A 72,089-nucleotide genomic window follows, 5' to 3' on the forward strand; every position below is an offset into this window, starting at 1 on the left:
GAGAGAGAGAGAGAGAAGGGGGGAGGCCAGGGAGGGGGGTGGGCAAGGGCGGGGTCGAGGGCGAGGGGGGTGGTAGTTGGGGGGCTTTTTATTTCCTAGGAACACAATCCAAAGGATACAATAGTGCCTCAATCCGAGGATCTCGAACACTATGTGTCTATACGCATGTGCCCATGCGTGTGTGCGAGAGAGAGAGAGAGAGAGAGCGAGAGAGGGAGAGAGAGAGAGAGAGAGAGAGAGAGAGGAAGAGAGAGAGAGGGAGAGAACAAAAATTGGTAAGTGGGCTTAGAGAGGTTCTTTGTGTAAGCTAGTGGGGCTATCAGAGCCCCACTAGCAAGCAAGTCTCATAGCCCCATAGAGGGGTGACCATGCTAGCCTAGCTTTGCAGCTCCAAGCCAACATCCAAAAATCTCAAGATTAGCCGAGCCTTGCAATGCCCAAGCATTCTCATTGGCCCAAATAGCCTAACAGCATGCAATTGGGTGTGACAGTGTGCAAATCTGCCTTGAGCCTCATTAAATGAGATGTTGGAGAGGGGCAACCTTCATGGGACTGCAATTTTACAAATGCTCATCGGGTAGAGGGCTGCCAACATTTCAGCAGTGGGAGCAGCACGGGGAAGCCCTCTTAATACCTCACTTACATGTCAAGATAAGGAAAGCTCAGATCATTGCTAAATACTAGTGCCAAAAATGCAAAAGACAAAAGACAAGCAGAGATGTAGATCAAGGATAGCAGGACTTGTCAATGCATGGTGATCGACTTTCACTATCGTCAAGGTTTTAACTGAGGGTCCTTTTGACCTATTAAAAATTGCCAACTTCGCATTCCACTGTTGTCTGAAATGCTTTCATTTCAAACTAGTCTTTATAATCGAATTGAACAAGTAGGAGGATGAAACAACATACGAGGCGAGGACCCTCAGCAGTTGTCGAGGTACTTCATCTCACTCATTTGCCTAGCCTTATCACTCTTCAGCATCAAGTGAATCAATGTATTAAGTCCAAGTCACAGGAGCAAGAAGATTTCTAATCGATCGTGTTGCCTATATCTCTAGAGCATGAATCCTCTATCCATTGAGGATTCTCTCTCTCTTGGCGACTTCAAATAGTAGGGCTTCCTATCAAAACATGACCTTCCATTTGCGCCTATAGTCCATCCTACTACAATCGAGTATGTCTGCTCGTCATTGCACAGGCCCTCCTGATAAGTCAGAGATAATCCTCTATGGCCTTTTGGATTGATATTCACTTCTAGATGTATCTCTCAAACCTATTAGCGAATGCTTCAGGACTCATCAATGAGCGTGGCCTCTTGCTCTTTATAATCCCAAGGACACATGCCCTACTCGTTGGATAAAATGATCCCTCCAATAAATTTCCTTGTTACTATCAAGGAATAGCCGAGCGAGATCGATGATACATCCCATATGGGCTGCTCTAATTGTAACTTGAATTTTGAAGTAGAGTTTGGCATTTGCCCAAGCCAAATGTAAGAGCATGTATGAAAGATGCTTTAGACCAAAGATAAGCTAGTCTTCTAGACATGTCAAACATTGTTCCAAGGTGATGGGACCATAGAAAGCTTGAACTCCAAGAAATTTGACTGACCCCAAGTCACATAAACAAGTTCAATACTATGAAACCTAGGTACTAATTTTGCAACTTTTCACCAATAATTACGTACTTGATATCGTTGATATTCTCCCCTGAGTTGTCAAATTACGAGCATTTAGTCTCGCATAATCTTGAGACGATTGATTCCAACACTGATTGCTAGCTTGAGTCTCATAATTATGGATCTCCACTCACTCATATTGTTGATACTTCCATATCTAATCACAGCTCCCATCGATACATATTTGGAGCACTAACTCGATGCACCCTTCATTCTTTGGCCCTCTAGGTGCCCCATTGAATGCCAGTATTGCCTCATATGTGACAAATACCAAATGTTAGCACTGAGTCTCGCACAACAAGTGATTCCAACTCTAATTGCTAGCTTGAGTCCCACAATGAAGGATCTCCACTCGCTTGTATTGTTGGTATATCAAGGCTTCCACTGTGATATATCATATACATATTTCGAGCACTACCTCAATCAGCTCTTCATTCTTCGAACCTCTAGGTGCTCCATTGAATTGCATCATATTGTGACAAAGACCAACTGTTAGCACAGAACATAATGGAACAATTGTATCTTCTAGCACTATCCTTTCACATGCACAAAATTGGTCGAACACATAGTTATTTCACATTAGTTGACATTGATGGCCTAGGTTCTTGTCTTGGTCTAGCATAGTAAGGCTTGATCTTATCGAAGTTTGTTTGAGTACGAAACCATTTTTTACATAGTTCAACCAGTTGGACAACATTATTTTGCCCTACACAATTCTCACTGGTCTCTACCATAAAAATTGGAACTTTCTTGGGAATATTCCATGCCTTGAATTGAAGAAGAGAACTAAAAAAGAGAGAGAGAAGGAGGAGAGTGACTCTCAAGCCTCTCTCAAGGTAGGGAACCAAAATTAATAAGTAGGCTTAACACCTCCCTTACATGTCATGACAAGGAGAGCTCGAATCAATGCTAAATCAATTCCTTTATCAATATTAAAAATTCAAACAAGGACAATAGTTTCAATTGAATGAATGGAAAGATGACATGTCAATGTATAGTGGCCAAGAGTAGAGCCTTAAATTTGAGCAATTATGCCCAAAGGAGGCAAAATGCCCAAATGAATGTACAAAATAGTAATGAAATTACATGAATTTTGAGAAATCCCAAAAAATTTACATGTCGGAGGCTTCAATGATGCCAAAGGACTACAAAATTCAGAAAAGCCCTAAATCCTAGAAAATTAGGGTTTGGCAAAAAAATGGTTGAAATGTGCAGAGTTGTAACCCCAAGTGCAGCTCAGGCCCAAAATCCCAAAATCCATAAAAAAATTTTGAGAAATTGGAAAGAAATTTTGAAAATGCGAAATTAGGACAGTTTGGGTATGCAGATCTTCAAATACCCATATCTTTTTGATAGAGACGCTGGATTGAGAAGCTATAAAAAGAAAAAATGTAGCTCTCAATGAGATCTACATTTTACTCTTCTATCTCGACTTCAAATTTGATGCCGTTTGGCCTGTAGAGAGGTCATAAATGTTGCAACCCTTCTTCTTTTTTATGATTTTGGCATGGGCTAAAGGTGCATGGTGGAGAGGGAGAGAGAGAGGGTAGGCTAGGGAGAGAGATAATAATACTCAAAGAGAGACATAATGAAATGGAAATGAAATAACAAGAGCAATGAATAAAATGAAAGTATGCATTTATGTGTTTAGAAATTTATCACAATGTAAAGAACTGGCCAGTCAATAGAGGCTTTAAATATAAATTTACCCCTCAAGCATTCTCATATATTTAGTACACTTAAGCCATCTATCCAGTCTCACAATCTTGTATAGTGGAAGATTCTATAGATTTATGACAACAAATAAGAAGAAATGAACTAAACTAAAATGCCACATGCAAATACTTAAATGTATCAATGTATAGGGGGACATACTCTCTTTCTATTTTTACACACACACACACACACATGTTGTTGGTCTTGGCATTGAAGTCCCATATGAGCAAGACCTCTCCTAGCTACTTGCACCTCTAGATGTCCTCGTGGAGTGCTAAGGAAGGTAAGATATGTCCCTAGAGATTGTCCAAATATAATCCAATGTCTATGGGGATACATAACATGTTGTAATCCCCTCTCTCTCAGCCCAAGTTCCCAAGTTTCTTTTCCAACGTCCCTTTTCCAAAATACAACGTCCCTTTCTCAAACTCTAGTCTCTTCTCATTCTATCACATCTTTGCTTAATGCTCTATCCCATTGCAAATTGCTATCAAGCTTCATCTTTGCTTGTGAGCCGTGAGTTGTGAGCACTTAGACTTTAGTACTAAGTAGTGATTCGTGAGCCTGTCACATCAATCTTTAAAGGAAGCCCAAGTTCCCAAGTTCCCAAATCCCACCGACACCTTTCAAGGCTCAAGCCTCAATGTTTGCAGAATCCAGAATCAAGATTTGAGAGGCAATGAGGCATTGATAATCGTGCAATGTGAACTCCTCACTAGTCAACTCATACGAACTTTGAAGCTCGAAGGACCCATCACCCAGGACTCGTGAGTCGTCACTCTAGGTACTTTCACTTTGAGCCTATTTCATGCGCATTTCATATGTTGTGTAGATTCATCGTTTAAACTTATGGCCTCCCAAGTCCCCTCCTCGCTTTAGATTAGCAGCTGAAATTGAAAGAGCGCGTTGGAAGGCATTGATATTAGCTATTGTTAAAGTAATCAGCTTAAGTGTAAATGTAGCCATTATATCAAGTATGAGTTGATAGTGACTTACACACACTAAAACAACGATAAAGTATAGAGTCAAATAACATTGGATAAGACACACTGCAAGATGAAGAGAACGAGGAAGTTGAGATAACATATATCTCTTTGTACGATCTCAGTAGTGTAGAGCAAGCCTTAGAGTTTGTAACAATAATACCATGAGAGAATAAAAGCCACTAGGATTATTTCAAATGAATCATAGAAAAGAGTTGATTCAAGATTTATTAGGGACTTGAATGTCATCCTTGGATGTTGTGAAATGGAATACGTGCCACCAGTAGTCCTAATATTGTGACTTGGTTAGAAAAAGTTGTGGAGACATTGTGGAATGCAAACGTAAAGGATAAATTTGTACCCATAATTAAGCATGCTTTAGATGGGGATAGTAGGCGGAGAGTAGGCGACACAAGCTGATGCCTGAAGATTATTTGGACCACATCATCGATAGTTAATGAGATGGATGACCACACCTATATTGCTTGGAAAATATATGGAGGACCACAACTATATAGCAATTGTCCTCATGGCTTGGACTAGTGTTCATGAAAAATCGAGGTTTAATGTCAAATGAATGGAAAATTTTGAGAAATAACCTTGAAATTTTTTTTGAGAAGGTTTCATAAATTGGCAATTTTGAATGTATATAAGTTTTTGACCTGCTATAACAAAAATGAGCATACTTTAATGTGATATTCAATAGACCATAAGGTATTTGAATTCCTAATGAAAATTTTGAAATTTTGTAAATTTTAATATAAGGCTCTAACTTATAACTGATGACTCATGAGTCATAGGATGGGGACCAGGGTGTAAGCTACCAACCTGCCACCAAATCAAGTCCCAAACGGCATAAAATCATTCTCAAGCTAGTAAGTGCTCACCAACTCCCCCTTTGCCTCCAATTTTCTACACCTACTACCTGGTTGCCACCACTTTGCAGTAGCATTCATCTTGCGACTACTCTTCGCTCCATCCATCGTCCTCCTCCGTTGACGTTCTGCCCATTTTCAAGCCCAAATCAAGAGCTGGGTGTGCTACCTGCCTTCGAAGTTTCGTGTTTTTGCAAACGCCCAGTGCTAAAGTCATGACTCTTAAGGCCAAGAAATCGTGTTCTCTATGGAGATTAGTACATATGTTCTTCATTGGCATTGGACGTGCCTCCATTGAATAACAATCGTAAACATTTTTGCATCAGAGAGATGGAAAGCTTGCTGCGAGTGCATCTTGCTAATTCTTCTAGCGTTTGCATGGCTTTTTGCTGATTTTTGTGGGCTTACACTCATGCTAGAATGCTCTTCGCTTCTCTGGTTACCTTCTTTGGAAGCAGTCTAGTATAGAGGCAAGAGACTGTCTTGAGCTTCTCCTTAATTATAGTCACGCAGGGAAACTGTGTCACTACCAATGCATCAAACTTTTGTTCTGTTGTTCAACATCTCACCGGACAAAAGAGAACTTCAATTCCTGATGATTGCACAGTAAACTCAAGACGACATAAAGTCACACAGGGTAACGCTCATCGTATAGCTGATACCTCATTCGGCGGCGTGCCTAGTACCGGGGAGAACTCAGGTTCTTTGGATTTTTCATCACCAGAAACATCTCTCAATTTTAGGTTCTATACTCTTGGAGATGAGACTCCGTCTTTGTGCAAGAAAGCAGTGAGAGACCCACTATGCCTTCCACGTAGTGAGAGCAACAATGTCAGCAACAAGAGACAGTGTCGGGACACTCCTCCTCGAAACACTGTTTGATGTCATCCAAAACAAAGAAATCTCCGATGCTAAAGTTGATGGTAGCATCCCTCTCTGCTGTGGACTTAGTCGTGGAGTTGATGAGCACAGAAGCATCGTAGCCTTGAACGAAACAATCATGGAAGAAGAGACGCAAGACGGGAGCAGGAGTGGTGTCATCGAGGGAGCTCCAGTAAGCAACTCTCTCTTTTACAATCTTTTCGAGCTAGGGGCAGGTGGTGCGATAGAATTGGAACTTGAGTGGGGGCCTGAGGTAGCGGGGGTGGCTAGAGGAGGAGGCCAAGAGGGGGAGGAAGAGGGAAGAGAGGGAGAGGAAAAGGATGGAGAAGAGTTGAGGGTCCTTCATGTGGATGTCTGGAGGTGGAGATCTTCACAGCAACTAGGGACTATGGGAAAACGAGTAGGAAATGAGCTGTTTATGAACATTTGTGCGAAAGGAAGCCGAGTTCTCGCAGTCCAAAGAATCTGTTTATGGTAAGAATCTTGATGCCTCAGAGCATTTTCTACAAGGAACCGACGTCGTTTCTTATCTACCAGCTCAATCGAGGCTCGTCTGATTTTAATGCCCTGATAGCAATCCTTGCAGGAATATCTCCCAAAGCATCTACGTTGTCAGGGCCAGACATTTTCCCCCCCTCTAATGTTTCTCATGCCATAGATTGGTTGTGTTGTTTGAACAATGTTGTGCATCGTTAATAGTAGATGTCTTGGTTGCATGAATCAACTCTCAACCTGAGTGTGCAATGACCTTAGATCTCCACCCTCTCGACCTTTTTTCTTAAGTATTCTAGGGGGACGGCTCATGCGTTCATTGGCATTTAGTTTCATTTAATTTTTCATTCGCATTCTCGTGTTGGAGCCATACTTTATTTCGTACTTGAAAAGATGAGCTCAATGCTCTCATTAGGAAGTATACTACATTGTCGGGGCTTCTCATAGTGCGTTATTGGATGCTATCATATCCCTTTAAACGACGGTATTCCCTTTGGAATCTTAAGTATTACTTGGATGTGCGTTATACTCACTTGGGATTTTCTCTAATATTTTATAAGAATTCCATTAATTGTTAATAGCTAAACAAGGGTTCATTTGGGAACATTAGATTGCCAAGAGTTAATCGCTTTTATTTAAAGAAGGTATTTTCTTTGGACATGTAATTATTGGTTGGGAGGTACAAGGAAGAGATACTATAGGAAGCACTAATTCTTGTCTTTTAGTAGCTTAAGGACTTTATGTGACTTCTTTATTGTCATGAGGCTTAATTCATATATTGTGAAGAAGCTTAACTCATATATTTAATTTTAATTTCTTTTGTTAGTTATACATGTGTGTGTGTGTGTGTCTGTGAGTGTGAGTCGTGACTATTCAAGATCGACGTAGTGTCTTATTTGGCCTTTTAACACAATAGGTCGATTACTTGATTTGTCATGTAATATTTGAGCTGTCTTTTGGGCCATGCATTTGTATGGTGCTTACCTAATGAATCTACTACTGGTCTAATTCAGGCCATCGTTTTTTAGGCGTAAGATAGAGACAAGACTGGAGGTTGGCGTATAGTGGGCAACGCCCCATCTATTGCAATTTTTTGAATTTGTCCATCACCAACATCCATGGTACCAGAAGGAGATGCCTTAAAGCTTGGGTGCTACTAAAACTGGTATGTGCAATCTCTATTTGGTCTTTCATACACCATAGGCAGTAGCTGTAGGCAGTAGCTGTAGAGGATTAACTACAGTAGGGAAAGAATTAAGGCTGACGTGTAGGTAGCAGATCTACTGCCACATGGGTAGCAAGTCTTTTTTAATGTATTTATTGGTGCATTGTATAGAGTAAGTTGAAATTGGTTTGGCATGCTTTATATAGTATAGTATTATGATTTCAAACATGAAAGAAGGGCTTGGTTCAGGAAGTGGTGCCTGGTTCCTGCGCTCAAAAGGCAGGGGGCTAAGAGGTACCATGACCTAGGACCAAGTTTCTTAGATCTAGTTGACGAGCTGAAGAAATGTATGCTTATTTATTTTTTAAAAGTTTCTGTTGTGAATATGCACATGCATCATTGTCTGTGATGTGCTCTTTCTTTTTTAATGTATTTATTGGTGCATGGTATAGAGTAAGTTGAAATTGGTTTGGCATGCTTTATGTAGTGTAGTATTATGATTTCAAATATGAAAGAAGGGCTTGGTTCAGGAAGTGGTGTCTGGTTCCTGTGCTCACAAGGCAGGGGGCTAAGAGGCACCACGACCTAGGACCAAGTTCCTTAGTTCTAGCTAACAACCTACAGAAATATATGCTTATTTATTTTTTTTAAGTTTATGTTGTGAATATGCATATGCATCATTGTCTGTGATGTGCTCTTTCTTTTTTAATGTATTTATTGGTGCATTGTATAGAGTAAGTTGAAATTGGTTTGGCATGCTTTATGTAGTGTAGTATTATGATTTCAAACATGAAAGAAGGGCTTGGGTGGTGTCTGGTTCCTGGGCTCACAAAGCAGGGGGCTAAGAGGCACCACGACCTAGGACCAAGTTCCTTAGTTTTAGCTGACAACCTGCAGAAATATATGCTTATTTATTTTTTAAAAGTTTATGTTGTGAATATGCATATGCATTATTGTTTGGTATGCATGATGTGATGTGATCCTTCTTTTTTTAATAAGTTACCAATTTCATGTATGTTGGGCTACGATAAAGTTGTTCCATTTCTTAGATTTAGAACTATTTTTGAATGCTCTTTTGTTTTGATCCTACATATGGTTTAGAGATGGAAGGATCTAAGCATAAGGCTATTGATTTTGAGTTATCTAAAGGACAACGAAAGTATGTCAATCAGGTCCTTCGAGATGAGCTTCTTACAGAGATAAATAACATGAGTACAAAGGAGATGGAGATGACCATAGAAAGCACTTCTAGATTGCATACTCTAAAGAGAAAAGTTGTTTTGAATACAAGGCGTCAAGTAGAACTGGATCCTAATAGGAAACACCTTTTGTAGGGATCACAAAATGGGACACTGATGTTATGCTATGGGTAGAGAGCAACATTGGGAATGTCTTGGCTCGGTTCTTGCACAACATTTGCAAATGATATTAATGAGGAAAAGATGCATTTATGGAATTCCTTCTGGGCTAAAAATAAGACAAAGTTTATAAGGTCGGATGTGAAAACTATACTAGCTGTAAGTTGGGAGAAAAAGTCAGCAATTGCTTTCGGAAGGGCAGAGGAAGTAGCAAAAGAAGAAGAAAGTGCAAGGATTTTGAATGGAAAAATGCGAGAAGTGTAAGGTAGTGATTCTCAAAAGCTACAGATCAGGGTAAGTCATATAAGCAATGTGTCCTTCATGATGTACATAACTGAAAATGAGATCTTAGGTTGGTGAAAAGATAGGTTCTGGCACACATGGATTTGTCTACAAAGTACAACTCACAGGTGCTCTAGGATTATTACAGTATATATGCTATGCTGGAAAGCAATATAAGGGTGACATAGGGGATCATACACGAGAGGCAAGGAAGGAGGGACAAATGCAAATTCGGCATCCTGTGCTTTTTCGTGTTATTGCAGCAACTCTAGAAGAGCCCTTGTGGACTATCACACCATATTTTAACGATGGTAGCTTGATGCACTTCATGAGAAATTTACCATATGAGCAAGGCAGGTTTAGGGGCTATGTTGACATAGTCCTAAAAAGAGGCAAAGAAACAAAGGCAAGGGCACAAGGAACATTGGAAGATGTATGCACAAGGGAGCAAATAGAGCAAATTAACTACTTTAGTTCAAATGTGCACCACATTATACATGCACTCATTGCTGAATTGGCAAGGTTACATAAGGGTCAATGGATTCATACAGACTTACATCCTGGTAACATTCTGTTAGATTTCACAGCAAATGGTGCATGTAGAGTTGGCGTAATTGATTGGGGGATGGCACTAGTTTCTTCAGAGACTAGAAAAGCTTTTAAGGATATGAAGAAGACACCTCTAGAGACTGACCAACAATTTACACAAAGGAAGCATAAGAAAGAGCAAGAGCATGCACGAAAGAAGTGGTTTGCACCTGAGCTTCAATGTTTTTCTAGGAGAGGTGTGTATAGCCCTCAGTCAGACATATATGGATTAGGATGGATAATTATAGAGATTATACAGTTTGGGAAGATGCAGTTGGGTATTTTGAACAGTCTCGCCACATGCTTGATAGTGCACTATTAAAGTGTATTAAAAAACATGCCTTTGAAAAGATGATGACTGAGAATTCTATAGAGAGAATAGCACTTATGATACCTATAGTATCCTATCAACATTTGGATGTAATGCAAGTCTAGCAATGCGGCCCCTTGATGAGATGAATGTTTCTTTGAAGCTAGCAACATAGAAAATATACTCAGTCTACCTTTGAATTTTGCTTTGGATGTAATCCAAGTCTAGCAATGTGGCCCCTTGATGAGATGAATGTTGCTTTGAAGCTAGCAATATCTTGTTGTTGTATTCATGTGGTGGACTTGTATTCATATAGTAGATTTGTATGAAAATAAATTAAAGTATTTCTTCTCTCGGAAGATGTGTTATACTTGATTTGCAACGCACTTGAAACATAATTTTATAAGGATAATAATTATTATGCTATTTTTTTAGCATGTTCAAGGGAATGCAATTGGAATTGAAAATTCATCAGCTCGCACATCATTGACAAATAATGAGGTAGTGGATTTAACTGGATTGGAAAGTGGAAAAATGTCAGAAATAGTATCATCAATGTCAAGACCAACTGAAGAAGCCATTGAGAATGCATCACAAAATTGCAACTCTTCAAGTAAGCAGAAGAGAAAGAGAGCTTGGGATATTCATAGGAATTTTCAAGAAGATTGGGTAGCCAAATATCCTTGGTTAGATGTAGAACAAGTGGACACTGGGGATGCACCAAAGTGGGCCATCTATAAAATATGCACATGGGCAAGGAAAAAGGAGGCACGGTTACAATTGAAGATTGATACGATTGAGAAGCATTGTGGGAAGGTTTACAAGACTGTAGAAGGTACAAGTAATGAAAAGAAAGTGATCAAAGAATGGGACAAGGAAAATAACTACCACTTAAAAAATGAGATTGAGTACAATAAGTTCTTGCTTGCACAAGAGTCTAGCAGAAATAAAAGTGAAGGATCATTGAAAAATCGTTGGGAATGTATCGATGATCAGGTTGATAGAGAAAAGATAGTGCAATTCTCAACTATCATGCAAATATTGAAGCAAGGCCACTCACTGATAGACTTCTCGGGTTACCAATCATATCTTCAATTTTTGGATGTTCCTAATTTGGCAAGCATGCATTGGTCAAGGAGTAGCGCAATAGATATGGCTAACCACATGAACCAAGTCATAATTGATGATTTAAAGGAGAATTTAAAACTTGCAGACTTTTTTTCTGTGTCATTGGATGAGTACACAGTTGTGGATACTACATCGTGGTTGGGAATGCATTTGTACGTGGTAGAAAACAATAAGAGAACCATATTTTTTACATGTACACAAACTTAATTCAGAATCCAATGCTAATAACGTAGTGCAAGTTTTGATCCGAGCTTTAAAAGAGTATGGAGGCATGATAGAGTTTGAGATGGTTAAGAAACTTGTTTGTTTTGCATGTGATGGTGCTTCAGTCTTGCAAGGTTGTCGGAATGGTGTCTCTGTACAAATAGAAACAAAATATGCTCCTTACTATGTTGGGATACATTGTACGACTCATCGCACAAATCTAGCTTACAAAGTTCTATCCACATTTCCATCAGTACAACGAATCGAGACGTTGGCTTAAAAAAGCTACTCTTACTTTTGCAAGAGTCCAAAAAGATACAATCAATTTAGAGTTATTGCAGAAGCACTGGGTACAAAAGGGAGGAAGATTTTGAAGAATGTGGATACTAGATGGATATCTTTGGTTCAGCCAGTGAAAAGATTATGGGATGAATACAAGACTTTGGTCTATTTAATGCACATGGAGGCAGAAGAAGAGGTTGAAAAGGTAGATATTTTGTATCATAAACTAACCAACATAGATTCGATATTGGGATTGTGTGGAATTATTCCACTTTTAGACAAAATGAATATGTTGAGTAAAATGTCACAATCAAAGGATATTTATATCAATGAATATGTCAAGGCAATAAAACTCACTAATTTGAGTATAACAACAACATACGATAAGAAGTCAAGCTCTAGTTTTCAAGACGAGAAATTGTTTAAATATTGGAAAAGTTTAATAGACCTAGATGGGGACTCCTCATTTTTAACATGTGACTAGGAAGGATATGTTTGCCTTCGTGCAAACAATCAGGTTTTCAGGATGACGAGAGAAAACAAACGACACAAATACATTAAAAAAGAGGCTTTTTTAAAGAAAGTACAAACAGTGAAAAATGCCCTTAGTGAAGTTGCAAGTGCAGTGGTAGATGAGATTAGAAGTAGATTTCCATGAAATGACCTAATGGAAGCATTTACCATCATATTTCCACATTTTTGGGTCAATGGATCTTATGAAAGTATCAAAGTAGGTCTAAAGAATCATTTGGATGCTCTCAAAAAACACTTTGGACGGGACATTGACATGGACAATATAAAGTACAATGGTTTGTTGGATTTTGGAAAGCTTTATTCACAGTCTTCCCTTTTTGGAGAAGTCATGCACCAACAAAGTAATTTAATGGAAAACATTCAAATGCAAGGTTCGATGGTTCGGCTTTGGAACGAGCTCTCTCACAGTACATTCCTACAAGATAACATTTTTTAGTACTTCAAGCTTGCAAATTTATGTCAAACCTTTATTCTTGGCTCAGTTGAGGATGAAAGGTGTTTTAGTACTCTCGGTTAGTTGAAGAATAAGCTTCGTAATAAGCTAGATGATAACTTAGATCTTAGCTTGAGATTATACTCTTGTTCTTACGATGTTAGTAGCTTTCCGTATGATAGAGCATTAGCACTCTGGAAGTCAAGCTGTAAAAGAAAAGGCTATAATTAGCTTTTTTGGACTATTTAAACTAGACTTTGAGAATTTTCTTCCCCCATTGGATTTGAAGGATATTCATTATCCTTAAACAATTTTATGTTTTGCATACTCTACAGTATCCTAAATGCTAGCTATTTCATGTATTTTAAAATTATGTAAAACGAAAAAGACAGAGTTTTCAATATAACTAGTTTTTAGTATATTTGTGAAAATTGAAAGTTTTCTAAATGCCCTAGAATATTTAGCCAAGTTTTGAAACAAAAATTATAACAAAAGATATAATTCGCCAATTCTTTGAAACTTTTAAAAGTAATTTATGAAAAATTTCACCAGTATATTATAATACGATATTTCTTTACCTTCGATAAAAACATCCCTGAACCCAACAGCTGTTCAAATCTAGAAACGAAATAGAAAGATCTTCTAGCCTTGAATTGAGAGGCTGCTCCATCCAACCAAACCCAATGCCTAGTCAGCTCCAACCCTTGATCTGACAACCACCTATGATGCAGCATAAAACAATGCTGGACAAAGAGGGTCTTGTCATTTGAATGAAAAAATGAAATGTCTTCTTCACCTCGGATCCAATACAGACATATGTTATGCGGACAAAAATTGTAACCTGGTTAGAGTGCCAGTGCATGGATTGAATCTAGTTTTGCTTCTTGAAAGAATAGTTCTCTGTGAAGTCCAGCACTGAAACCACAACATCTTCGGGAAACCTTAGCAGACACTCTTTGAACTGTTCAGCCTACCACTTGCACCATTTTTTCAATTTTTATCGAAATATGGTCATGTTGGTACTCAAAATGACCAGAATTCGATGCGGAATCCAAATATGAGGTCAAACCTTTCAAATTATACACTTTGAAAATGAACAAATTTCCCACATGCTCTCCCTCCCCCTTTGTATTTAGTAGATGAACATAACTTTCACATTCCTCATCCTCTCTCTCCTCCTGGCACTCCTCTTTACATACCTTATAAGTTCCCCCTCTACGTTCTCCACTATGATAACGAATATATGTTCCAACTCCCCTTCCCTCCCTTCTCCCATGCGCTCGTCCCGCCCCCTTTCCTTTATCTCCCCTCCCCGCCCTCTCTCCTCTTAACCACAACCACAACCCTAACTTTCAGCCCACCCCACTCCATGTCCCCCCCCCCCTCTCTCTCTCTCAGGTGAATAAAAAGCTCGCAATATTTATGAAAATTGAAAAAAGCTCGTGACGAAAAGCTCACCAAAAAATCACACCCGTTTCCTGCAAAGGCACGTACCATTTTTTGACAGGAAATCTAAGTATGAACTTTGATGGTCCTAGGGACACTGTTAATTCAATAGCAGTGTTTGCAAAGATTTCGTTGGTTTGAAGTGTTGCTACTCTACTCTCGTCTCGAGTTGATTTATTCCTTGCTACTGCTGGTAGTGGCATTCATAGACTTCACTTCACTCCGGATCTCACCTCTTTCAGCATCTATTTTAAGTGTTGCTACTCTGAGGCTATTTCTAAGATACAGAGAAAGAGAATGCAAAGAAAGAACCAGGAGCACCGACACAGAGTGTGAGAGAGAGAGAGAGAGAGAGAGAGAGAGAGAGAGAGAGATTTCAGATTGCATATTCAAAGCGGGAGGTTTCAGAAAGAGAAGCGAGACTGGCAGTTACAGTATCTTTGTTAGTTACGCATCATGGATGTGGGATGTGGTTTTTAATTTTAAATTTACACTCTTGACTAGCTCACAATCAGTTTGAAAGATGCTTTTATAAGTATTGAAAAAGCATTGTCCATGGACATTGTTTTTTAGTCCGGCCAATCGTGCTACCAGCCCCCTAAACCCTTAGTCCCTCAACCCTTGACATCCATGATCTACGAGGGAGACGAGTCCTCTGAATGTACTCTACCCTGAACCTTGGATCCTCCTTCTAACCCTTAAACCCCTTCTGAACCCTGGAGCCTCTTTTGGCCCTGGACTCTCTTCTAGACCTGAGAACCTTCTTCTAAACCTTGGAAACTCCTACTGAACCCTGAACCTCCCTCTAACCCTTAAAACTGATCCTAAACCCTTCAATCCCCACTAAAGGAGAAAGCCTTCATTACCCCAATCATTAAGATGCACATTCCTTATAAACATACATGCACGATGTTTGCTTACCACACTTAAGCCTACATCTATTACTCAAAGGCTAGGAGAGTTAAAAAAATTCCCAACTCTAGCCAAAAGTATCAACCCCAAGCATCAACTTTGGGTTTTTATTTCTTAAAAAGAAGCCACTTGAAGAAGAAATTAGGCTATCTAATAGACAGCAATGTGTAGAGCTCGCAATTTCAAACATTTCACCTTTTGTATAGAAGAGTGATCCGAGCAAACCATCAAAAGTTATAGTACGGGAAGGCTCTAGGGTTTAAACCAAACCCTAACCCCTCCTCCCTCCATTCCTATAAAAACCCACTCCATGCCCTTATTCTTCTTCTTCCACATCTAGCCTCCATCCTCTTCCCCATTCTGAGTGACCAGCCTCCCTCTCCATCGACTACCACCCTACTCCTATCCTCATCGTCGAGTTGCTTCGATCCCTTCTCATAGGAATCACCTAACCATCTACCCACCATTCATTTGTCCTCAACAGTCTTTTACATTGAGAAAGAATTGGGAGAGTGTTGAAGGTGATCATCTTCTCTGCCCTTTGAATTTCCGTTAAGATTTTCGTTTGTCAAGTTTCCACACACCCCTCCACCACCACCCCACCCCCACCTCCACCACCCCCTCCCCCCCCCCCTCCACCTCCACCAGCCCCCTCCCCCCCCCATCCCCTCTCCACAGCCCCCCACTACCCCCCTTCCTCTCCCCTCCACCTCCCCCCCCTCTCCACACATGGCCCCCCCCCCTTCTGTCTCACCATCCTCCCTCTCTCCTACTTAGTGGTGGCTAGCCCCCCCCCCCCCCCAAAAAAAAACAAACCCAACCAACGCTAAAACTAACCTTATGTTAGTTGCCTATAGTTAGATTAGTAACTTAGGTTAACCATTGGTTAGTTTTAACCTAATTTAGGCTAATTGTACTCTAGGTTAGGTTAGGTCTATTGAACTATACTTAGGTTAAGGGACCTTCTTTCAGTTAGTTAGGTGAACCGGGGTCAGCTGGGCTAGGTTAGTGTATCATTGCACATTGTCATGGCATTGGCAAATTATTTTGTATGTGATGGTTTGACAGTTTAGTTATCCTAGGCTTGCTAGGAAGGAGTCCTTTTTCTGAGAGCTTGAAACAATTCAACTTTTGTCAATGCAGCCTGATGCATAAACTGATGCACCATTTCAGTTAAACCCAAGACAATAATAAACATGAAGTATATGTGCTTGCAAGGCATGTAGGGACTTTTTCTTGCTTCCCTTTCTATGCAAGGCATGTGCAGCGTGGAAACTCTGAAATCAAGACACTATATGTTAGCCCCTTGGACATTGATCCTATTGTACGAACATGGAATACATGCACCTCATGTGGAATAATGATGTTCTCTCTCACCACCTCCCCATTTTCTATAACTGCCTTGTGTATCCTTTCCTTGAAATCTTTATTCAACTTACTTCTCCATGAAACAAGCTTTCCATCATGATGAGAAGGGCGCACATGGCTAGGTGTATGGATCTACTGTGCATAAGGAGGTCCCATCACACCAATAAAATCATCACTATTAAATACGAACCTTGCCCTTACAAGGGCACCCCTCTCATCTACAGTCATTGATGTCCCACTTGCAACCTTCCATACACCTGGAGAGACCCCAGGAACACCTTGAATGGATTTATCCACATTCCATGTATGGGTGACAGAAGTATTACAAAACCATACAAACTGCTCTGTCACTCCATGAGAATGTTGCCTTCTTCCCTTAAAACAAGGGGCTGGCACACCATAACTTGCACTTCTAGAAAGTTCCATGCGAAGTCACGACGTTGATTATTTGCAATCAAAGCTGTTGACAAGGCCATGTCATTCAAAGGTCCTTTAACCTTTGAAAAAAGCCACCTCACCCATCTCTTTATACCCCTCTCTTATCCAAAAGTCTTAAATCCTCTTCTTATACCCCTCTTGCTAAAGGTATTTTTCAAGGCACCTGAAATCATTTTAGCCTCACTAATTTCAAGCAAAAGAGCTGTTCGAAATGCATGGTGACAAGATGGAGGCAACAAGATGAACAATGAAGCTTGTTTACTCATTGAGAGAGTGTCATTATTGTTAGAATTATTATTATATTCTAGCATGACCAATGTAATGTAATAAGTAGGTTAGGGGCACTTTTCCCTCATTTGAGGTTTTTCCCCCTAACCACAATTAGTTCACTAACTACGGTTAGTGAAGGATGAGGTTTTGTCACTTAGACAAAACCTTTCCCTTTTGTTGTACTTCTTCACTTCATCTATCACAAGCACAACGTTCAACTCTCTAGCTCTCTCTCTCTTTTTCTAACATTTGGTATGAGAGCATCTGCTTCTCTCCCCAGACTTCTGCCATTGTCCGTGTGTGAGAGTGCTCTTAGATCTTGAGCTCTTGCTTGTTGGACTAGCTCCCACATCTTCTACTTCAGCTCCCAAGCTCACGTAGCTCAACTTGCGCACCAGCCTCTAGGTGTCGTACACTCTGCCATAAAACCTGTGCTCATGGACTGCCGTATAGCCTTCTGTTACATCGTCCGTACAATTTGCATCGTTTGTATAAGTCTACGCCGTACAAATCTGCAGGTGCCTGACAATGAAGGACACGTCGTCGGTGGTTCTCTTTGATTACATAGTGGTTGTGGCCACAAAGCTACAGGAGCTGACGGAGGCCACTGTGGATGGGCTACTGAGGTATGGAGCTTTAGGGGGCATGACCTACTCGGCGGGGTTGCAGAGGGCGGAGGAGGTACTCGCGGAATCCATGCGAGGTGCGGAGATGGCAAATAAGGTCTTGGTGGTGGTGTTTTTGAGCGACAGGGCAATAATGGCGGTGTGGATCTCGTGTACTTAGTGGGGTGGATGAAGCAACAGGATGCGAGGCTGGTGGTGTACACCATCATGTTGGGCAATGACCCTTTTAAGCACATCATGGCAGTTAGACTAACTGTGTACTTAGGATAACCAAGTAGGTTAGGATAACTGAATCAGTTAGGCTAGCTGACCTAGCTCAGTTAAACTAACCAACAGTTACATCAACTCCTTACCAATAGATACTTAAACCAACAATTACCCCAACCAATAGTTACTTTAATCAACTCCTTAGTAATCTAACCTAGTTTCGTCTAAAGGCCATTTAGACCACACTTTTGGCCAAAGACCCCCCCCAACCCCACCCCCAAAAAGGGCCACATTTAATCCCTACTTTAACACATCATAACTCATCCATTTGGGACCCAAACTGGACCCCAATTGAACCATGATATCACACATAGAAAACCACGCTACGGGGAATTTTTTCAGCCCATTGCACACCATTTTGGGATCCCTAGCACTTGATTATTTGTGCCCCCGCATGGGTCCCTTTTTGCACTGATTCACTCATAAATTTTGACCGTGACCTCCGATTAGATGATCCATCTATACTGGCACATTTCCACAGTCATGTGGGACAATCCTAGGCACATTATTAACATGACGGTCCCTAATACACTAACGCATCTCTAAACCCCCTAACACACATGTATCACCACCCGGACTTGCGAAAGAGGTACCTGATCCACATATCAACAATTTTGCATGCAACTATGCTCTGGCCAACGCCTCCAACAACTCTCTACACCGAATTTCCCCTTGAAATTCAGCCAATCCCTTTGACTCCTCCAAGTCCCAACATGGCAAATCGACGTCGCAATGATGGTGACATTGACCGGGAGGCGGATGCAGACAATTTCTTTAATGCTCTCAATAATTATGGCCAACCCAACAACAATCAAGGAAGGTGACCCTGAGCAAACTAGAACTTCCCAAATGCAATGGTCGGGTATATCCAACAAGATTCCTCCAACATTTTGATGCCACATGCCAAGCTACAAGAGATCAATCCCATGAAACCAAGGTCGCATGGTTCCCCATGGCCTTAACTAATGAAGCCTCAGAATGTTACCTAGATTTCCTACTGGAAGAAAGAGCCACATGGGACCTGTTGCAAATTGAATTCAAGAGGCGCTTTCAAATGGAGAGACTACAAGATGATCCCGCTCTCCAACTAAGCAAGCTCAAACAAGGTCGACAAGCTTAGGCAAGATGAAATGCTTCACATAAACCATATCCCAATATGCTATGTCCATTTTGGGTGATACATATATGTGGACCCCTCCCTAATTTTAAAATGTAGAAATGACACCTATGAAGATAAGTATAGGGCTAGAAAAAGATGCTTGCTACCTCAATGTAGCTTTCCCATTTTATTATCCCTTGGACTATCCTATCATATACACATGGGAGCATTCATATTGAGGGGTTGAAACAAAGAAAATATTACCACATCAACCCTAGGCCCTATGCATTCTTACAATACAATATTCTCACCACATTACCTTGCACATATTAATTTTTACAATTATTATTACTCCTCTCTTTTAATCAATTACATATTCCTCCCAAGTTTGCATTACTAGGCTTCAATGAAGCCCTAACATGGAAGTGTTTAAGGTGATTCTTGTTGTAAGCCATGTGGTTCTTGAATCTCTTAAACAAGAACCAAGCCACTATCACATTCTTCTAATCACTTTATATGTCTATCCCATGTTGGCATGAACTTTTTGTCTAGTTGATGATCTCGGTGGCTATCAAAGCACAAAATCAAGTCACTTGGTTTGTATGGGTAGTTTCAAGCTAATGGCTCCACTTTAATTTCCTATTGGGAAAAATGGGACACTTAAAATACAAAGGAATTATAAGAATGGGCAAAAGGCAAGAATATCTCGATTAATTTTGGGCAAAAAAGGGTATATTTTTATATATTTGCTAAGAAAGATTTTACATCAAGTTCCTATCATATACATTCTTTTCTTGGCTGTGCCACTAGTAGTAAAGATATCCTATCAAGTAGTGTATATACTTTGTATGTACAGTCACTCTAATATCTTCATCTACAAGATATCCTCGTTAGTGTATCTCAACAATCACAAAAATTGGATGATATCCATGGGGTCATCAGTTAGCACCAGAGACTATCAAGTACCATGCACTTAGCTAAAACCAGAGACCAAGTACCAAGCATCAAGTGGTTAGTTGACACCACAGACCACCAAGAAATTAGTTAACACCAAATACAACCAAGTACTTAGTGTGCATCCTAAGATTCTTGATTATGGTCTTGCATGTTGTCAAAAGTTGAGAAAGCTATTCATTAAACCTTTTCACTTCCTATGTCAACCTTTCTTTTTTCTATTAAACAAATCACTAAATTTTATTTATCATTGACAAAAACATTATTACTGAAAGTTGTTCCTAGCAAGCTGAAAGAACCAAAGTGCATGAGCTCTAATGAAATTTCAATTGTCTTGCTCAAGTTTAAAAGCAACCCCAAGAAATATAGCTTTCCAGTTGATGGAATCTCCGAATTAAATTTATATTGTTTTCTAGATTTTTTTAGCATGTACGCAAGATATAAAAAGACATTTTCCACCATCACTCTTTCCAATTCTTTCTCCTCTAGAATTGGACCAAATTGCATTACATAGAATTAGCCAAAGAACACTATACATTTTTTCAAGGATGACTCTGTCCCAAATCTTTAGGAATTGGCCCTTCAATTAGTAATAATTGTTAGGTAGATTCCATATTTGGTTCAATACCTTGGTGGATTCCTCTATTTCAAAGAAAGGAATTGAGATGGGAAAATTTTGGTTTCCCACCCAACAAAAGTCTTTCTCATAAGCCAAAAATCCACCCCACCTCCATTCCACTAAATGTTCCCATTCCAAAGTGTACTCTTGCTCCTCATCATTAGAGGTTGTTTTTGATTGGACAACAACCTATACGCTTAGATGTCCAATGCAGCAATCCAGGTCAAGTAGAAATCTCAATTGCTATATGGGATCAAAGGGATACCCAATACACATGGCAATACTTTCATACCAGGTACAATAGTACATCAAAAGGTTTGATCAGGTGGAAAATTAAGTGCCATTATCATGCCTTAATCGAGCTATGTGGTAAGAGCCTACATGAGAACAGAGTTAGCAATGAATACCTTGATAAAAGTCTCTATGAGACAAGGTGCAAAGTGAGTGGTAGATGAGGTGAAGAACATGCCCAAAGGGTTAAGGGAGTGCAATTGAGTTTCCAATATACATGTACAAGTTATACATGTATAAGCTTACCTAGATCGAGGTATACAGAAGAGGCTTAGGTGGTGTGACATGAAGTTGGAGTTAATGGACTTCACACACTTCTTATCTTTTAGCTTAGCAATAAGGGCTCTCTCACAGTCTCAAATATACATGAAGTTGGGATAATGAATTTCACATACTTCTTAGCTTCCAACTTCTATTAACTTAGCAATCAAGGCTCTCTCACTTTCCCAATGATTCATGACAGGGGAACAACCATTCTCTCACATGGATTTCATCTTGGAAAGTAGGACAAAAGATTTCATAGAGCCCTCCTTCCCCCTCGATCCCCCCTCATCCAGATCTCCCACTGAATTGCTCTTGCTTGCACCCTTGTAAAGCCTTACCCCCTTGCTCAACCCCCTGGCACTTTGAAAGTCCACCTTGTACCCCTAGTGACCCCCCTCAAAAAATCCTCACCCCATTAATCACTCCTCGCCTTGAGTGTTGTCTTGCACGCCACCTCCTTCCCATCACACTACTCACATAGTAGGCCACCACATACAACACACGTAACAAAACACCAAACACATGCATGAGCGTGTGTGCGCATGCACACATGATCCAGTATAGGAATTAGTGCTTGGCATTATTGATTTTCTTGTCGCATGGCTTTATTGATTTCTGTCTCCCATGCTTATTTGGTATCCATGATAGGGCGTTTTATGTATGATCTCCTATGCTAGTAATCTATATGGACACTATGAAGGACTAAAGTCCAAATCTTCTTTAATGAATGACATGAGAGAGGAGCTAAGACCATAGTCCTCAATTGTGTCATAAGGATTGGTAATGGAAAAGCTTCTTAATGGCACAAACCCCAACATGTTGAGTTCCAGCATTAATATGCTACCTTATATCACCCATAGATATTTCCTAATTATCTATAAGGAATACTTATCCCACATGTGGGATTGAAAAACCTCAAAAAATCATCCGAGAGTACCTCATTTGTTAATGACAAAGAAATGTCTTGCATTGGATGGCAAGGGGCCAAAATTATTATTAGGCTAGCAAGGACTATAATAGTCCCTATCTAACTTAGCAACTCTTTCGTACAAGCCTCCCTCCCTGTGACTTCCCATGACTTTCTTCTCCCATCTCCTCATTGTAAGCTATCAACCTCCTCATAGGATTTCCTCCTCCCTCCAACCATCATGGGCTTTGAGCCCCCTCCTTTGTCTCCCCTCATCTATGGGTTCATTGATGGATTACTACTCTCAAATTTCCTTAGCCTCGTTGCTCTCTTTGTCCGTGCTCCTCACCCGAAAATCTCTCTTTCGCGAGCCGTCTCCTCTTGCAAGACTTCATTTCCTCCTCCCCCTACATAGCTAAGGCCTTTCTACCCACTATGCTCCTTCTTGCTCCATGACAATCTCCCCTTCTTCCTGGGGATTATGATGTGGGTATTCCCATCTAGGCCATAGACATTCCTGCATCATGTACTCTAGCTGTCCCCGCAACATGGATAGTAGGACCCCTCTGACATGCTCGGGACCTCCGCTCCCGTGAGCCTCCTCTTTTGTATCTTTTGTCATTTTCCTTTTATGCATTTCACTTATGGTTATACATGGCTATACATGAGAGCTGGCTATACACGTGTAATGGTTATATATAGGTATACATACATGGTTATATTTTTATGGCTGCATATATATGTACATAATTTTGTATATATGGTTATATATATATATGTTTGTCTATAGTTATATATATGATTATATGTATGTTTGTATATATGGTTATATATATGCTCGTATGTATGTTTACACACACACACACACACACACACACACACACACACACACACACACACACACACACACACATGCACGAATGCATGCGCGCGCGCACACACACACACACACCATAACTTCATGTCAAGGTTGCACATATGCGGCAAACAACGGATCGTTTCATAACTTTTTTTGGATGGGATCATTTGATAACTATTTGTGTTGGCAAACATCAACGATTGTGATTCCTACTCTTTTAGGCTGGTGGCATCTCTATTCATTTTGATGTTCCTCTTGAGTAGTGACATCTTTCTACCTTGGCCATTTGATCTCTTATGCTTGTTTAGTGCCATACCCTAGCTTGTGACATATTCCTTCACTTGAGTGATCATTATCGATCTATCATCTAGTAATATATGCACGTTCTCAGCTGATTTTAGACTTTTCTTCTATCATTGGTTGGTCACTTCCTTGTTCATCATTTTTTCTTGGTTAGTGACATATTCTAGCTCCTATAATTGCATGAGTAATACATATATGAATGCAACTATTTAACCAACACTTGGCCTTTCTCTACTCTTGGTATTGATCCGCTATATAAGTCTACGTGGAACTAGCATCATACTAAGTTTGCACAAGCCATATAAAGATAAGGCATTCATAAGTTGAGCAAGATCTAGTTTTGTGTTCTTAGGATTAAAGAAAGAATCCTTAGCATAGGCTTGCTGCCATGAATGCTGAAACATGTAAAGCATTTGAGTCAACAAGGTGATCAATATAACAGAGCATCGGATGAGTAACGATTGCATAAAGCAAGGCAATAAGAGGACATTAGTGTCTCACTGAACGATACAAAGTTCATTGATAAGAGAGATCCCCCAATAAGATGCATGCCACTTTGCTATCACAGTAGAGCCAATAAATAATATTCTGCATTCGATGCCCAAATCCAAGAGCTTGCATATTCTGGGATTGTGTGCTCATGTTATGATTTGAAGTGCATGCATGTTTACATAAGCACTTGGTTGAATTACATAGATGAGGTTTTGATTATGCTAACTCTTAGTGGTTTCTAGAGATAAACCTCTTGTTGCTTCGATTTGTCCTACATTTGTCGGGAGAGAAGGGGCATGATGAGAAGATAGTGGTGAGAGAGCGACAAGGAGGGGCCAAACAAGGGATGGAGCGGAGAGGGAGCGAAGGAGAGGAAAGGGGAGGGAGAGGGAGCATCCGATTAAAGGAGAGGAGAGCGGAGGGAGAGGGAGGGAGAGGGGAGGGGAGGGAGAGGGAGCGGTTGAGTTGAGGGAGAGGAGAGGGGAGGCAAGGGAGGCAGAGGAGAAGGGGAATCTACTCACATGATTGTGTTACTCAAAAGGAAATCCTATCACCAATTTACGACGACATAGCAAAAATAGGAACAATTTGAGTCAATAGTGGAGTCGAATTTATTCAATAACAACTCCCTCCAAAAAGATCCAATGAATAAGATTACATGTCATAACAGAATAGAGATCTTCCACAACCATATATTGAAATTCAAATGCACAAAACATATTCCTATGATCAATCCGGCCACTCCCATGCAACACCATGCATGGGATGCCTCACAAAAAGTCCCAATCTAAAGCATGAAATCAAACACCACATGATACAATAAATGCTGTTGGCCGAGCTGGTAAAAATCTTGGATTTTGATTGGTGCGTGGACGACGACGGGAACTCTCTTAGGGGTGCCGCATAGAGGCACCCAAGAATTTCTTCAATTCGAGGGGTGACTAGGATTTCAAGTCAAACATTTGTTGTGGGTGGGCGAAGATGTGTGAAGTCGCCTCCTAGCGGGCGAGCTTTTTTATTGGGTGCCATGCGGTGTGCCCATTTTCGGGCGGGCGGGCAGGCGGGCGGGCGGGCGGACGGGTGGGAAACCAGCCTAAGGAAACCAGGGGTGAGAGCAAGATTAGGGGAGAGTTTTTTGAGTGTTTGTTTGAATTGTGGAATTGTGAATTTCAAGGCGTCATTTACTGGTGAAAATGAGCAGCCGCCATAGCCACCAAAATCTTAAGCTTTCCTGTCTCACATCGTACTCCTCGCTCTCTCTCTCTCTCTCTCTCTCTCTCTCTGCTTGTCGCGGATGATCTCATCTCTCGTCTTCGCGAGCCCGAATTCAAATTCCTCAACGTTCCAGCTCGCCATTAATGTCGTTTCGTGGCCTGGAGGTCTGTGCCAGCCCACATCCAAACGAGCTTCGTGTCCTTTGGCGGGAGAATTCCCAGTTCGTAGCCGCGAGGTGGATTTGTAGCGCTTGTAGAACACGGATTGCAGTGCCAATCCAGGTTTCTCAAACCATTTCCGTGGTATCAAAGCGGTTTAGCGACCAATTTTTCTCTGCTCTTGACGAAATCACCGTGTCGAGGAAGCTTTAGCAAGAGCAGAAATACAACCGTTCTGTGAGTGGCTTCGTGAACGTAAGGATGCGAGAGAAGTTCTTTGTTCAATCTCTCCATCAACCAATCTTTTCTGCCTTTTCATCTGTTGCCCCATCTCTTTCTATCTTTCTGATCCAAATGACAATCTGTAGGCTCGCTTGATCCGTCGATATTGGTGGATGAAACGTTTAGCCTTCTTACCTTCTTGGAGGGGACGGCGAAAAATGGCAGCGCGATTGGTATATAGGAGGCATGACGATGATATTGACTATGGAAGGAAATCATAAGAGAGCAGAAATGATAAAAGCCAGATAGGACGACAAATGACGAGAAGAGACTCATCAATTCTGCTGTCAACCGAATCCACTGAGCGCACCATTTTGTTGGGGAGCCGAAATTTCATAGGTCCATTTGCTTCTGGATTGGCGAAGAGGATAAAGACCGAAACATCAGCACGTTTGGCATCCAAAGCAGACAGACCAGCTGCGATAGACGGGGGAGAGGTAGAAAATGAGCTGCGCTAGGCGGATAGGGAAGATAAGACATGCTCATCAATGCCATCGTCAGCGAATCGATTAGCTTTGCTCTCCGAGTTTTCATCATTTAATTAGGTCGTTTCTCCTCTGTTCCTATTTATCGCGCCTAGACGAAAATACTTTCCTACCTTCAATCCGATCAGGATCGATGAAACGCGGTAGAGAGAAGAACAGCAGCGAAGTTAATCCATCTGCCGTTCCGGACGAATATCGATGCAAAAGGTCTGATGGGAAGCTATGGCGATGCACTGCACGGGCATTGGCGGGATTGACTCTCTGCGAGCATCACCGCTTACAGTGTCAAGCCAAAGCTGCTCGCAAGGCAGCAAAACAGCCACCAAAAAAGAGGAGGAGGCTCAACGTTTCAGAGAAAGAAAGAACGCAGTTTACTGACGAGAAGAGCAAGGAATTGGCTAGAAAGGGCAGGGCTAATGGAGCAAAGTCGAGCGTTACAAATGGGAGAGCAGGGGCGAAGCCCAAGCTTGCTAAAGTATTAGCTGCAAACATGAAGAGGATAAGGGAGGCTTGCAATGTGGGTCTGATCAAGGAAGACGGTGCACCCAGAAAGAGAGGGCGACCGAGGATGGAGAAAGGTGTTGCAGCCAAACCGAGAGGGCGTCCAAGGTTGGAGAAAGATGGTGCAGCCAAACTGAAAGGGCGACCAAGGTCGGAGAAAGGTGGTGCAGCCAGACCCAGAGGGCGTCCCAGGCTGGAGGGAGGTACAGCCAAACAGAAGCATTCGAGTGTGGGAGAGGCTTCAAATGTTCTTCCCAAAAGGCAGAACAGTGTGCCCAAATCGAATAATAATTCTAGCCTCGAGAATTCAACAAAGAAGACCACTGTGAATGGTTCTGTGGATAATTCTGTAGCGTCTGGTCGGCCTGTGGAAGGAGAGGTGAGTAAATCACATGACTAGTTTTACCTCCAATGCTCTAATGCTGAATTTCTCCAGTTGTCTAATGGTGAATTTTGAGAGTTGAGCAAATGTGACAACCATGAGAACTTCTCCCAATTCGGTCTAAATCTGTCACTAAAGACCATGGTTAGCATTTGCAGTTTGCTTGCTTCGTGAAATGTCTGATGTTCTTAACATTGTTATGACGTTTTAAACTTTTGCAGGTGGGGTTTCTGCCACCCGACATGGTGAGAGACACTATTAGTAGGTTCGGGCGTCGCATCAACCATGTAATAAAGGTGAGATACCAGATGAACCCACTGGTGAAAATTGGTTAGATCTACAGCTGGGTTCTGTTAGCAGGTTGGTTTGAATGTTTGGCTTACCGGACCCTTATCTTGTTTCAAGTAGATGCAAAATATACTTGAAAAACCAAAAAAGAACCAGAACAGCAGAATGTGTCATCAGTGTCAAAGAAATGACAAAGGGGACGTGGTATATTGCCAGAAGTGCAGCAAACGGTATTGTTTGCAGTGCATGGCAAGATGGTAAGATGCGTTCTTTTTCTCTCCCTTTTTCATTGGCTTGCATCCTTTCTTTTCCCCCTTTTTTGGGAACAGTAGAATGTTAGATGTTTGCTAGGATGGCTACTTTCTACGGTAAATGCCTGTTTGAATTGTTTCTAGGTATCCTGAAATGAGCAAAGAGGACTTCAAAGATGCCTGCCCAGTTTGCAGAGAGAACTGTAACTGCAAAGCCTGCCTGCGTATGAAGGGAAACAAATATTCAAGTTTGCAACGGGTAATTAAATTTCAGAGCGCTGTAGATGACTAGTAATTTCACACCTTGAAAGGCAAGATCTCCGTGCATGACAAATGCTTTTTGTTTTCCTATATTGGAACAGGAGAAGATGCAGTCCAGTGAAGGCTGTGAAGCTGAGAAAATTTCAGCTCTTCGTTATATGCTGTCTTTCATTTCTCCTCTACTGAAGCAACTACATAAAGAGCAAAGTGAAGAAGTTGAGTTTGAGGCTAGGCTGAAAGGTTTGTAGTGGGCGGATTGTTTTCACACTTCATCTCTGCTTCAATTATAGTTTGTTCAAGATGGCATATCATGCAGTATTCTGAAGCTGTTTGAGTCTGCAGGAGAGGCTGATAAAGAGATGAAAAGGTCAAACCTGTATGCAGATGAGCGTTTGTACTGGTTCGTTACATGATCTCTCCTTTGGTTTATTCTGAGTCCTTCCAGACTGGAATTTGGTTTTGATGCACTAAATAGTGATAGATGTAGGCAAATGGTTTACAATGTGGGTGGGGAAGTCTTCTTTTTTGGGGGCTTTTAGACTAAGTGAAAGTAGCAGTCATTTGTGCATTGCAACATCAAGTGAAGGAATGGTGCTTGAAGCTTACTTTGAAATACCATGATCTCTGGCAAGCTTATGTTGTTTCGTAGTTTTTGTGCAAAAATCAAGCTCTGATCATGGATAAGTTGAGTATTAGCAACTTGCACAGCAATGTACCTTTTGCTTCTTGCATCTTTCTATGAAGGCTAATTGGGGCTACCTTCTTTCTGTAATGACAGTGACAACTGCAGTACCTCCATTGTTGATCTATACAGGAGTTGCCCAGATTGTAATTATGACTTGTGCTTAGTGTGTTGTCGCGAGCTTCGTCAGGGTCAGCAGCCAGGTGGTGAACGAGCAGGTTCTGCTGCACATCAGTCTAAAGAAAGGGCTAAAAAGTTAGGCGACGAGCCAAGATTTGGTGCAAATGGTCAAACGGAGCTACCAGTCTGGAAAGTAACCAAAGAAGGCAGTATCCCTTGTCCACCTAAAGAGCGAGGCGGTTGTGGTTCCCCCCAGCTCTCTTTAAAGCAGATTGGAGAGGCTGACTGGATTGCCAGACTTGTTGCTGATGTGGACCTTGCATTGGGTGATGACTTGCCAGTTAGCCCCAATCTATCTGGGCAATGTGATTTGTGTATGAACAAGCAGGATGGCCGTTTGTCTCTGACTGATGCCTGCTTACGCCAAGCTGCTCACAGGAGTGATGCGCCTGACAATTACATCTACTGCCCTTCAGTCCTGAATATGAGGGAAGATAGCTTACAACATTTCCAGAAGCATTGGCTTCGAGGTGAGCCTGTAATAGTGAGGGATGTACTAGAGAAAACAAGAGGCCTAAGCTGGGATCCCATGGTGATGTGGCGGGCTTTTAGAGAGAAGAAAAAGAACAAGTTTGCCAAGGAGACTAAGTCTGTTAAGGCACTTGATTGTCTTGATTGGTGTGAGGTAGAATTATATACCTTGAACAAGTAAATGTTTTGACAGTATATTTTACATGTAATTCAACATGTTACAATGGGATAGAAATGCTGTTCTGTAGATTTTACTTTAGAGCTTATTTGATATTTTGCATTCTTTAGGTTGAGATCAACATGCACCAATTCTTCAAAGGATATCAAGAAGGTCGCATGCATGGGGATGGATGGCCTGAAGTGCTCAAATTGAAGGACTGGCCTCCTGCAAATTTCTTCCATGAGAGACTGCCACGCCATGGTGCAGAATTTGTCAGTGCTTTGCCCTTCCATCATTACACACATCCAACTCAGGGTTTATTGAATCTAGCTTCAAAGCTCCCTGATGGGGTCTCTAAACCAGACCTGGGGCCTAAAACTTATATTGCTTATGGTTTTCAAAAGGAACTTGGCAGGGGTGATTCAGTGACAAAACTGCATTGTGACTTGTCGGATGCGGTAAGCAGTACATAAATTTGAAACCTTCGTCTTGGATTTTTGTATTTAATCTAATCACTGCTTTGGAAGGATGAGTAATACAATGCACACTAGTTTCTTGTAAATACAACTTCCTTTTGTTGCTGCCTTGCTTCCATTTATTTTATACTCTTCTATATTGATTGGATTTGTAGGTTAATGTCCTTACACACTCTTCAGAGGTAACACTTGCTAAATGGCAATTCAAGATGATTGAGAAACACAGGGGAAGAGCCAGTCAACGGAAGAGAATTGATGGATATAAGGGTGGAGCAAAAAAAAGCCTCCCTGAGCAATCAAATCAATCATTTAGAAGCATAGCTACACTGTCAGAGAAGCAGTCTTGCGAGCATTCCAAGGCAGCAGTTTACCAAATTGAAGAAACCATCAGGTTATCTCCACAAATCATGGATAATTTGCAGCCCACAAAAGAGGAGGTTAGTAGATTTCTATCAGTTCCATTCAGTGTAGACACTAAGCCAGTTGATGTTCTGGGTATAAGGATCCTACTCTTTGCCTGTGCAGACTGTGGAAGATAAAGCTAGTAAAGACATGTCGAAGACAATGAGAGATGATAAGCATTCTAGAGGTGTGGTGTTTGGAGTTGCTGATGGTAAGACTTGGAACAGTAGTTTTAAAGTCACAAATTCTGAAAGGGATAATTTTTGTGGTGGTGTTGCACTGTTGTCAAAATGGAAATATCTAAGTAAGAAAGAAACAAAGAACCAGAGGTATTAGATGGCCCTATTGTGCTTGGGCTGGTGAACAAGACTGCCATTGATTCTCATACTAATTCATACTAATCAAATGGTGGGGCGGGAGGGGGTCTAGTTGCTCAACGGGACTGTTCCACAAAAGAGGAGGATATGGCTGAGGATGGTGAAGGGAGAGAGATCATTGGGTGTAAGAAAGTGGAAGCTAGCAATGGGGGAGCTCTGTGGGATATTTTCCGACGTCAAGATGTGCCAAAGTTGATGGCTTATTTGAAATGCCACTGGAAAGAGTTTCGTCACATAAAAGAAACATTCCTTGATCATGTAAGAGCTGTTTGAGCTTAGTATTAATCTTCGCAAATTAATTGAGCTTAGTTTGAATGCATTGAGTAGTCTCTCAATTTCCTGTCTGTTCACCTTTTTAAAAATATTATCACAGGTTGTCCACCCAATTCATGATCAGACCATTTTTATAAATGAGGAGCACAAGAAGAAACTAAAAGAGGATTATGGTAAGTGATGGTGTAGTCTTTGTAAGTGATGATGTAGCCTTTGTAATCATGTCAGCCTGCTTGCTTTGGCTACTATAACTGCAGCCCTGCATGTATCAGGAGTTGAACCTTGGACATTTGAACAGCATATTGGAGAGGCAGTCTTCATACCTGCTGGTTGTCCTCATCAAGTGAGAAATATGAAGGTATGCCCAAGTGCTTGCAGAGTAATAATGAGTTTTTATAACTTGGGTGGTTTTTTTGGTTACAAGTTCATAATTCGAGTACTGATATCAATGTTGGTGGACTAGGGGTGATTTCCCAGTTTAGCAGTACACGGGAAGCACATCTTTCAAGTTTTCTTTGCAGCTTATGAGGCCTCAAGATAGTTCTTATTTTTGGGCTTTTCTTTTTCTGAGCTAAAGCTATTTCTTACCATCTTCCAACTCACCGGACTTTCCAGAAAAGAAGGCTACGATAGGCCACCCGAAGCTGGACTCTTTACGAGATTATAGAACATAGTTTTGAATTTTTTTGCCTGTGCAAACACAAAAAACTTTGCATTTTTTGAATACAGATGGAAATTTTCTAGCAGACAAAATTGATTGGTTGCCCAATAAAAGGTTGGATATCCGAGATTATCCTTTCCAGGCAAGTACTCATCCCTGGAAAATATACAAGAGTGTCTAAAGCTGTTCACATTTGTATAGACCATCACAATCCATTCTTGTACCTTAGACACATGATTTTACGTATAAGAGAGAGACTGATTAAGTCCTCTTCACGTAAAGTTGTTGCTGAAGTGGCTGTAGCTATGTGGTAGCTGCAGTTGCTGTTGCTACAGGAGTTGGCCTCGTATTGCCATCATGCTTGGCTACCCGTATGTGGCCTTGCCTGGGCTGCATGGCTGTCCATGCTTGGCCTGTCTCATCCTTAGCTTGCTTGGCAGCCCGAAGGTTGCATTCAGCACTTCTGTGAATAGCAGTACAGCTCTATTGAGCCATCAAGTTCACAGCCATCCTACTGGCTGGCCAGATCTGGACGGAAACTGGCCCCTCCTGTATAAATAGAGGACCACAGGACAAATGCCTCCAATTCACTGAGAGCCACTGAAGCTGGCATGCAGCTAGCAAGAAGAGAAGAGGCAGAGTTTGGGAACAAATCTTCAGCATGCCTGAGTGTTTGCTTTGCCTCGATCCACCTGGGACAAGTATGTTGCAAGGCTAGGCTCTAGGACAACTAGACATGATTTCTCTACACAGCCTCAGCTAGCAGGAGACCCCTTCCCCCCCCTTCTCTCAGATTGGCTAAAATCATCCCAATCTGAGATAGACAAGTCATTGGGAGGGGCCAGTAAGGGTTGATCAGCCAGTCTAACAAGTGATGGGCCAGCAAGGCTCTGAATCTTATTGTCTATCTCAGATTGGCTAAAATCATCCCAATGGAGATGGCCTCAATCTTAGCACAATTTGAGAACCTTTGTTGTCCTTCACCCTCACAAAGAAATCGGGATTTTTAAAGCAGTACTCAATTTTGATCATGAGCAGCGCTACTTCCTTGTTTACATATCTTGTCTCAGGCTAGTGGGTTAACCACCAAGAACCATTAATCACATTAGTCAACTTTTGTTCATATTCTCTTTCTCTGATTGTTCTTGACAACAGGCAAGGGATCTCTCTCTCTCTCTCTCTCTCTCTAGTTTGCTATCTATTGTAACTGCACGTGTGTAATGAACTTGAAAGTCACACTAAAACATGTGCTTGTGCTTGTGGGTGTGAGAATAAATGGTGGGTTTTGGTTGCAATAGAGCCTCCCTTGCTTGTTATGGATGTGAGAATAAATGGTGGGATTTGGTTGCAACAGAGCCTCCCTCCCATCTTAGAGAGTGTTTATTATTTTTATTATTGTTTCCCATAGGGTTGAAGAAAGACAATTGTAGATGAAACGAGGTCCCTTCTTCTAGGTAGAGATGGAGAAGTAGATTGTGTTTGCCGATAAGTTGAATGTAACTGTTGCCCATAGGGTTGAGAAAGACGGTTGTAGATGAAACAAGGTCCCTTCTTGTAGGCATAGATGGAGAAGTAGATTTTGTTTGCCGATAAGTTTAATGTAATTGTTGCCCATACGGTTGAGAAAGACAATTATAGATGAAACGAGGTTCCTTCTTGAAGGCAGAGATGGAGAAGTATTTGCTCCTCTTCTCCCTCTTCCTATTTGTTGCTCGAGGCTTGTTGGTCCTCGTTGGGACTGTTTTAGAGACTGTGGGCTGCTCAGGCTATATCAAAGTTTGCATGGAATGAGGGGAAATGGTTCCTTATATAGCCCTTTAGGGAAAACTTCTTCCATTGTAACATGCAATGGTAATCTGATCGTGTAATCACAGCAAGATCTTTAAACCTTTAGCGAGGAATTAGCGTTATACACCATAGAGAGAGAAAAGAGATAAGGGTAGAGAGAGAGAGAATGGAATCAACAACCGAATGGGTCCCTGTACCCACTGAGGGCCCCCTCCCCCAATTAGGGGAGAATTCACTTTATACTTGGAGAATTGAGAAATACAAACAACACTCTTAGAGAGCATGGAAACACGCTTCTGAAGAGCTCATTGTGCACATGTATAGCAAACCCAAAGACCTGAGAGGCAACGCCGACCAATATCGAGACCTTGATGTTGTCCACATTGATGATGCAGGACACTTCTGCAAGGCAAGGGAGAGGCTTGTGCTGTCCACTGGAATGCAGGGTTATTGCGTGAGTGAGAGAGTGAAAGCTAGAATTGATAGATCCTAAAAGAGAGTTGAGAGATGACTGATATATAGAGATGAGAGTGAGCTGTGCAAAACTGTAAAAGATAACTGAAAAGAGCTGATGAAACAGACCCCAAACCTCGCTCCGTTTGCTGGTCCAAATCCCCGACTGTTGTGCTGCGTAGATTCCTCTTGGAAAGGCTGAACTGATGGCCAAGGGCTGAGGCTAGATCAGGGCCAGATCTTGGAGAGTTCAAGGCTGCACAGGGGCTGGCACTGGGCTGTAGGAGTGGCAGAAGGCATTGAGGGATGAGTGAGCAAAAGAGGGCTGGAAGGGGCCCTTTTATAGGGCTGGCTGGGCCAACCAGCCTGCTGCAAACAGCCGACTGAGTCGGCTGTTTTGCAGCCTGGTTGGCTCAGTTCAGCCTTAAAAACCCCCCCTTGGCTCATTTGCCAGAGGATTTTTTGGGCAGCTTTTGCAGGCTGCCTTCCTTGCTTGCTCTGGGTCAGCCTAGTCAGCCTTTGGGGTTCCTTGCTTGCTCTGGGTCAGCCTAGTCAGCCTTTGGGGGCCCCTTTGGGGCTCCTATCCTAGGCTATGACCTAGACCTAACTAAACCCTCAGATGGAAACACTAACCTATTGTTCTCCAGTGGGTACGAGTGAACAAGAATGACTTTTTGACTTGACCTAAGGCTTAGAGATTGACTTATGTAGCTTGTGCCTGACTGTACTCTGACAAGGGCTCACAAAGGGGTCACAATAAATGACAAAATCTCCTATTAGGGAACTATTATACACTTGTCGATGTATTCGGTGTGTCACATTGCACCCAAGTGCAGGGCTGCATGTGACATTCCCTCCTTAACTTGGCAGTAGGTTCATTGCTTCCAAGTAGTCCGCCAATATCTCGGGAAACTCTTGGAAAAAATCCTCGTCCAACCACATTGCTTCATGGGTATCTCGATCACGGAACTTGGTGTAAAACTCTCGGATCTTGCCGTCTTGATCCATGCTTGAATTTATGAAGAAGGATTTGCTCTGGTTGCAAAACTTTGGTTTCATCAAGAACTTCAGTCGTTGCTCGGTAGAAATCTCTGAAAGAGGAGGTTGAAAATATGGCTTCAACTAAGCTACATGGAACACATTATGTATAGTCCAATTATCTGGAAGGCGTAAGTTCATTGAGACATCGTTGATCTTTTGAATGATAGGGAATGGTTTGAAGCTCCTGAAGGACTACTTAGGGCATCGCTTGCCCACGTGCTTCAATCTTTGCGTGATAATATGTAAATACACCCATCGACTTTCTTTATATTGGACATCTCGTTTGGATTTGTTAGCCTGGCGCTTGAGCTTTTCATGGACTCTGTAATCTCTGCCATCGATTTGGTTGTTTTGTTGGCTTCAAGAAATGGAGACACCATCCGTGTGAGGAGTGATGTAAATTGCCGTCTAAACTCCGCTTCATAAGGTGTGCAACCAATGCTTGAGGAATAGGTATCGTTTAAAATGGCCCGCACAAGCAGAAGAAACTGCTCCCACTTTTAAAATATCAAATGCCATACCATTATACTTTTTCGTCTTGCCATTCGATTATAGATGGAAAGCGCTAGACATCTGCAGCTTAGTACCAAAATTATTAAACGAGGCTCGCCAAAAGTTAGACGTGAACTTGGAGTCTTTGTTGGATGTGATGGTCTTTGGCAGCCCTCTAATGGGATACCAATGCTTGATAAACAAACGAGCTATATCTTTAGGATTGGCCGTCTGTTTGTAAGGAATAAGCAATACGATAGTCTTCCGGTCTGTTGGGAGGTAGTTGGGGTGGCAGATCACCTTGGAGCATGATGTCTTGAAATTCTCAGAGTAGATCCACCATAACTTGTTGCATCGGAGCGACAAGATGACGCAATTCATTCGAGGACTGGTCCAACTTCGACTTGCCAGATTACAAGCGAGGCGTTGACTCTCGCGCAAAATCATGAGATGATGTTAAACAAGAGAAAGCCCAAGCAAGTCGAGAAAGATGCCAAAGCCCCACAGCAATCAAACAACATAGCGGGTAAGGATCAGAAGAAAGACAACGAATACCAAAAGAAAGACGGCCAAGCTTATGGTCAAAAGAAGGAGTCTAAGCCAAAGATGACTCCGGATGAGAAGGATAAAGCAGATATTACGGGAGGCTATCTACATCCCAACAAGCAAAAGCAGGACCACCAAGAACATCACTGCTTTGATTGCCACCACATCGCTAGGCACGGCAAGAAGGATTGTTCAAAGTGGCTTGCCAAAAAGGCTACAAAAGCGCCTACTTCATCCGTCGCCAATGTATTGGCTCTTCTAGCCCCGGCTCCATCCTCAGCTACGAACGTGGTCTTCCTTGCTTTGAACACCGTTCCCGCGATGGTCTTTCAAGGTAAGGAGAACGACTTCTCAAATTAAAAGAAGACGCTCATTCGAGCATACAACTAAGCTAATAGGCATCAATTTATTATCATGTTCGATATGGGGAGTTCAGAAGATGCCATCTCCCCTCAATTTGCCAAGACAATGGGATGGTGCAACCTTGTTGTCTCACGAGCTTACAGTGGACAAATTCATGCCTGACTTGCACACACACATCATGCATAAGGCCACCCATTTCACTTTTTCAGTTCAAAAGATCATTTTTACGCAAGATTTCATTCTGACTCCTTTAATGAGATGTGACATGATCCTTAAGATTCAGTGGGTCCATGAGCATGCACCGACGCCTGATTGGTAACAAGACACCTTCACTATTATGGAAGGTTTACCTGATCCCACGTAATACGCGATGATCGAAACATACTAGGAATTTAATTAATCTCTCATATTCAAGCAAGTCGTGCCGCCCGCAAGGGTGCCATGTATGCACTTGTCTATGTCTAGTGCCAGAGAATGAATTTCAAGACCAGTCCTCGAATGAATTGCGTCATCTTGTCGCTCTTAGATATGCCCAACTGTTGCACCAGCATGATGACCTTGTTACTGTATGTCAACATAGGAAAACCATCATGGGAGAGGAGAAAACTCATCCTTCAGGTTAATCATATATTGGGGCGGGAGAAAACGTGCTTTCAGGTCGGTCACAAACGTTGCTCAAACGAAATTTGTCTTAAACGTTGTTGGGTCAGTATGCTTACTAGTCCAATGTTGCCACCAGGTAACCGCCTCTCTTGTAAGATGAGGGTTGCAAGGTGGACTTTGTCTTGCTCATCTTGAATCTGCGCTAACGGAAAATGAGCTACGAATTGATCAATAAATTGCAAAATGGATGAAAGGTTACACTTACCATCATACTTAACAAAATTTGGAGTAGGACCGGGTGAGTAGTGGTATCTTTGACGAAAGTGTAGTGGTGTCTGTTGCTGCGCTCAAACTTGCTTGCATAGTGGCTAAAATTTATTTGTGTTGGTGAAGCATCGCCTCTCGGTCTAGCTTTTGTTGTCTATTTGCTTGCGTGAGCTTTGCGCATTGCTGTGCCTTCTCATTTTTGCATTTCTCACGCATCAACAAGAGGTAGTTTTTCAAAATCTGTGGCTCCTCTTTCTTCTAGCGGCTTTCTATTTCTTTTTCCTCTAGACGTTGTTTGGTCTAGTTGTCTTCTGCTTTCTTCTAGCTAGGATGAGTGTTCTTCGAGTTGCCGATTTTGCTCTAGAAGGTTTGCCATCACATCTTGAGCACTTGGTTGGGATTGGGCTGTAGGAGTGGCTCAAGGAATTGAGGGCTGAGTGAGTAAAAGAGGGCTGGAAGGGGCCCTTTTATAGGGCTGGCTGGGCCAACCAGCCTGCTGCAAACAGCCGACTGAGTCGGCTGTTTTGCCGACTGGTTGGCTCAGTTCAGCCTTAAAAACCTTCCCTTGGCTCATTTGCCAGGTGACTTTTTGGGCAGTTTTTGCAGGCTGCCTTCCTTGCTTGCTCTAGGTCAGCCTAGTCAGCCTTTGGGGGCCCCTTTGGGCTCCTATCCTAGGCTATGACCTAGACCTAACTAAACCCTAAGATGGAAACACTAACCTACTGTTCTCTAGTGGGTACCAATGAACAAGAATGACTTTTTGACTTGACCTAAGGCTTAGAGATTGACTTACGTAGCTTGTGCTTGATTGTACTTGGACAAGGGCTCACAAAGGGGCACGTCATACGACAAAATCTCCTATTAGGGAACGATTACATACTTGTCGATGTAACCAGTGTGTCACATTGCACCCAAGTGCAAGTGTGCATGTGACACCCATAGACTAAGTTGGTAAAGCCATAGATTGGGATTGTAAATTTTTAGATTGTAAAGCCACAAGTTGAGATTGTAAATTTACATATTGAGTTCGTAAATATTTAGATTGGCTTTTGTCAAAGTTGAATAATAGGAAGTTGACTTTCTCTTTCAAATATGAAAGTTGAATCTTTGATATCAATGTTTCTCTAGGCTTGATCTTCAAGGGTGTGCATTCCTTTGGCTATTATCTCATTATCTTTCTTTTGATACCGGGTTAGAGAAACAGTGGCCAGTAGTCCTAGAGCCTAAGCTCACATCAGAAGACTTTTCCCAATTGGATCTAAACCAAGAAAACACTTTGGAACGCTTGTAGATGACATGTGCACAAGAATAAACTGAAGCAACACTCGGATCTAAGAAGATATGAATGCTAGTAAGTGTTGAAATAATTTCAATTGTTATGGACATCATCTACGTATACTTAACACTTATAGCAGTTTTGTTGCCTTGGCTCCTGAGTGGGATGTTGAACTTCAAAACTCTACCTCTTCTTTGACTAGCTACATTGTTGTGGACTGACTAGTAGCTTGGGCCACATAAGCCTGCAATCAATGCAATTCTAGGACACTATGTTCGGCCTTTGTTGCTCCAACTATTACCTCTCTTTCGCCATTCTTGTTAGCTTGCATGCATAGCCCATATGGCTGATCTCTCTCCATCAGGTCTAGCCTTATTTGCTATAGATCTACGAGTGCTAATTGCTTATTGTGTTATCCATATGATAGCCAAATAATATGCCATTGCACTCCACATGGTAGCTTCTTTGTTGTTACACACATGGTAGCTCTCATGGCTTGATCTTGCACCCATGTGGCATCATATTCTTACACCTACATGACACTACGCTCACCCATGCATCCTATGTTGAGAGTTGTGGTGCCATGAGTACATAATTAGAGGCTAAGGTATGTGCTAATGAAAGGATCAAAGTAGCCACCTTAGGATGTGGACTACATGATGTGGAGATGTGGATTGAGGATATTCACAAGGAGAGATGTGGATCAGAGGATCTCCCAAATGTTGACTATTCAAAGGGCACTCTCTATATAAGAGGCCTATCATGTATTGCTGATACAACATATTTTGCATTAGATTGAGTGTTTCTTACTTCGTGTCTCTCTTCCCATGGCTTTCCGTACTTGGTTTGATCCTCCGTGATCTTTATGCTCATTAAGTGATAGATTAGGCTAGTACGATCCGCACTTTCACATGGTATCAGAGCTCCCTTGCCTTCCGTTGAGGCATTGCGATATTTGAGAGTGTGAGAGAGTGATTGAGACATCAAGAGCGATTGAGAGATCCTTCATTCTGTTGATAAAAGAGGATTTTTGTCACAATTTTGTTCATGTGAGAGAGAGAGAGAGAGAGAGAGAGAGACTTCCGTTCATTGAGAGTCCATTGCTTTTAAAGATCTTCAGTTGCGAGAGAGTTGTTCATTTCATAGAGATTTTGAGAAGTTCTTCACGAGAAAGAGAGAGAACTTTATTCTTTGATTGAAAGAGAGCATGACAATTCTGTCCATTTCCATTGAAGAGTATTCTATTTTTGAGAGAAAAGAACTCGAGAGAGATACATCCTATTCTAGTTTTTAGAGAGGTTTCTAAGCTCTTGGAAGATTAAAGAGGCTTCCCACCGAGGAGCCAAGCTGCGACACAGCCTCCTTTCCAACCGAAGGCCATCAGACTAGCAGCTCTCAGCCGCCTTCATCGACGTAAGCTTCTCCATCCACAACATTCGGGCTTCCATGAGCACCATGCAACGACCACTGAAGCCCATGAAGCCAATCCAATAGCATACGATTGGCCTCTTCAACAAAGCACTCCCTATCCAGCCTCGATTGTACGCGAGGCTCCAACGCCCCCACGATCAATTCTGAATTTTCCGTGAGAGAGAGAGAGAGAGAGAGAGAGAGAGAGAGAGAGAGAGAGAGAGAGAGAGAGATTTGAATTTCTCGATGTTTAGCCAGAGATTTTAGTGTGTGAGTGCTTGCACGAGGAGGAAGGACACAGGGAGTGTGTGATCTTGAGTGAAAGAAAGCAAAGCACGACTCAGACAAAGAGCTTGAACTGTTTTGGCAGCTTGCAGCAACAGAAAGTTGACCGGCGAAGTAAGCCCAACGTCCCTCGGCCAAGCGTACAAGACCTCGCCTTGCGAATTCAACGCAATTCGCATCCTTGTAGTGCACAATTTGTCTGTTCTATAGCGGGGAAAGGGCTGCGCTCAAAGATTGGGGATCACCAAGATGAACAAATCGGCAAGCTGAACAGATCGGCTCCAACACGGACCAGCAGCATGGCCAACCTCCATGACTTTGAACGAGCGACTCCATCTGCAAGGCTCACAGATGTGCAGCCCTTGAGCTCTTGAGGTCATCCTCCTTACGCCAGCCAATGGATCTCTTGGCTCCTCAAACGAATGACGCTCCAAGCCTACTCCAAACGCAGCAATGAGACTCTAAATAGGTGCTATCTTTAAACCGTGACCTCTACGCTCACCCATAGACGCTCGCAGAGACACCTCCCGCGACAAAGATGTACCACCGCCGCTTCGACGCCATATTTTATCTTTAAAGTTTTTCTCTCCCCTAAGGTTTTCCACAATTTGACACATGGCAAGATAGGACTTTACCTTGGTTAGTTCAATTAACCTTGGTTAGCCAAGGTGTGGTCATGGTTGACATGACCTCAGCTCTCCTGAAACCTTTGATCTGCAAGCAAACACAAGAACACACCAAACGTGAAGAAATTGAGCAGGTTGCCAACCACCCAACCATGACATCTACGGGATGCGATCCCGAATCAAGAGATGTCTCCTCTGAGCCACGAGCTGAGCCATTGGCACGAACTCCCAACCAGATCCTAACCAACTTGGTGTCCCATACCACCAGGTGGCGCTATGAAGCTTGGGATCTGTTGTTGGGCCTTGGGCTACACTATGATGTAGGCATGCGTTCGCGACTCAATCTAGGATCAGACCTAGCACCTGGGAACGAGACTTGCTCCCATTGGCTCTCTGAGAACTGAACCTTTGGGCCCCTTATATAGAGTCGGGTCCCAAGCGTCAAAAATAGCAAAGACCTCTAACTGGTTCGTACCCTTGCCACTCAATCTGAGAATCAAGCTTGCCTAGCTCTAAGCCTCCCCAGGCTACATGAGCTAGTCTTGTGTACTCAGTACACGTCATACCAATCCGTGCACATGACATACTTTCCCTTCTCTAAGAACTCACCCTTGAGTTTGCTAAAAAACCCGTGAATGTTCTTTGGAGGTTTTGTAATGTCTCCCATGTTGCATCCTCCTCAACACGATCCTTTCACTTGATCTTGTATTCCGTGATAGTTCTATTACGAATTTGTTTTTCACGAAATTTAAGAATACTCTCAGGTTCGTGTGGAATAAAAGTCAAATCTGTAACTTCTATTATTTCTCGAGGAGAAACAAGTTGATCATCCACACCCAGTAATTCTTTCAATCTACTGACATGGAATACTGGATGTACTTTAACATCAGGAGGCAATTCTAGTCTATATGCAACTGGTCCAATTCTTTTAATAACCTTGAACGGACCACAATATCTGGGGGATAACTTTGGAACCAAACCAATACTTACGCTCTTGGATTTTTTGGGAATTCGCAAATATACCATCGTTCCTTCAGAGAACTCTCTAGGTGAACGTAGCATAAAATCTGTCCCGATCTTGGGCACTTCTAATAGACTCCTTGGCAAACTGTAACATTTCTTGAATGTCTTGCAAGAATGTCTTTGCAGCATCATTTTGGATTCCCTTTAATCCAATCATAATTGGTGACTTAGGTTGAAACCCGTACATAAGCATAAAAGGACTGTAACTAGAACTCAAATGCTTTGCACTGTTATAAGCAAATTCTATCATAGATAATAATCTTCCCATGAAGACTGTCTCTTGGAAACATATGCCTGAAGCATATCTTCAACCAATTGGTTGACCTTCTCTGTATTGCCATCATATTGTGCATGATCTGAGGAACTCATACTTAGAGTAGTTTCTAACTTCTCAAAAACAAGTGTCCAAAAGTTACTTGTAAACTTTGAGTCCCTGTCGCTGACTATGTCAGAGGGCAAACCATACAGCTTAAACAAGTGATCCACAAACTCGTGAGCTAGCTGAACATCCGAAATAGTTGTTTTGGTAGGTAAGAATCTAGCCATTTTTGTCAGACGGTCCACTATAACCCAAATAGAGTCATGACCCTTGCGAGTTCTTGGCAAACCAGTAATAAAATCCATGGAAATACTTTTCCATTTATTATCGGAGATTTGCAATGGTTGTAATAATCCCACGCTTCTAAGGCGTTTTGCGTTAGTTACTTGACAAATCCGGCAACTTGCCACATAGTGTTCAATAAATGCACGCATCTTAGGCCAATAAAAGGTATGCTTCACAAGAGATAGAGTCCGATGTATACTTGGATGTCCAGGACTAGGAGCATCATGACACTCCTAGAGAATCTTGGATCGAAGATCCATAACATCTGGCACACATATCTTTCCATTCCGGAAGAGCAAGCCGTTCCTAATCATCTACAGACCTCCCGTCGCGTGTACCGTAGGTGGCACAATCCCTGAGTCCTAGTCAACCATGAAGCTCCCATCTTGGACTTTTTGCCAATAAGAATTGAAATAACTATCAGTTGCGCAAAGCCCTCTCAAGGATTGAAATAGGTATGAGGATATTTTCGTAAATGACATAGCATTTACAAACTTGACTCAATTTAAGGCATTCACCACACTATTCAGCGAACCCTTTTGATAACGTATTTCAAAATTAAAATCTTGCATTAATTTTGTCCATCTAGTCTTCCGTCCTTGCAATTCAGACCCATCACACATATACTTGATTGATTGATGATTCGTCAATACAAGAAACTTTGAACCATACAAGTAGTATCTCCAAACCTTCAGAGCATACACAACCGCATAGAGTTCTTTTTCTAGTGTGAGCCAACGATATTAGGTGTCGTCTAGCTTCTTACTCTCAAAAGCTACAGGTCTGTACTCTTGGAATAAAGCTGCCCCAATCGTAAAATCACTCGCATCGGCCTCTAAAACATAAGGCTGGGTAGGATCGGGTAGAACGGATGCTTCCTTGATAGTTAACTTTAAGGTTTCAAAAGCCTTGTTCAATGCATCATTCGAAGAATCGGTTGGATAGACCCGCATCCACGACCTTTCAATATGTTTGTTAGGGGTGTCGTGATGTGTGAATAATCACGCACAGACTTTCGTAGAAACACTGTGAATCCTAGGAAAGAACGAAGTTGTTTCACACTCTTAGGGATAGGCCATTCTAAAATCTTTTGGATACGATCCAAATCAATGCTAATACCTTCAGAAGAAATCTTGTGTCCTAAGTAAATGATCTCCTTCATAAACAAGTCACATTTACTTATCTTGGCGTAGAGCTTATGTTGTCTTAGAATAACTAAGATAATCCGGAGGTGTCCTATGTGATCCTCTAGCGTTCGGCTATATATTCAGATGTCATCTAAAAACATGACAACGAATTGCCTAGAAAATCTTGGAACAAATCGTTCATCATTTGTCGGAAGGTAGCATGAGCATTGGTCTAAAAGGTAATACGAGAAACTCGTAGTGGCCATACCTAGTTCAGAATGCGGTTCTATCTATGTGTTTAGCATAGATACGGATTTGATGATAACTCGTATCTAAATCAATCTTAATGAAATACTTTGCTTCGGCCAAACGGTCTATCAAATCATCGGAACGAGGAAGAGGGTATCGATTCTTAATTGTCACTTTATTCAATCGTTTATAATCTATACACATTCTCCATGAAGTGTCTTTCTTCTATCTTAGGAGGACAGGTGCTCCCTAGGGTGATTTACTTGGACAAATATAGTCCATATTCAAATAATCTTGTAGCTCTAAAGCTAACTCATCCTCCTCAAGTTGGCTCATCCTATAAGGTGGAACACTAATAGGTTGAGCCCCAGGGACTAAATCTATGCGATGGTCTATTGCCCGTTTTGGAGGTAAACCTTCCGGCAGTTGAGCAGGGAATACATCTATGAAATCATCTAACAACGTTCTCAATTCACGGTGTTCAAACACACTTAATTCTTGTTATTAACAAAGACAACAAATGAAGAAAGCGGAATCAAAACACATTGATACACATCATAATGAGAAGTGTTTAATATATTTCGAAGCTGCATCGCAGATATAATAGGTCCCTGAGAAGAGGGAATATCATCACACTGAATACAAAATTGGGTGTCCTTATCCAAAAAAGAAAGAGTATGCTTCTTTCATCCAATCTGAATATCGTGGGTTTTAAACCACTCTATTCTGATTAACAAGTCCACATGCTCCAAGTGCATGACATAGCACGTAAGAGCCGTTGTGTAGTCTTAAATCCGGATAGAAAGCGTTTCAATCTTCTGTATAAGTTTGTAATTAACAAAGTTGTGAGCTGCTCGGGTCAAAGAGAATGTGAACTCTTTGGTCTCGAACTTCTCCATAAACTCGGAAAAGATAATGGGAATCAAATAACGAATCATTAAAAGTGTAATTATAAGAAAGTGAGCAGGTGATGACATTTACAGAAATACTTGTCATCGAAACTTGATTAGCTCCCTTAGCTTTGGTACCTGGATCCGCATGGAGCTTCTGTCCCGGCGCTTGCTTCTGGTTCTTGCGCTTAGGACAATCATTCCTAGTGTGGCCTTGCTCCTCGCATATGAAGCAATGTCCTTCAGGATACGAAGGAAACAGACACGATCATTCTTTGCCTGAGTTGAATGGTTCTTGGAGGCATTGTCTATAGACTTCGACTCCCCAATACCAATGGTAGACTGGAAGAACTTTCTCTTGTTCTTCCCACCCGTGTCGGTAACTGTGGTTCCCTTTGCGTTAGGCATGGTATCATCATATATGCGCGTAATTCATGGCCTCTTGCAAAGTGATACACTTGTTGATCTGTAACTTGTATGAGTCAAGCAAACCATCCACAAAGAAACCTAACAAGGTCACTGGATCCATCTTTGTAGCTTTGGTTTGCAAATCTCGAAACCTCTAAAGATAAACCTTAAAAGTCAGATTTAGCTTGGACATATCGAGGGCTTTGAACTTGCCTACGATATCGTAATCTTCCTTCTTCTTCAGAAACTCTATCTTGAAGACTCCTTCGAATTCTATCCATGTTGCAGGCTTGGGTTGGAGTTCCTTCCACCATAATAAAGCCTTTCTTGACATAAAGCCTGTTGCAAGCTGTATTTTCTTGTCATTTGGGTAAGAGTGAAACTGGAAGTATACTTGCCATTTGTGCAACCAAGTGTCAACAACCTCCTTGGTATGAGACTTCTGATCTCCGGGAAAAGGATCTGGAGTGATGTTTGGACCTAACACTGAGGCCATGGCATCCACATGCGTGAGTGCTTGAATAGTGCTAGTCAAAAGTGTGAGTGTAGTCTAAATCCCTTGGAGTTGTTGTGTCAACCCCGTTTGATTCGTGTTAAGCTGCTTAAACATTCCATCAAGAGCAGTGGTGAATTCACTGAAGGCTTTCTTTGTAATCAGATCATCGTAGAGACCTTGGTCATCCTCCGCATGGTAGTTCATATCTTGATCTTTCATTCCAAGCGCGGGGTCTACTGAATCAGCCATATCTAAAACCTGATCTGATGAAGGGAGTAAACTTAGAGAAGTGACAGGTGGGATCAGAGCTTGAAGGAGAGTGGAGAAGAAGAAAAAATTATCCGGATAGGAGGTGACAAAAGAGAAGAGAGGCTGGCTAATGAAAGAGGTACAAAGCTGACGATGCTCGAGTCATTGAACCCTGAGACTCCCGTTGTTGGTTGTGTCGTACGGAAGTCTGTTGCAAGCCGTACCTAGGTGGCAAAATTTGCCAGGGGTGTGGAGGGGTCTTCTCGTGTGCACAAGCATAAGCTGAGGTAGAACTATGGTCTCGTCAAGCTATAATGTAGAAGATACAACTTTTAGAAAGCATAGCTTTCTAAGAAAGCCCACCCCCCAAACTTGGAGGGTTGGTGCTTTTTTTAGCGTCCAGCCTCCTCGAACATCAGCTTGGCCGTGATCCTGTTCCACCTATGGTGCACCCCTCTAGACTCTCCTGCATGCGTCACCTAATCACTGCGCAGCCCTGACCATACATGGGATCCCTTAGGGTTCCCCTCAACCCATCGCTTGCCTAGCGGCTCCTCTCACGCCTCTCCTACAATCCTCTCCACTCTCTCCTAGCTACACCTCACACTCTCTCTCACCTAACCCCACTTATCAGCCTCGAATTCACCCTCTCTCTCTTCTTCCTTCTTTCTTTAACCACTTGCCTTAATCGATGAACTAGTAGACACTTGCAGGGTTTGAGTACGAATTTTGAAATTCGGGCATACTTGGAGAAAAAATCGTCCAATACTCTCGCAACAGAAGTTCCTACCTCAAGAGTTGGCTCTGATACCAACTGGCACGACCCCAGTACTCTTGAAACCTTTGATCTGCAAGTAAACACAAGAACATACCAAATGTGAAGAAACTGAGCAGGTTGCTCACCACCCAACCATGACATCTACGGGATGCGATCTCAAATCAAGAGATGTCCCCTCCGAGCCACGAGTTGAGCTACTGGCACGAACTCCCAATCAGATCCTAACTAGCTTGGTGTCCCAATCTGTTGTTGGGCCTTGGGCTAGGCTATGATGTAGGCGCGCGTCCGCGACTCAATCCAAGATTAGATCTAGCACTTGGAAATGAGACTTGCTCCCATTGGCTCTCTGAGAATTGAACCTTTACCCGAGAATCAAGCTTGCCTAGCTCTAAGCCTTTCCAAGCTACTTGAGCTAGTCTTGTGTACCTAGTACACGTTAGATACCAATCCGTGCACATGACAATGGTAGATAGGTTGGATCATGGTTGAATCAGGCTACCTTGGGTTTGGTCATTGGTCAAGTAACTCACATCAAACCATGATTAGGTTTAGGTTTAGGGTTAGTTAAGTGCCACCTAAGCACACATCCCTTGCCAAGCATAGTCCTATAAGCAACATATGAACAGCCAAGCCACATCATCAAAGGCCTCCTTTTTTGATCAAAACTTTGACAAGCCGTAACTTGCAATTCAGGAGGAATTTGCATACGCTTCAAAATGAAAAAGTGATTGCCTTTTTGAGATCTATGAGCCTGTCAAGTCAGAATTGCATGAGATGACCATAGTACAGAACATGGCATCCACACATAAAGCATTAAGGCACATGGAAGAACAAAGCGTCATGCATCAAGCTACATCAAGCAAAGAAGAGAACGCCATTGACAACATGTATTGAGAAGCAACATCCTTGCCACCCTCAATCCATATGTTTGTAAATCAAATTGACCACCTAAGAATAGCCATGTAAGCATCTAGGGGAGGATTTGATCTTGTAATACCCACACTTGACCACCTTAAGTAGCAATGTATGCACTAAGGGAAGAGCACATAATTAGAGGCTAAGGTATGTGCTAAGGAAAGAATCAAAGTAGCCACCCTAGGATGTGGGCTACATGATGTGGAGATGTGGATTAGGGATATCCACAAGGAGAGATGTGGATCAGAGGATCCCACAGATGTTGACTATTCAAAGGGCACTCTCTATATAAGAGGCCTATCATGTATTGTTGATACAACATATTTTGCAATAGATTGAGTGTTTCATACTTCTTGTCTCTCTCCCCATGGCTTTCTGTACTTGGTTTGATTCTCCGTTATCTTTATGCTCATTAAGTGATAGATTAGGCTATTACGATCCGCACTGACATCCTACATAGGTGACAAGCCCTTGTGTTCTCCTTAATTGGGGGCTTGCAAGTAGGACATTGTCTCCTTACTCCGACAGGTAGAGGGGTAAGGGTTTGGACAATTGTTGTTGAGGGCTTGGGTTTGAGCTTTTGATGATGGGCTACGAATTGTTGGAGCTGTAGTTTGGAGCACCCCCACTATATCTTGATGTAGCTTTTTGGGTTATCCCAAACCTCATTCTGATGCAGGTTACCATGGTTTGGCTTTATCCTCATCCATGACCCTAGCAGTAGGTTACCATGGTTGGCCGACGTAGGTTACCATGGTTTCCTTTATCCTCATCCATGACTATAGAGTGTTGGTACGCATGTACATGCATATGGTTTGAGAGTCTAGGGCTCCACATAAATAGATTACCCCACATTCAGTATAGCTTGAGGTCCCTTCTATTTTGCTCAATTACCATGAGGCTTACCAGGTTATCCGGGAGGATCTTGTACGGCTACACATTTTTGGGACCCGTTTAGCCCTTAGCAAGCTTCCTATGAACCCCTATTCCTTGAGGATATATATGGAACAGTTCAGTGTTAAATTCATCATTGACTATGCATTGAGAGTGGGCGGTGGGAGTAAATATGGATGAATACCAGGGCTTGGTGGGCCTTGTATAGGTTGAAACTTATCCTTGGTCTGTTGCAAGCATAGGGTCAATGCCACATTTGTGATGACATATGAGGAGAGCAATGGGGCTTGACATGTACTGGAGAGTGGGTATAAGTTGTGCCACATGTGCACAGATAGAGAAGTGGAAGGGACTGCTACGTGGGCAATGAACAGGCTGCGAGGCTGCCAGATGGGCAGCGATCATGGGTCTTCCTGTGGCAGTGGATCTGTTGTGGAGATGCAGCCACATTGGCTGCTGTGCAGGACTGCACAGGTGCTGCTATAGGCCCTGGGATACGGGCAGATTGGTCTGCTGTTGCATGGCCAGAAAGGGTGCAGAAGACTGCCATCATATGGCATGTTATAGGACAGGAAAGCCTGCAGGTCGGTAGTCTGACAGACTCCCAGTCAGCAATCTAGAAAAGGGTCGGCAGCAGGAGGGGCCAGTTGGCCCTAGGTCAAAGTCAGCTTAACCCTAGACAGGTCGGGCTGACCGACTGGCCATTTTGCCAGATCAGAGCAGGTTTCCCCCCTAGAAAAGGTCCCATTGTGGGGGCTATTCTTAGTTCAGTCTATGTACAGTCCTCAGCCTGTGTAGGGCTGTACAGTGCACATACCTACAACCAGTAGAAGAGTGCCTGCAGGAGGCAGCAAATGGAGCTCATCCTAGAGCAAGCTACTAAAAAGTCTTCCAAATTACACTTCTTCGGGACTATTTTTGCATCTTTGATTGGAATGGAGGACCATCAAGGCTATACTGGAATGGTGGAAGTCTGCCCATATGAAGTGCCAAGCTTGCAAACCATTTTCGTGTTTGGGCATATCAGCTCCGTTGATCATTGTCTGCCTACAGTGCATTATATGAAGTCAAGGCCGGATATGGCAATCTGTGTTGTAGAAATGTCGAGGTGCCATGGTCCTTGACTCTATGGTGATATGCTGTCTTACCATCGAAACCTTGTGTTTGTTCGTGAGTGCATAGTGACTAGGAGACTTTGGCCTCTTTAAAAACACCTACTATAATCCTTGCTATGGCTTTCTTTGTTTTTGGAAGTTTTTACTTAGCATGTATGAATATAACTAGATAATGCCAATAATGGTTGCCTTTTGATTATCGATGATACCTTATGAGACTCATATGCGTTCTTTTAGAATATTAATTGCTTGCCATTCTTGCTTTTATCTTTATGTTTCTTGTATGGATTCTATCAAATGTTTGGAAGTTTGTTACATTTAGGTAGATTTAAAGTAAATCTTGCTATAATTCGACAAGTCAAATAGGGATGCCAAGTCCATTGGAAGCCTCTCTTCACCAATCAATCCTTTTATCCTCTCCTTTTTTTGGGGGGGTTTGAGACAAGCTTTTATGGAGGTATGATTGGCATTTTGAAATGCTACATACTCATCTAGCAATGAACACAAATCATTTAAGGCAGACTCTTGAAAGAAAAGTTATTACTTCATAGACTTTGGAGATGATTGTTGGATAGGCCTACATAGAGGTCAGATCTTGGAAATGTTTTATTTTCTTGGCCTAGGAGGTAGTTTGTCAAGGAAAATGAGATTTAAGCCTTTGCTTCCATATAGACTTTTTGGAAAATGTTGATGACCCTAGATAGAGTCGAGATATTGTTGTCTTGGTCTCCTAGACAGTATCTCCAAAAAATAGAGATTTCCTCTTTTGTCTCCATATATTTTAAAATTGTAATTCTTCAAAGTAAATGTTTGTCGTGACAATATTTGATAATTTCAAAAATGTATGTTATATCATTGCGCTTTCTTAATCATCTACGGTTTTGATATTGGCAAGCTTGTATGCATGTGCTTATTGTAAGGGTGCTACATGTTTTCGTGTTTGCTCACCTTGGATGGTTATACACGTCTCTCTCTCTCTCTCTCTCTCTCTCTCTCTCTCTCTCTCCAAATATGCATGGTTCTCCTTGTGTGTGGGTGCATATCCAGGCTGTGTATATGTTTTTGCAATGCACTTTCCACTTGAGAAACACAAGTGCTCTTTTTGGAAAGCAAGACATGCTATCATTGTAGTGTTGCAGTAGCAAGACAATATGCAGAGACCAAGGCATCTACTCACTATGCAATATTTTCTTTTCCATAATGTAAACTTGTAGTCTTGCATCAAGGTGGCATTGGATTTTGTTTCGCCTGAGAATGTACATCAATGTGTTCATTTGACTGAGGAGTATCGAATGCTTCCCAAAGATCATCGTGCTAAAGAGGACAAATTGGAGGTATTTGTCTTGACTTGGATCTGATAAACTAATGCATTGTATTGCTAATCGAAATGGAAGAAAGAGTGACATAACTTTACACAATTTTGTAATGAGTAAGTGATGCAAGCTTGTACTTTATCATGAGATGAGCACTCTTTCTATTCTTAGTTATTATCACACAGATTAGGAGTTGGTTTTCTTGCTATATACATCTAGCTAGATTGTAAAATACCTCTTCAAACAAACAATGCATTTGGGGGTTTTAAGACCCTAACAAACATAGACTTACGAAAAATAAGGCCACTTTCTCTTTATTTGCTCCTAAGAAAGACAATAGCTCTTTAACTTGAAGGACTACAAGGAACATTGCAAGCAAGATAGGCAATCTCTTGTACCATGGTGTGGAGTAACTGTGGCATATGTCATCGCTCGTCCTCTGCTCAAGCGAAGGATGTATGGGAAACCGTAGAGCCACTAACGAACGGTAGACCTTCTGTGGGGCAGATGATCACGATCGGAACCTAGTCGAGGCACTCGCCAATACGATATGTGAGATCTGTGTGTAAATCGGGAGAGTTGAACTATCATTAGCAAAAGTGGAGGCAAGTTAGCTTTGTCTAGAATATTTTGGGGGGGGGGGGAGGGTTTCGTGCGTATAGCTTAGTTCCTCGTTTTTTGTGTGGAATGGATGACTACATCTCCTCTATTTGGCATCTAGACGCCCGTCAAACATCGAGTCATAGTTGCTCTCGTGCCATGTTAGGCCATTGTGCGATTTTGTCAAACCAACGGCCTATAATGACTCCTTGCTAGTTTGGGACTAATGAGTATTTGCTTCTCTATCTTCTCGTTGGACTTAGGATTGATCGATAGATGTGTGTGGATGCCTGTGAAGCCCTTTTCCGTGAGAGGGGCTTCGAGATCATGCGAAAAGGTTGCCATTGCCGAATTTGGCTCTTTTTTGAACCTAGATTGACGGCAAGTTTGCCTAGAAGGGCTCATTAATCGTTCCTCCTACTTAGGTAGGATCATACCAACACACTCTACTTGCAAGCGAGAGTTTGGTTGCGCTCTAGTACAAGAGCTTGCGGTGCACATCGGCTGTACCTTGACGTTTCACGTGTGCGCTGCACTATATTGTATTGTATTGGATCAGATTTCTTCTATCTGTGAGAGACGATGATGCCAGAGATGACTATGGCTATGATGACATGCATGATGATAGCATGGACTATGTCTATACAGTTTTTTTCTCCAAGGATGCTCACTTCGTAGCTCCACCCTTTTGCTCATTGTATCAGGTTTTCGATCAGTCCCATCTGTCTTTAGTAGACTTTAATAAACTTTCTAACTTTCTTTCTTTCTTGCTCCCACCTTGGCAATCAAGATCCAAAAGGGGTCTCTCCTGCGTCCTCTAAAATTGTAGAAAAAATCAAGGGTTTCTTCTTGCGCAAGAAAGCCTTCCATACTTGTAAAGAAACCCATTGCTTTGCTCTAATTGATCTTGGTGCAACCTCAGAGGTTCATGAATTCGACATAAACGATAAATGCATAGCAAATATTGTGGCAAGGAAAGCCATACATCGTAATATTACCATAATAAGGTATATGATGAACGTAGAGGTTGATTTTAATGGTATGGTGTAACTCTGCCAGACAAACAAGGATGGAGAAAGGAAAAGATGCAGATTGTCAAAGTGAAGATCAAAGATATAAATGATAAGTTCATAGCAAATATTGTGGCAAGGAAAGCCATACTTTGAAATATTGCCATAAAAAGCTATATGAGAGAAGAAGAAAGGTCTGTATAGATGATGATATGTTGAAGCATGTAGGGATGGCTCATCAGCATGAGAAGGTTGTGGTAAAGGCCTTTGCTTCTTGCAAGCGATGAAGAGTCTTTGTATGCTAGGATTGGACTTTGTTGATTAAGTAGTCCTTTCCTAAACAAGGTTCTAAATGGTCGGTAATAAGCACATTTGAATTCATAGGGGGGCTGTGCAAGTAGTTTTGGAATTTATTAGTTCATGTGCTTGAATTGTTGCAAGTCTTGATGAGGGTCGAATTTGAAATCAATTTGAATGGTTATTGATGATTGTTGTTGAGTTTGGTCAGTGTATGTGATTAGGTTTTGTTTGGGCTTGTGTTGTTGCGCTGCCTATGAACTTGTCTCATGATCCCTTTTCAATAAAGGGAGGACATTTGTGAGAACTTTATCCTCAAAGGGTATAATAGCACGCTCATGAAATGGCTATCCATTGGTTTCATAGGATTTATTCTATGTGGCATTATTGCATATGTGGCTCTAACCCAGAAGGTTTATATGCCGTTTTCTTTGTGCTGCCCATGCTTTTTAGGGTCTCTACATGCTTGCATCGCTTTTGGGAAAACTGCAACTTGGGAAGCTACTGGCTTGAGGTTCCTCTCTATATTTATGTGGCATTTTTGTCATGTAGCATGTGATTGTTTTCTAGGTTATTATATACTTGATTTTGTGCACCTCAACATGCTAGAGGTGACATATCCTGTATCATAGAGTGAGGGCCTTGGGTGTGGGTCTGCTCGCCCATGTGGAGGAGAGTGAGGGCCTTGTTTGTGTATCTGCCAGCCCAGGAGAGGTAGAGGGGGTTGGTTTGCTGTTCATCTTGGGGTTGCATCAACCACGGACAGTTGCGGGGCTGTTTTTTCAACTGCCCGAAGGTCTGTACAGGGTCTGTACGGTGCTGTTTCAGGTTGCATCAGTTGTGGGTCATGGAGAGGGGTGCGGGGCTGTTTCTGCCCGCCCCCACAGCATTACCTAGGTGGTGCCTTGGTTGGAGGGCTAACCTGGCCCTAACCTTGGTCTGGGCACTCGACCTAGGGTCGGCCCTAGTCAGCTGTATTGCCCCCTCCAGTCGGCCACCTTTGGAATGTGGGGGGGGCCCTATATATAGGGGCTTCTCCCCTCTTGTTTGTCATCAGCTTGTGCAGGGTTTTCAGCCAGTAGTTGAGGCTTTTCCCCAAGATATTCTCTCTTCTCTCTTGCCTTCCATTTCACAGTGTTTGTGCTCTCTGTTGGCTGTTCAGTTCTGCTGCACTTCTCACACAACATTGCTGGTTGGTGTGGGAGCTCAATAGCTGGCTTAATTTTGAATACATATGGATATATGAATTAGCTTCGCTAATGTTCATGCTCAAAATTAGTTGTTTTTTTCAGCTGGCAATGAGGTAAAAGGGAAGGGAAAAGAGGGTGGTTGTCACATAAAAACGAAGGGGCAGAAATGCTCCATGGAAATACCAAGAAAGAAAGATGGGGAGGAAAGGGTAAGGAAAAAAGGTGAAAGAAAAGAAGGGACAGGAAAAGGCAAGGAAGCCAGACTGAAAGGACAACCCAATGCCCCTAATGGCAATGTGGCTGTGGAAGTCTAGCTATACTGAAGGAGAAGAAAAGGGGAAATGGAGGTTGCAGCACCTTCCTCCCTTGAACTGCCAATAAGCAATCCAGCGTCTCTAAGGAAGCTAAAGAACCACCTTTTTGGCTGTTATGTAAAGGGATAGAACCTAGAAGGGGTTGCAAACAAAGAGGGGCCAAGGATCAAAATCTAGCTCTAAGTCTTGAGGGGCTTGGAATATTGTGGTTGAAGGCAGCCATAAAGTTGGTGTGAGGTGGTAGGCAAGGCTCTGGAGAGGAGGAGGCATGTGTGGTAAGAATTGTTAGGCGTCAATGGTTGTGCATAGGTCCCACATTATTACACAATTAATTTGGAATTCAAACAAAATAACTTTTCACAACTACATAAACGGAAACGACTTAAACATGCAACAAGTAAAGTGAACCAGTGGGTTGGGTTGAGAGGATGATAGAAAGAGCCCTAGGGTTGGTCTCAAGGTTGTAGGTAGGTCGAGAGGGCGAGGAGGCATGAACAGTAGGCATCAATAGGAGATAGGATGCACCTCAGGGCGGTCTCAGGGTTGTAGGTAGGAGGCATGAGCAATAAGCATCAATAGGACATAGGATGCACCTTGGGGCGGTTTGCTGGAAACTAAAGTGATACCCCACAAACAGGTTGATCTCAAAGGTCTCGTGGCTAGATTATTTGTATGCCCTTTCATACTTGATGAGCATGTGCATCAATGGTATGATTGAGTGCAAATTAGCAGTCAAAGAAAAAGGAGCAGCTCTTGGAGTCAACAGCTCATCCTATAGCTTTGTTGCCGTCCCATAATGGATGGAGAATATTAACCACCCACGTTGAAACTAATCCCTCGGCTTGTCTTGTGAAACTAGCCTCGTGTTTCATAAATGCAAGTGCAGGTTCTCAATACAAAAACAAACTTTCCTATCTATTTCAAATGCAGGAGGTGAATAGCTCATCTCATAGCATCTACAATGGATGGAGGATATTAGCCACCACATCAATTGTCTTGTTAAACGAGTCTCTTATCGTGTTCCATAAATTCTTGAATTTGTGCACTCTAAGCTGTACCTGTGAAATAGCAAAGGCTTGACGTTTTCTGTATAATGAAACTCCAAAGAGGTTCTCAATGCAAAAACGAAGTGTGGACATTCCTTTATAAATCATGTGCAAGAGGCTCTTGATGCTTGCATGAGAAACTTTGCATAATTCAAAGTCTCGTTTCCTGATTGTATCCAAGGAAAGTGCTTGCAAAACTGCAATCTCTCTCTCTCTCTCTCTCTCTCTCTCTCTCTCTCTCTCGCTCAGCCTCCCCCGCTCTGCTGCTCAACCTCCCCGCTTGCTCTCTCTGCTGCTGCTTGCTTGCTAGCCGCCGCCCGCTAGCCTCTCCATCCGTTAGCCCCCTCCGCCTACAAGCCCCTCCACTGCCGCCTGTTGTATAGCTCGCCGTACCGCGGGGGGGGGGTCGTCAGCTAACCCAGCCTCAGGCTGAGCTGAGCCCCTGGCTCAGTCTGAGGTGTTAGCTCAAATAAAGGGGTCGCTGATTGCGCAGGTCGTTTTCAATCTGGAGTTCCCAAAAACAAAGCTTCTCCCATCGACTCCAGCCACCAAGAAGCCATCCTACACCACCATGGCATCGACACCTTCCCCCTATGCTCTGACTTATCACAGATTTCAAAGTAAGCTTGATCCATACGAACGGATTTACTTCCTACAGCAAGAACTTAGAAATGCAAAGCTCTGCGTTGCTTCTTTTAAGAAGATAGTTTCAGAAATGAAGAATGAAGGCAGACAAGAAGTAATACATGAAGTCCTACAGCAATGCAACACCGCGGCTCCGACACCACAGCTTGTAGTCAAGGTCCAAGAAATGGTCAACACTCAGCTCAAATCCATGGGACAGGAAATTACAGCAGCAATACACAACAAGATCGACAAATGTGATCTCTATATTGAGGTAAGAGAGCAGCAAACCATAGTAAGTAACAAGAATATTTTACGCATTGGAGGATTGCAAGACAGCTGACTTAGCTGTTTTGGAATGGAAGAGGAAGAGGAAGACATTGATGAGAGCAAGATCATTCAACTCAAAAAGGCAGTACCACAAGTCGATTGGGATGAGAATGACATAAGCTTCATCACTCCAAAGGGTAACCAGGCACAGATTTACTTCAAAGAAAAAAGCTCGAGGGTCAAGATCCTTACACAAACCAACAAGCTGAAAGGTACTAGGATTTGGATATCGGAAGAGCTCACTATGACCCAACTCAAACAACGGGCAAATGAACTCATCAAAGTGAAAGAAGCAAGAAAGGAAGGTAAATGGGCAGTCTACCGAGATGGGCAAGCACTGATAAGATATTTCAAACCTAAACCCAAAGACTCTCAGTCTTAAACTGATGTTATTCAGATCACTCTTACATAATACCTGAATGTAGTTATGTTATGCTATTATAATAATCTCGGGCTGAGTTGTTGTACTCCCCCACAGACTCTCAGTCTCTAACTGATGTTGTAGTTTTTTGGGGTGTGTATTTTGTCCCATAGACCCATGAGGTCTTCCAAGGACATTAATATATCTTTCTTTCTTTCTTTCTCCCCCCGGCCCCCCCTAGACCCATGAGGCCTCCTGCAGTCGTTCGCCTCTGATTACCCAGCCCTTCTTCCATCGAACCCAGGTATGACTTTCTTTCTTTCTTTTTTCCTTTCTCTGATTTTGTGTGGGGCTTGGGGGGGGGGATGCTGGCATCATGTGAGGACTAATTTGTACAAAGTTGTTTTGGAAATTCCTTAACCTGGAGATCTAAATTTAGGGAATTACTTTTGTTACACAGGGTAGCAGATATCTGTGGATGCTAACATGCTGACTATTGGTATAAAACACTAGCTGTGCCCATTTTGTAATATGCTCATTCCTTTGGTTTGTAAGTTAGAAGTCAAGTATCAAGAGGACATTTCTCTTATTTGTTACTTGCACTGTATTTATCTCAAGTGCAGTGAGAAGTGCTTCTAGCTGGACATGTTGCCTAAAAAAGGCTATACCTAGCCTTCTTCCTCGTAAAGGTCTCCTTGGCAATTGTACTCAATCCCAAATCTTTATCAGGGATGCAGATAATTTAATAATATATCCTAACTTCTTGTTTGTTTTTTTAATAAAAATGCTGGAGATATATGGTTGTTTTGCAACATCAGTTTGAGGTACATGACCTCTGTACGCCCTTCGGATTTTGTGAAATGAGCTAATAATGCATGGTTGACTGTAATGGATATAATTGATAATCTTACACTTGAATGGGTAATATTGCTGCATTGATGAATAATATACGAATACTTGCTTTCATACCTATCTGTTGAGTACCTCATGAATTTTCCAAATTCAATTCAAGTTTCACTTTGCTGACTTTGGGCTTTGGTTTTTCTTCGCCTTTTTGGGGTTTTAAAATCAGGTGAAAAAAATGGCACTTTATGCTGCTAGGGCAGCAGTAAAAGAGCTTGATCTTCTTAAATCAACAAGGTAGATATATTTCTTTAACCATGAGCCATTCTCATTGTTATCACAAAGGCCTTGAATGCTGATTAACATGTGGCTTTGGGGGGGTTCTTTTTGGCAGTGCAAAATCAGTTGATGGTCTGCAGTCACACAGCTCAAATCATGAGTCTGAGAAAAACAATCAAATGAGACAGGAAACCTGATACTCTTTGTTTTTGGAGGTGCTAGAATCAACTGTAACAGAGATCCCTTTTGTGCTACAATCAGTGATAGCTCCAATGAGTACAGTCTGCATAGTTCCCCAATTATGTGTACAGGCTTGCTGATCAGTCACTCAAGAGGATTGCCTTTCCCATTGGTGTCGCTTACCGCTCTGCGACTACAAAGAAAGCAATATGCTCTGCCATTTTGTTTTTTGTTTTTTTGTGTAGTTAGCTTCATGCAAGAGCTCTTCAGTATATAGCACTTGCAGCAGTTGTTTTGAACATCCAAGCTCAGAATGCATGCATTTGATCCCATTTGCTTCTTGCAACAGGAAGTCATGAAGGCAGGGAAATTACAATATCATTGCCTCAAACAATCAAGGCAGATGGGCCAGTTTGGTTCTTCATAAGTGTAAATTGTAATTCAATTAAGAATTGTCCCTACTAATCTGTAAGCTCAACTATTCATTTTTTCACAAAAATATGGAATCATCATTAGAGACAGAAGGAATTCAATCTTCGGGTTAGAGGCTGTTTGAACAGAGCTGGTTCACTAACATCATAACCTTTGAGTCTGTCATTGCATGCCTCATGCTCTTTTTTGTATAGATTTTACCTTTTGTTGCTGATGGGCTTCTTTCTTTAGTTGCCCATTGATCCCCCTGATTAATAGTTCTTCCATAATCTGGTGACTTGCTAGGAGGAATGTAATGAAGCCATGTGTAGTTTATAGAAATGGGACTAATTTGTCATGGTGTGTTGAGTACATTTTTTTTAAAATAATGGGCAAGGGAAACAGCTTTTGCATGTATTTTACTTAAATGCTCGTAACCAATTGTGCAAATTTGAACTTGAAGGCTTGTTTGTAACTCTTTGAAGGTGAGATGATTGTGGTTATGAAATAATAGGAGTATGGGTTTGTTTGGCTCATATTGGGGATAAACATCATGATTATAAGAGCCTAATGAGGCATAGCTTTGCTTACCATTGAGAATACAGTTTTTAAAACTCGTTTTGGATGGAAGTTGTTACAAACAAGCCTTCAAAGTCTCATTGTTTGTAAACTCTTTTTGAAGGTATTGGATGGTAGCTGTTGTACTCTTGAAAATGTTGCATGTTTTATTGCTACAAAGGTTTGGCATGTGTCATTGTAATCATTTTGGGTTTCTTAGTGCTCCCCTAACAAGTACTAGGATGTGTAAAATGGCGTTAGCAAAACGTAATCACCTTTGACATGTTTGTGGGCCTTATTCCAAGGAAATCAATATAAAACTAAGTAATGAAAATCAATAAAGTGGTATTAGTTAAAGTGATCTTTAATTGGATCATCCAAGCCCTTCCTTACCATGCGGGTAAAAGAGCTTTGCTCTACATCTATATGGAGAAGTTGGTCTCTCTTTGTGAGGCAAACTACCATGCTCTAAGTGAAGTCTTGGGGGTTGGTAAACAATTGGGCTGTGATTTTTTTGGGTGGTTTGAGATCTTCAAAGGCATTGCTGGATGGTCTTTGGTATCGTGTCTATAGGAGCTTGGGCAGTGTCACGTAATGATAGACAATATTCATCAGAGCGTCGAAATACTTGCAAGACAAATTACTACATTTTGGCATCGTGAACCCATAAACACGAACTTGGTGCATAAGCAGCCTTGACTTTGAAAATCGTTGGTGCCCAAGATCCTTCCCTAATGTTGTAGCGTCTCCTCTCGAGCCTCTTCCCTCCCCTTGTGTGTTCTCTTTACTCCCCTTACATGCTTCTCTTCACCCACTCCCTTGCCTCTTTCCTCTTCTCGCATTGCCTTTCGAACTCATCCCTCACACCTCCCCTCCCTTCACATTGCCTTACATTGTATGCATTTGAATTTCTAATTCTTTGACAATAACGACACTCAAATCTTACAGCTCGTATATGGTGTTAAATGCCACAATTCTAGATTTTCTTTGCCAACTTGGTCTGGATCTCAACAACTCGAGGATCCATTTCTAAAGCTTCCAGTCGATTTGCAATAGGGATTTATTAATCATCTTTAGCAACTCGTAAAGTTGACGGGGAGATTTGTTAGGGTTTCAATCTTTGGCTATTGATTGGGATTTGTGAAAGGAGGGGCGTGCTTGGTGTATGCTAACGAGGAGTGGAGTGTCTTGCGTTCTTGGGAAGCGGGCCAGATGAGCTACAAGAAGGGTGAGGGATCGTTGGTCGAGGGGAAAGCAGAGAGTCATGAGTCCGCGGGTGTGGATAGTAGTGGTACGAGGACATCTTGCTAAGAAAATCACTAGTGGTTTCTTTGATTTTTTGGGTGTCTAGGATGTCAAGAACCTTGTGCATGCAGAAGTTGACGAAGGGTCAAGAGAGGTCCCTAGGAAGCCTCGGTTTCAATCAAGGAGAAAAGATTCACAAATCTCTCAATCAGTTTCATGATTCTCTCAATCACACACCACATACACCTAGATTCACTCAATCACACCTATTGACACAATCTAGGTACACCATGTGTTCACACAATCCAAGTACATTTCATACATCATGAAAGATACTGAAACCATAACTAAGGCATCTTTAATGTAAGAATGATAATGGTTGTAGTTAAAACCTTTGTTCCAATAATATCAATTGGAAGTCATCATGCAAGTCATGATATATTCTTCTTTCATGTAAGCTCTTGTCATAGTCAACCCACACTAGTCAACTAGTCAACAAGATAGTATGAATTGAAATTCACTTCAAAGTATCATAACCTCAATCCTTAACATAAAAGGTAAAAAATGCGAGCATGATATCTTCTCTCCTACTATCTTGTGGGTGGAGATGATAAGATGGTCTATTGAGCATGGTAGGAGAGTGGTTGTGGGTTCTTGGTGGATGGGGGCTCCCTTTGTTTCAGAGGCTCTTCTTTGATTTCCCATTGAAAATCGTTGAATCTGATTTGGTTGGGGGGTTGATCGAGGCTTGGAAATTCTTTGTTGGTATGCTTGAATGGAAGGGTCGGGAAGGGATGCAAGCTTATGCGGGGATTTGGTGGGGCAAGGCAGCCAATGCAGATGGTATGCCCTTTGCTAGATTAAACATGTCATGTTCTCGGAGTCTATTCAGGAAAGGCTTGTGTACGTGGTCTCAAGTGTGGGATCCTTCTTAAGGAGATTCACTGTTGATGAATGCTTTACAAGCTCGATTCAAAATGAGTTACCGCGAGGCACAATTTCTGCAATTAGTGCTGGATTGGGCCCCTTCTGATTGACCTACTAACTGCGTGGAATTTTCAGGCTGGAGACACTGTCAGTGGCTCCAGACTAAAACCAACCTGATTAAGATCATGTCTAGAGAGTTTGCTGTAGTCCCTGATTTAATCGAGGTGTGGGGGCTGTGCAAATTGCTTGGTTGATGGAAGGCAGTGTTAAGAAACATATGGAAAGGTTGTAGGGTGGGTCAGAGCTCTTTTCTCCTCTGGAAATTATTGCATAATTGGTTGCCTTTGCGGGGGAAGTTGATGAAGAGATCTTAGTCTCCTCGGTTTGTCCGCTTTGTGGCAAATCGATGGAGCTGGCTTTACATGAGATGTCGCGATGGCTGGCCATGAGGATGCTTTGGAGCAAGGTGGAATTGGTTGTCAAGAAATCCCATCTGATGTCAGGATTTCTTTTTTTTTTTTTCTAGAAATTACTTCATTAAGTATGAATGAAAAACCACGAGAGCAAGCTCAAATGCGGGAGTACATCATGCAATGCATGAGGAAAAACACAGCTTAAAGTGAGCTAATAAAGAACCAAGGCGGAGGCTGAAAATGCCATCTCACCCCTGAGGGAGACTCAGAGAAGAAAGGAGATCCTCTCCAAACTCTGAAAAAAGTAACTCTCCTGACAATGGCTGCTCTGGAGGATCGTGTATGCTCGCCCAAATGGCCATCAGAGTGTGTACTGTGTTGGTCCAAATAGTGGCCATAGTTTGGGAAGGGTGAACCTGGATACCATCCATCACCTCTGTACTGATGTCAGGATTTCAATTGGGGGCTAACAAAAAACTAGTGATCTTAGGAGATGTTGTGGGACTGCCATTGACATTGGCCTTAAATACGGGCTACAGTGATGAAAGATGTGTTGGACTATTCGAAATTAAATTTGCTTTGGGAGGATGTCCTCATGGGGGTACACAGACTCTGCCCTACTTGGTGGTTGCAGGAATGCTTTGATTGATTTAGTAGGTGTGGTGCGCCAAAGCGATTCGGTGGTGTCTCAATCTCTGATAGAGCTGGTAGAGTTTTGGCTAGTTTAGCTGGGTTCTCCTTTTTACTAGGGTGTTGTATCCATGCTATACTTAGCGTAGGCCATGGGCTTTGGTCCCCTTAGTTGGCCACTTTTTGTAAGGGGTGATTTTTTGGAGTTACCCCCTCTAGTTACTAATATAAGTCGGCTACTTTGTAAAAAAAAAAAAACTCGTGAAGAAATTGGAATTCTTTGGTCAATGTTTATCTTCAATTAATTTGATTATTTTAATTGTAGAGGTACTTGCAACCACACCTTATGTCCAACAGTTCGATGCTCAGATAGTTGAGAATCCTTTGAAGATAGGGCTTATATCTTATGAATATGCTACTTGATTTGAATAGAAAAGTTAATACTATCGTAGTCGATCGGCAAACTCTTTGGGATTAGATTCGATTGGCAAACTCTTTGGGATTAGGCTGGTATAATAAAGGTTGACTTTTTCAATTATGTTTCGTCTCTGACTTTCTTTTTTTCCAAATCAACTATCATTAGTTGCATGTTATTACTTTCTTTGAAAAGAGATTACTCATCGGAATAGCGTAGTGAGTTGTTTGGGGTTGCTAGATTTGTGAAGATCTTCGCTTTTCTCATAGTAATTGGTTCTCCGCATTCTCGATTATCGAGAATCTTGGGATGTTCACATTGTAGTGTTGGTACAATTCCATTTAGGCATTCCTTGCTGAGGATGGTGCAAATTGCACCGATACCTCTAGGGCATTCGGGCCAAACCCTAACCCTAATCTTAATCCTAACCTTATTGTTAACCCTAACTCTAACCCTAACCCTAAAGGGTTCCACATGTATATCTTCATGTTTATGTTCAATACAACTTAGTGTATGTGTAGATATATTGTGTGCACTGCGCTCTCTCTCTCCCTCTCTCTCTCTCTCACTTTCGCTATCATGGTATCAGAGCTCCAGGTGCTCCCATTCCCTTTGTGAGTGTCAAGCCCTCCTTTCGTGAGGCGTCTTCCATTGAGAGAGAGCGCAAGCCCTTGCTTTTCTCAAGGCATCTTCTAGATTCTGTCAAAATCTGCGAAGATTCGATCCTATCTTAAGGCTTGGTTGATAACAAACAAATGGCACAACCTCTTTGTAACAGACATGTGGCATAGCCTCATCGTAACAGACACATGGTAGGTAGAGTTGCCATGTCATCAGAAGTGCCATAGTGCCACATCACTGCTTAACCATGTCACTACCTTCACATCATTGCCTCCATGTCATTCTTGACTATGTTTTTTGACACGTCACCAGGCCCTGTCAGCGCCCATGTCACTGACATGTGGTAGTACCACATCATTAGTGGTCTCCTCCGCAATGCCCAATCAACAAACAGCCACCTCAGCATTGACATGTGGCAACACAGTGCCATGTCATCTTGTGCCTCCTTAGCACACTGTGCCTCACAAGCACCTTTTTGTAAGAGCATATGACTCACTGTCCACCTCAGCTACCCAGTCAGCAACCACACCATCCTACCACCTCATCAGTGCCATGTGACCGTTGGTTCTTTCCCACGGCTTTCGCAGGAAGAGCAAGGTATTCTCAGTATGCAGGGTTCTGAGGCTTTTTTGTTACCTACAGATATTTCAGTGTTGTCGTTTGTAGTTTAAAGTTAGGACCTTGGGTCGTATTCCGATGAGAGACATATGCTTAAGTGTGGTAAGCAAACGTGCAGCTTAGGACCTCGAGTCGTATTCTGGTGAGAGACGTAGGCTTAAGTGTGGTAAGCAAACATAGTGCATGCATGTGTAAAAGGAACGTGTATCATCATGGTTGAGGTAATGAAGGCTTTTGCCTTCATGCGGGGTTGAGGGGTTTAGGAGGAGTTTAAGGGTTAGAGGGAAGTTCAAGGTTTAGAAGGAGGTTCCAAGGTTTAGAAGGAGGTCCAAGGTTTAGAAGGTGGTTACAAGGTTTAGAAGGAGGTTCTAGAGTTTAGAAGAGACTCCAGGGTTAGGAGGAGGATCCAAGGTTTAGGATAGAGTACATGGTACTCATTTCCCTCGTAGATCATGGAGGTTAAGGGTTGAGGAACTAAGGGTTTAGGGGGAGCATAGTAGTGGGAGAGGAAGAAGGTGTAAGAGCATGGGGGAAAGAAGAGAGAGGAGGGAGGAGGAGGAAGAGGAGGAGGAGGGAGAAGGAGGAGGAGGAGGAGGAGGAAGAGGAGGGAGAAGGAGAAGGGAGGAGGAGGGAGAAGGAGCGGGAGGAGGGAGGAGGAGGAGGGAGGAGGAGAAAGGAGGAGGAGTTGCAAGGTTAGGATATGCTTTTGGACGTGGAGTGCAAGGAAGCATGGACACTTGAGACAATTGCTTGGAATACCAAAGTAGAACTCAATACAATTTTCCAAAGAGTGTGGGCTTCATTCCATTATGGGGTATTTATACAAGTTGGAGAGCTTCTCTCTCTACATGTAGGAATTGTAAGACATTCTCTCTCTGCATGTAGAACTTGCATATAGAAGTTGCATATAGAAGTTGCGGGAGTTGCATGTTGCATGTAGAACTCGCATGTAGAACTTGCATGTAGAACATGCATGTAGGAGTTGCATGTAGAACATGCAAGTAGGAGTTGCATGTAGGAGTTGCATGTAGAACTTGCATGTAGGAGTTGCATGTAGAACTCGCATGTTGAATGTAGGAATTGTATGTAGAACTTGCATGTAGAACATGCAAGTTGGATTTCTAAGAGGGATTATTCCTAGCCTTATGCAACTACATGCAAGTTGGATTTCTAAGAGGGATTATTCCTAGCCTTATGCAACTACAAGTGGAGCTTTATTGCTACTCTACACACACATTCTGTACTATCTAAGTCCATGTTAGCACAGAGACAACATACTCCTGGATCCATTTTATTACATGTCCTCGGGTTATGGCTTATTGCGAGCACGTAGCTGGATTGCCATGCCTTTAGTCCAGTGGCTGTGGAACTTGTGTCATGCCTCGTACGACCTTTGTGTGTGTTTGTGAGAGATCTTATTTTTATACATGCTTTGAGAGTGTGGAATGAAAGTGTGTGGCACAATTATTCATGCAATCATCTATGTGTCTAAGCGAAAGCGTGTGAGTGCACGTGACGTAGTAGCTAGGTAGGGACTAACTATATGCTTTTTTTTTTTTTTGTTGATGGGATTTCATAGGGCAGCTAGAACTCAGGCATCACTTCTGAGCCCTAGGTTAAAATCGATCGATGCTACCTATATGTGCAAAGACGTACATATGCAAGTGAGTGCTCATGATACAATCTAATACTAACTAAGGAAGACTTGGTTTCCCAAATCTTCATTTTTGTCGAGGATGGCTTGCGTGTTGAAGTAGTAGCGCTTTAGTCGGCTCCCATTTATTGTTGTGTTAAATTGGATTCCCTCCAATGTTTCTAGCAGCACAGCTCCAATGGGATACACCCTTTTCTCATCAGTAGTACATGATGATGCTACTAGATCATTTTCCATGACTCGACGCATGCGGGTCTGAGATGGGAAGATGCCCCAAAACCCTTGGTTCGACAACGAGTCCATAGAGGTGGGAGCCCACCTAAAACAGAAACAGGCTCTGGGTCATCGGACACCACCAGAGGATCTTTCGATGATTGACACGTGGTAAGACGTAGGCCTTCCTCACATGTAGGATGGACGAGATTGGTCAGATCTTTTCAAGAAGGAGACCTGACTACTAGATGGGGATTCCTATTAAAGGGGAAGCCATCTATTCCCATCACCGATCCAGATGTATGGCACACATATGCATGTTTCCTTTATGATGCCTAGATGCAGACACCACCGGATATGTCCTCTATGCCTAGGCCCACTACTTGGCACTTGTTCACCACAGAGAATGTAAGAGCAGCACTTCACAGATTACACAATCGGAGAGCGCATGACCATGAGGGCCTACAGACTGAACACTTTACAGGAGGTCCTAGCACCAGTCCCAGCAGCACAGATGCTCAACCGAGATGTGTGCCACAGTTTCCCACCTACCTGGAGTACTACCGCTATTGTATCGATACACAAAGCTGCAGACCCTATGGAGACTAGGAACTATCGTACCCTCATGATTGGCAATACTCTGGCCAAGATTTATGGATCAGTCTTAGAGAGGGAGATCAACAACCACACAAAGGCTCGGGGCATCGGGCACTAGGGCAGACATGATTTCGGAGAGAGCACTCTACCCTAGACCACATTTTCACTTTGAGGACTATCATTGAGGAGGTGAGGTCTAGACATCAGAAGGTCGACACATGCTTCGAAAGGCTTTTGACACTGTCCCACATGGCCAAGAGACTCCAAGAGCTACAAATTCCAGATACACTGATATGGGGAGTGATGAGCTTGTATGAGTCAGTCAGAGGCAGGTTTCATGCCTCAAGTGGCCTATCAAATTTGGTCGAGAGCACTATCGGAGTGAAGCAAGGCTGCCCCCCCTCACCGACCCTCTTTGGACTTTACATTGATGAGATCACTTCCTTCATAGACTGCCTGGGAGGCAAAGGATCACTACTTGCCGATCTCATGATACAGATATTGCTATATGCCGATGATAGTCCTTGTCTCATCCTCAGCTGAGGGGCTGCAGAGGCCCTTGGAGGACCTAGAGGTGTTCTGCAGAGAGAGAGACTTGACAACCAACATTGGGATGGTCTTCAACACCTCATATACAAGGATCTATCGACTCAGCTTCACTTGTCGAGATATCAGAGGTATAGCCACAAACAAAAGATGCTTTTCTGACTACTACTCCTCAGGCAGCACCATCTTGTTGGAGTTTACAAAAAGAATAGTACAAGAAAAGTCGACATGCTTCTTGGAAAGCTCCTGAATACTAATTTGACCATAACTTTTCGCCATGACCTTGGATTGAGATGAAGTAAAAACAAAAAGTGTAGCTCTTAATTTGATACTCAACTCTTTAGACCAACTCAGAGCCGAATTCTGAGCACAAATGCCCAAAAAGAACCATTGAACAAATGAATATCTCAACTCCTGTAGCTTCTCCCAAGAAAAGAGCTACCACCTCTAGCAATCGAAAAAACAAGCGAGCTGATTTCTTGAAACTGATCACTCCATCCTTCTCTTTTATAGCTTGCTTTTTTGCATTCAAAGAAGGTGAACTCCACAAAGGTAGAGATTAGGCTATTGTTGGCTAGGTTCTAGCACCTTCTTCATGCTTGAAATAGCTTCTTGGCTCCATAATTAGCTCCCTTGCTCCTCAAACCAAGTGCCTCCAACTTTTAAGCAAAAAGCATGACTTTTTGTTCAAGCAAGGGCGAGGAACCCAATTCCCTTGTTTTAAGGCCTTGCTCCATGCCTTTTTCATGCTTTTACATTAAAAATAAAAAAGCTAGAGCTCCCTATCTAGTCCCTAGCCCTTAGGCGCTACACATGGATGTCATACATAGCCAACTAGCATCCAAACATTGTCTTGCACGTGCTTGTCAAAATCATCCACCAATGGTATCAATAGATACACAAGAAGCTACCTCTTAAATGGAGGTAGCCTTGCGAGAACCTATTGCTTGCCCATCAAAGGGAAGGATCACTCCAGCAAGGTCACAAGTGACCCCTTTATACCCCCAAATCCTTATGTTATAGGGGAGAAAATTGTCATCAACTATCAGAGGCCAAAGCAGCTGGTGAGCTCTGATGGGTTCCCAAGGGAAAACCCCTAAGTTATGCCTCCATTTTTGCTTCTACATCAACATCAAGCTCAGTAGCACCACAAGAACCAGCTCTTAAAAAGGGAATAGTGCCATAGAACCTACCACTACTCCTACTCTGAAGAAACTGGTCTCCAAGATAGCCCTCCACATAGGGGATGCACAAGATTGAACTGAGTCGTAAGACTACAAAGACCTTTAGACCACACTGCTTCTAGTGAATGCTCATCTGCAAACATGCAAGTCAACATCAACAAACTGACAATGCCATTTATTTGCAACTTCAAGGTACTACTATTTGCCCTACTTACAAGTGCACTCAACGCATAGATGGATAAAAAAGAGGCAAGGTACCCCATGCTCCTATAGGTTTGATTTCATTTATTAAATCATAAGCTCAAGATGAAAATATAAGGTCCAAGGGATAGGTGAAAACATTAAGGTTCCTAATAGAGTCCTGACTTTTAGGTGAAAATAGCACCCCCTGGTTGGGCCTAGATAAAATCAAACACACTGCAAGCCTTCACAACTCAACTTAGGTGACTAGGGTTCGGGATTATACACAAGTTCAAGCTCTAGGGTCCCTAGGTCATCGCCATCACACTCAATGTCATGCTGGCATTTCTAGCCATGAAGATCAGTTGTAGTTTAGCAATCCTTCCCCATGCTCTTACAAGTCCATAGGTGGAGTCTAGGGAGGTCAACATGCTAGTCAAACCCTAACTTGCCCTAAGAAATCAACTCACTACTTTAAGGCTAACACATCTATGACTAATAATGTAGCGACATTGAACCTGCTACTTTACAAGCAACACAGTGACTCAAAATTAGCTGTGATATAATGCTGACCTACTATGATAATGCTAATGTAGTAAGTGACCACTACTGCCACAATTGCCTAACGTAATGTTGCTTAACAATTGCCTAATCTTCTAATGCACCAACAAAGCAATACAAGCAACACAATGACTTCAAACTCATTGCGCTATAGTGCTGACTTACCCCACTATGTTACAAGAAATGCTGACCTGCTGCATTACTAGATTTTCTATATAAGGATCCATTTCACTCTATGGTTGTTGCTTTAGTAGTTGCACTGAATCGCTACCAAAATTTCCCATAGCATCCACTTGCCTCCCTACTTCCCCAACCTATGTCAGACGACTCCACATGCTCCGTGGGGGCTAAAAACCTTTTCTTTGTTGACGAAATAGTTTTTTGATTTGAGAGAGGAATTCCCAATGTAAAGCCTCCTCTAGTCTTCCCACCCTCCACTACTCCCTCTAGCTCTTGCACTGTTTCCATTCCCCTCCCCTCTCAGATGGATCCCTCAGATCTCCCACCTAAACTTGGGCCTAAGTAATCTGTTGAGAAATTGAGTTCATGCCCCCAAAAGAAGCACCACCTCACCAATGCGAAAACCCTTTGCTTCGGTAGCCTATGTCAGAAGACTCCACATGCTCCATGGGGCCTGATGACCTTTTCTTTATTGATGAACTAGTTTTTGGCTTTGAGAGAGAAATTCCTAGTGCAAAGACTTCTTCCCAACCTCCACTATTCCCTTTAGCTCTCATACCCGTTTCCATTCCCCTCCTGAGAAAGCATGCATGCCTTAGGATCTATGGAGCACTCTAAGGTGGATGGAACCTGTGTGGAAACATGATGAAGAGAGTGCTCATGACATGTACCTCAAGTCAATTAGGTTCCAAGATAGATTAGCTTGGACTCATAAAGAGAATCTTGAGATAGTGCAAAGTGCTTGATTGATATTACTTCAAATGAACCTCCCTTTTCTAGGTGAAGATACTTACATCCATGTGCTTGCTCACATGTGGGATATCTCCTCCATGCCATGTGGCAGCTTGCCCTTTACTCATACCTTTGCTCTACATGTGCTCATGGCACCACAACTCTCAACACCTCCCCTTGGTGCCATAATCCTTTGGCTACTGCAAGGTGGTCAGATGTGAGTTACATTCCATCACCTTCCCTTAGTGCATGCATTGCTACTTAAGGTGGTCAAGTGAGGTTTCTACATGTCACTACCTCCCCTGGGTGCTTTCATAGCTACTCTCAGGTGGTCAAGTTTGATTTACAAAATATAGGCAAGGTTGGTAAGGCTTTTGTTTCTCAATACATTCTATTGATGTTACCTTTTGGCTCATGGCTTGATGACGATGGCGTTCGCTTCTTTGCTTGGTGTAGCTTCATGCATGATGCTTTGTTCTTCCATGTGCCTTGATGCTTTATGTGTGGATGCCATGCTTTGTGCTATGGTCATCTCATGCACTTGAGCTTTTGGCATGCTTTTTGACAACGATGTGTGCATTCATGCTTTGATTTATCATTTGTTGCAAAGGTCTTACCAATTGATTTTTTTTCAATATTGGCAGTGTCTAATTGCATACAATGATTCTGATCTAATAGGCACATAGAGCTCAAAAAGACGATCACTTTTCCTTTTTGGAGCGTGTAAAATTCTTCCTGAATTGCAAGTTATGGCTTGTCGAAGTTTCTATGAAGAAGAGGCCCTTTGATGATGTGGCACAGGGATTCACATGCTAAATTCCATACTATGCTTAGGTGGCATTGTGCCATGTGGCAATCTTCAAACCCAAATAGGTTAACCCATGGTTACATTGACTTTACCATGGTCCCCCTAAACTGAACCTAACCATAAACTTAACCACAGTTTAAACACACCCAACCTTATTTGCCATGTGTCACTTTTTAGACTAACCCAAGGTGAGTGGCTTATCTACCACGTGTCTCTACCTTAGGCTGCCACGTGTCCTAAGGTTAGGACCTTAGAACATAAGGAAATGGAAGCTTTGAAGCTTCTTGCAGCCGATGGCGACGGGAAAGATGAAATGGCATCGAAGGCACAGAGGAGAGTCGGGTGCCAGGATATCGACGCTGGAGGCTATCATGGCCTTGTTGGAGTGGGCTGGAGTTGCCGTTTACCAAAGCATTGGTTAGTCAGGACAACCACCTTGGAGTCATTGTGTAGAATGTGGAGCCTCGTGTCTGTGTGGAGAGTCTTGCTGGCTAGGGGTCGTAGCTATGCTCTGATGAGTATGCCACCATGGAAACAATTAGCTTCTTCTAGTTTTCTAAGAATGGAACGATCTCCTTCTACAATTATTTAGGTATCGTAGAGGTTGTTCAAAGCTCTATATTAAACTATAGACATGCATTTGGCGTCTGGTTGCAGGGAGCTTGTTTGTTGAAGGTGCGTCAGGCTATTGGAGTTGTGTAGCATGCGGCTCTGTGTGATGTTGCTGGAGCTTGGAGGCCATAGGCTAATGGAGAGGCTTTTGTAGTTAGCCGTGAGCACCGTATGAAGGCTGAGGCAAAGATTGGAGCCTATGGAGTCGTAGATGCTGCTTCATATTTGCTGCTCATGTAGCTCGTGGCATTGCTAGCTGCACTGCACTATGGTGCTTTCCCTCTCCCTCGAAGAACCTCACTCGTGAATTTCTCACAAGAAGAATTGAAATGAGCCGAAACCTATGGACATAATTTTCTCTCACAAAGATCACTCAAGAAAAAAAGCCTCTCACTCTAAAATTGAAACTAGCCTAGGAGAAAAACATGAGTTCCTAAGGCATGCCTACAACTAATCTAGGAATGGGAGCAATCCTAGTGAACTACTAATGAGCTAAACTAGGAGAGCTAAACCTATGCTCTGATACCATGAGAAATCATGCATGGCTTAGGATCTATGGAGCACTCTAAGGTGGATGGAACCTGTGTGAAAACATGGCGAAGAGAGTGCTCATGACATGTACCTCAAGTCAATTAGGTTCCAAGATAGATTAGCTTGGACTCATAAAGAGAATCTTGAGATAGTGCAAAGTGCTTGATTGATATTACTTCAAATGAACCTCCCTTTTATAGGTGAGGATACTTACATCCATATGCTTGCTCACATGTGGGATATCTCCTCCATGCCATGTGGCAGCTTGCCCTTTACTCATACCTTTGCTCTACATGTGCTCATGGCACCACAACTCTCAACATCTCCCTTCTCAAATGGATCCCTCAGATCTACCACCCAATTTTGAGCTTGAGCAATCTACATAAAAAAGTCAACTTTATGCCCCCAAAAGAAGTGCTGCATCACAAATGCAGAAACCATCGCCAATCACACAGATCATGGGATGCTAATAATCACCCATTTTTGTGCCCCTTAGAATAGATGGGCTGCAAAGTGTTCAAGGAGTGGTGATGCAATACCGTTGCAGTGCAAAAGACTTCAAGCTTTATTATCATAACACTATTAGCAGCTACCAGCCCTCCATTCAAGCCATGGGCCTCCAGTCAATTGTTGTAGATC

The 72,089-nt window shown here is 42.3% G+C and overlaps 1 protein-coding gene across 3 annotated transcripts; it reads left to right on the forward strand.

The window, feature by feature from the left end:
- Positions 1-25,329: 25,329 nt before the first annotated feature.
- Positions 25,330-58,487, forward strand: LOC147896052 (lysine-specific demethylase JMJ27-like). 3 transcript variants are annotated; one of them, XM_087382149.1, is made up of 17 exons: positions 25,330-25,652; positions 25,766-27,044; positions 27,269-27,343; positions 27,456-27,592; positions 27,731-27,845; positions 27,949-28,087; positions 28,190-28,247; positions 28,626-29,334; positions 29,469-29,798; positions 29,972-30,253; positions 30,342-30,429; positions 30,648-30,853; positions 30,969-31,041; positions 31,141-31,226; positions 50,642-50,761; positions 57,585-57,652; positions 57,750-58,487. In XM_087382149.1, the coding sequence occupies exons 2-17, from the start codon at positions 26,298-26,300 to the stop codon at positions 57,829-57,831; spliced, it is 3,315 nt and encodes a 1,104-aa protein (XP_087238275.1). In that variant the 5' UTR covers positions 25,330-25,652; positions 25,766-26,297; the 3' UTR covers positions 57,832-58,487. The 3 variants fall into 3 exon arrangements, with proteins under 3 accessions (XP_087238275.1, XP_087238276.1, XP_087238273.1); XM_087382150.1 differs by having other exon boundaries at positions 25,330-25,634; XM_087382147.1 differs by having other exon boundaries at positions 25,330-27,044.
- The last annotated feature ends 13,602 nt before the right edge of the window (positions 58,488-72,089 follow it).

This window comes from Dipteris shenzhenensis, chromosome 12 (genome assembly GCF_047967505.1).
Source record: "Dipteris shenzhenensis isolate YYH24624 ecotype China chromosome 12, Dip_SZ_1.0, whole genome shotgun sequence".
In the NCBI taxonomy this organism is placed as follows: domain Eukaryota; kingdom Viridiplantae; phylum Streptophyta; class Polypodiopsida; order Gleicheniales; family Dipteridaceae; genus Dipteris; species Dipteris shenzhenensis.

Bases quoted from the DNA above. Each gene is read 5' to 3' on its own strand.
- LOC147896052 (XM_087382147.1), top strand. From the start codon at position 26,298: ATGAAACGCGGTAGAGAGAAGAACAGCAGCGAAGTTAATCCATCTGCC. The intron at 28,088-28,189 runs GTTTGTAGTGGG...TTGAGTCTGCAG, and splicing joins GTTTGAGGCTAGGCTGAAAG to GAGAGGCTGATAAAGAGATG. The intron at 29,799-29,971 runs GTAAGCAGTACA...TTGGATTTGTAG, and splicing joins ATTGTGACTTGTCGGATGCG to GTTAATGTCCTTACACACTC.